Source organism: Ambystoma mexicanum, chromosome 2q (genome assembly GCF_040938575.1).
Source record: "Ambystoma mexicanum isolate Mex_15411 chromosome 2q, UKY_AmexF1_1, whole genome shotgun sequence".
Lineage (NCBI taxonomy): Eukaryota > Metazoa > Chordata > Amphibia > Caudata > Ambystomatidae > Ambystoma > Ambystoma mexicanum.
The window spans coordinates 185,907,240-185,968,187 of NC_090924.1; the positions used below are offsets into that span (position 1 = coordinate 185,907,240).

The 60,948-nt window shown below is 44.2% G+C and overlaps 12 non-coding genes across 12 annotated transcripts; all 12 read right to left on the reverse strand.

Annotated features, from left to right (window-relative positions):
- Positions 1 to 542: 542 nt before the first annotated feature.
- Positions 543 to 647, reverse strand: LOC138570658 (U6 spliceosomal RNA). Its single transcript, XR_011303694.1, has one exon. It is a non-coding gene; the product is annotated as a U6 spliceosomal RNA (small nuclear RNA).
- A 5,502-nt stretch (positions 648 to 6,149) lies between these two features.
- Positions 6,150 to 6,254, reverse strand: LOC138570659 (U6 spliceosomal RNA). The gene has a single exon (XR_011303695.1). It is a non-coding gene; the product is annotated as a U6 spliceosomal RNA (small nuclear RNA).
- A 5,496-nt stretch (positions 6,255 to 11,750) lies between these two features.
- LOC138570660 (U6 spliceosomal RNA) lies at positions 11,751 to 11,855 on the reverse strand. Its single transcript, XR_011303696.1, has one exon. It is a non-coding gene; the product is annotated as a U6 spliceosomal RNA (small nuclear RNA).
- A 5,492-nt stretch (positions 11,856 to 17,347) lies between these two features.
- On the reverse strand, positions 17,348 to 17,452 carry LOC138570661 (U6 spliceosomal RNA). Its single transcript, XR_011303697.1, has one exon. It is a non-coding gene; the product is annotated as a U6 spliceosomal RNA (small nuclear RNA).
- Positions 17,453 to 22,948: 5,496 nt separating this feature from the next.
- LOC138570663 (U6 spliceosomal RNA) lies at positions 22,949 to 23,053 on the reverse strand. The gene has a single exon (XR_011303699.1). It is a non-coding gene; the product is annotated as a U6 spliceosomal RNA (small nuclear RNA).
- Positions 23,054 to 28,531: 5,478 nt separating this feature from the next.
- On the reverse strand, positions 28,532 to 28,636 carry LOC138570664 (U6 spliceosomal RNA). The gene has a single exon (XR_011303700.1). It is a non-coding gene; the product is annotated as a U6 spliceosomal RNA (small nuclear RNA).
- Positions 28,637 to 34,131: 5,495 nt separating this feature from the next.
- Positions 34,132 to 34,236, reverse strand: LOC138570665 (U6 spliceosomal RNA). The gene has a single exon (XR_011303701.1). It is a non-coding gene; the product is annotated as a U6 spliceosomal RNA (small nuclear RNA).
- Positions 34,237 to 36,681: 2,445 nt separating this feature from the next.
- On the reverse strand, positions 36,682 to 36,786 carry LOC138570666 (U6 spliceosomal RNA). The gene has a single exon (XR_011303702.1). It is a non-coding gene; the product is annotated as a U6 spliceosomal RNA (small nuclear RNA).
- A 5,488-nt stretch (positions 36,787 to 42,274) lies between these two features.
- Positions 42,275 to 42,379, reverse strand: LOC138570667 (U6 spliceosomal RNA). The gene has a single exon (XR_011303703.1). It is a non-coding gene; the product is annotated as a U6 spliceosomal RNA (small nuclear RNA).
- Positions 42,380 to 47,893: 5,514 nt separating this feature from the next.
- On the reverse strand, positions 47,894 to 47,998 carry LOC138570668 (U6 spliceosomal RNA). Its single transcript, XR_011303704.1, has one exon. It is a non-coding gene; the product is annotated as a U6 spliceosomal RNA (small nuclear RNA).
- Positions 47,999 to 53,478: 5,480 nt separating this feature from the next.
- Positions 53,479 to 53,583, reverse strand: LOC138570669 (U6 spliceosomal RNA). The gene has a single exon (XR_011303705.1). It is a non-coding gene; the product is annotated as a U6 spliceosomal RNA (small nuclear RNA).
- A 5,481-nt stretch (positions 53,584 to 59,064) lies between these two features.
- On the reverse strand, positions 59,065 to 59,169 carry LOC138570670 (U6 spliceosomal RNA). Its single transcript, XR_011303706.1, has one exon. It is a non-coding gene; the product is annotated as a U6 spliceosomal RNA (small nuclear RNA).
- Between the last annotated feature and the right edge of the window lie 1,779 nt (positions 59,170 to 60,948).

The following is a 60,948-nucleotide window of genomic DNA, read 5'->3' on the forward strand; positions in this document are numbered from 1 at the left end:
CCTCCCCCTCTCCCTCTCACAACCATTTATTTTAAGTTTTCATGCACTGTAGCACATTCTGGCAACGGTATTTCACAATGGGACTCTTTGAAAGTTACAGAAATCAAAAAAGAAACCAACCAACTAAAAGCAGCCAAAGCCAGAGTACACTGCTCAGCCCCAATTAAAGATTAAGGCCTAGAAGCAAGTAAAGCTGTAGTTCAGAACAATGTTTGCAAATAGCACCTTAAAGCAGTTTACGCTGGAGTGCACAACAAGGTGGAAACTGATAATACGGAGTTTGGTAAAATGGGATAAAAAAACAAAAGAAGCGTGCCACTTCTAAAAGTACAAGTCAAGAAATTGAAGGAGAGGGGGCTGTTCATTCAGTCAATAGGACTCACAAGTAAAAGGCTCCTGAGGCATGAGTGTTGAATTTGGCGCAAAATGTATTGTGTTGTCGTGTAATATGTATGAACATACAATTTCAATCTTCATTAAAAAAACATGTATTAAAAAATAAAGACTTGCAAATTAAGAAAGTTTCTGTCCTGTCATGTGCCAAAAATAGTGAATGCTTTACGAATGTGCGTGTCATCCTTTAGAGCAGGGGACAATTTAATGTTCACATTATCATTCCAATATTAGTACATGTGTTGCTGAAGCAAGTGCAAAGGGAGAGTCAATCAAACCATTGATTAGGACATCTAGTCAAAGGTTTGCCATACCAAATGTCCTTATGTCAGAGGGTAGAAAGTCCAAACACCATTTAAATATCGGGTGGTATGAAATGAAGAGGGAAACAACAATGAATAAGCATTCTTTGCTGCTGTATTGATCTGGTCCTAAAGGGTTTGGTTTAATGCCAATTATATTTGAAGATATACAGATTCATGCTCCAGGGTGCTTGCAAAATGACCCCCCTCCCCATCACAATGGCTGGGTGATGCAAGCCTGAGAGCATCACAATAGACCCATAGACATGAGAAAAACTCTGTACCACTGAGTGTATGTGGGCCCATGGCTGTATCAAGGACAAGGCAACAACAGGAAGTGGCTTAAGGCATCAGTGCCAGAAGCTGTCCGATTGAGCCCTGTAAGCAATAGATGTTGGACCATCCTTGAAGAGATTCTGAGGCTGATTTCAATGTTAACTTTACTGCTGATTTAAGGATTGCTGAACCTTCGACCCACGTCTAGTTTGCTCGGATAAGGCCTGGAAATCTTTTACAGCTTGTATTGGGGGGAGATGATGTGAGTTTATCAAGAGCAACGGGATATGAGGCATGTGTGCCACAAAAAGCAGGTCTAGGATTTTTTATAAGAAAGCCGCTTTAAGAAGAGAACTTTGGACAACCCTACTGAGAGCAAAAGTATTACACAAAAGGTAAGGGGGTCAGTGGGTCAACGGATAGCACATTTGGCTGTGAGTCCGTCTTTTGTAAGTCCAAATACTACCTGGTTCGACATTTTCCAGGCTTGTTGTTTCATTTCTTAACAGATCCATTCCTATGTACCTCTGTGCTTTCAACAGAGTTTTCATTGTAAGGGAGGGACATACAATATGCCTTAAACATTCCTGGGCAGGGAAGACTCTATGTAAAAGAAAGAGTAGCAGACAGTTTAATAAATCATCAGCAGGACCCTCTAGATCTTCCCCAAAAAACATAACATTATTTCTCTGCATGTATGTGTGTTGAACAGCGCAAGTAGTTTGACATTTATCCACTGACATTAACCACTTTCCCACAGCGCAGAACAAAATCACTTGTACTGGCCCCTTCTGCAAAAGCATTACCACTGTAGAAAGCAGTGAAAAGGTGAGGCAGTGTGCAGTCACCCCCGACCCTTTACTCCCCTGATCGGCCACAATCGGCCAAGGACCTCTCTATGAGAGCTGAGGGTGGAATTTTTCTGGACCTCGGTAACTTAGGGAGGCATGGCTAAAGGGATCCTCAATCAACGGCCCAACCTTTGCTTTGTGGCCTGTCCGTATATGTCTGTTCTCCAAATTACCTGCCGCTGCCCAGGTGTCAGCTGGTAAGATGGAATGACCTGCCAGGTAGGATCCTGGCAGATGATTTGCATAGGCAAACCCCCTCTCCCTCTTTATTAGCCCTGCTTACTCCACAGTAGCAAGTATCTGGGGAAAATATAGTGGTCGAGGTGGGGTAGCAGTCACTAGCAACTTTGAGAAAGTAAATCTGGGGTGCTTTGCGACTTGTGGGGAACTACAGAGCTCAGTGCCCAGAACTTTGTGGCACAGGGAGGAGGTCTGTGGGATTTCAGTAACTTGGAGACATGCAACCTGGTTGGGAGTGCTTCAGGTCTCCTTCCTTGCATGTTCCAAGCAACTCAACAAAGCATCAACAGGCTGAGATACCAGCCACAGAGCCATTTCCACTTGATTAAAAGCCTAAAATCTTTTCCATGTAAAAACATAGCCCCCCAACCCCCGAATACCATATTTTCTTTGTTTCCTCTCTCTCTGTCTCTCTCTCTCTCTCCCTTCCTCCTTCCCTCCCTCCTTCCTCCCTCCCGCCCGCTCTCTTTCTCCCCCCGCCCCCTCCCTCCCCCTCTCCCTCTCCCTCTCACAACCATTTATTTTAAGTTTTCATGCACTGTAGCATATTCTGACAATGGTATTTCACAATGGGACTCTTTGAAGGTTACAGAAATCAAAAAAGAAATCAACCAACTAAAAGCAGCCAAATCCAGAGTACACTGCTCAGCCCCAATTAAAGATAAAGGCCTAGAAGCAAATAAAGCTGTAGTTCAGAGCGATGTTTGCAAATAGCACCTTAAAGCAGTTTACGCTGGCGTGCACAACAATGGGGAAAGTGATAATACTGAATTTGGTCGAATGGGAACCGTGCCACTTCTAAAAGTACAAGTCAAGAAATTGAAGGGGACGGGGCTGTTCATTCAGTCACTAGGACTCACAAGTAAAAGGCTCCTGAGGCATTAGTGTTGAATTTGGCGCAAAATGTATTGTGTTGTTGTTTAATATGTATGAATAATATTTCTGTTCTCCAAATTGCCTGCCGCTGCCCAGGCGTCAGCCCCTATGAACATACAATTTCAATCTTCTTCAAAAAAGATGAATTAAAAAATAAAGACTTGCAAATTAACAAAGTTTCTGTCCCGTCATGTGCTAAAAATAGTGAATGCTTTACAAATGTACGTGTCATCCTTCAGAGCAGGGGCCAATTCAATGTTCCCATTATCATTCCAATATTAGTACATGTGTTGCTGAGCTACATAGGAATGGATCTGTTAAGAAATTAAACAAAAAGCCTGGAAAAATGTTGAAACAGGTAGGATTTGGACTAACAATAAACTGACTCACAGTCAGATGTGCTATCCCTTGACCCACTGACCCCCTTATCTTTTGTGTAATCCTTTTGCTCTCAGCAGGGCTGTCCATCCAAAGTTCCCTACTTAAAGGGGCTTTCTTATTAAAAAAAAATCCCAGAGCTGTTTTTTATGGCCCACATGCCTCATATCCCGTTGCTCTCGATAAACTCACATCATCTCCCACCAATGCAAGCTGTAAAAGATGTCAAGGGCATAGCCAAGGAAACTAGACGTGGGTCGAAGGTTGAGCAATCGTTAAATCAGCAGCAAAAATAACATTGAAATCAGCCTCAGAATCTCTTAAAGGATGGGTCAACATTGGTTGCTTTCAGGGCGCAATCGGGCAGCCTCTGGTGCTGGCGCCTTAAGGCAAGCGCAAAGGGAGAGCCAACCAAACCATTGATTAGGACCTCTGAACTTTCTGCCTGTGACATAAGGACATTTGATATGGCAAATCATTGACCAAACACCATTTATATGTTGGATGGTATGAAATTAAGAGGCAAACAGCAATACATCAGCATTCTTTTTCTGCCGTATTGATCCGGTCCTAAAGGGTTTGGTTTAATGGCAATTATATTTAAAGATAAACAGATTCATGCTGCAGGGTGCTTGCAAATTGACACACCCTCCCCATCACGAAGGCTGGGTGATGCAAGCGTGAGAGCATCACGGCAGACCCATAGACACGAGAAACACTCTATTCCTCTGAGTGCATGTGGGCCCATGGCTGGATCAAGGACAAGGCAAGAACAGGAGCTGGCTTAAGCTGTCAGCACCCAGGCTGCCCCATTGCGTGCTGCAAGCAACAGATGTTGGACCATCCTTTAAGAGATTCTGAGGCTGATTTCAATGTTAACTCTGCTGCTGATTTAAGGATTGCTTAACCTTCGACCCAAGTCTAGTTTGCTTGGCTAAGCCCTGAAAATCTATTACAGCTTGTATTGGTGGGAGATGATGTGAATTTATAAAGAGCAACGGGATATGAGGCTTGTGTGCCACAAAATGCAGGTCTATGATCTTTTATATGAAAGCCACTTTGGAAAATCCTATTGAGAGCAAAAGGATTACACAAAAGGAAAGGGGGTCAGTGGGTGAAGAGATACAATTAACTGACTCACAGTCAGATGTGCTAAGTCCAAATCCTACCCGTTTCGACATTTTGTCCAGGTTTTTCGTTTCATTTCTTAACAGATCCATTCCTATGTACCTCTGTGCTTTTAACAGAGTTTTCATTGTAAGGGAGGGATATACAGTATGCCTTAAACATTCCTGGGCAGGGAAGACTCTCTGTAAAAGCAAGAGTAGCGTACAGCTTCATAAATAATCAGCAGGACCCTCTAGACCTTCCCCAAAAAACATGAAATGATTTCTCTGCATGTATGTGCGTTGAGCAGCGCAAGTCGTTTGCTTAATGCCAGTGGTTAAATGTCACTTTCCCACAGCGCAGAATAAAATCACTTGTACAGGTCCCTTCTGCAAAAGCATTACCGCTGTAGAAAGCAGTGAAAAGGTGAGGCAGTGTGCAGTCACCCCGACCCTTCACGGCCCTGATCGGCCACGATCGGCCAAGGACCTCTCTATGAGAGCTGAGGGTGGAATTTTTCTGGACCTCGGTAACTTAGGGAGACATGGCTAAAGGGTTCCTCAATCAACGGCCCAGCCTTTGCTTTGTGGCCTGTCCGAATATTTCTGTTCTCCAAATTATGTGCCGCTGCTCGGGTGTCATTTGGTGGGATGGAATGACCTCCCAGGAATGATCCTGGCAGATGATTTGCATAGGCACACCCCTTCTCCCTCTCTCTTAGCCCTGCTTTCTGCACAGTAGCAAGTATCTGGGGAAAATATAGTGGTCGAGGTGGGGTAGCAGTAACTAGCAACTCTGAGAAAGTAAATCTGGGGAGCTTGGCGACTTGTGGGGAACAACTGCAGAGCTCAGGTACTTTGTGGCACACGGAGGGGGTCTGTGGGATTTCAGTAAATTAGAGACATGCAACCTGGTCGGGAGTGCTTCAGGTCACCTTTGTTGCATGTTCCAAGCAACTCAACAAAGCATCAACAGGCTGAGATACCAGCCACAGAGCCTCTTTCCACTTGATTAAAAGCCTAAAATATTTTCCATGTAAAAACATAGCCCCCCCGAATACCATATTTTCTTTGTTTTTTCTCTCTCTCTCTCTCTCTCTCTCTCTCTCTCTCTCTCTCTCTCTCTCTCCCTCCCTCCTTAACCTTCCCCCCTCCCGCCCGCTCTCTTTCTCCCCCCGCCCCCTCCCTCCCCCTCTCCCTCTCACAACCATTTATTTTAAGTTTTCATGCACTGTAGCACATTCTGGCAACGGTATTTCACAATGGGACTCTTTGAAAGTTACAGAAATCAAAAAAGAAACCAACCAACTAAAAGCAGCCAAAGCCAGAGTACACTGCTCAGCCCCAATTAAAGATTAAGGCCTAGAAGCAAGTAAAGCTGTAGTTCAGAACAATGTTTGCAAATAGCACCTTAAAGCAGTTTACGCTGGAGTGCACAACAAGGTGGAAACTGATAATACGGAGTTTGGTAAAATGGGATAAAAAAACAAAAGAAGCGTGCCACTTCTAAAAGTACAAGTCAAGAAATTGAAGGAGAGGGGGCTGTTCATTCAGTCAATAGGACTCACAAGTAAAAGGCTCCTGAGGCATGAGTGTTGAATTTGGCGCAAAATGTATTGTGTTGTCGTGTAATATGTATGAACATACAATTTCAATCTTCATTAAAAAAACATGTATTAAAAAATAAAGACTTGCAAATTAAGAAAGTTTCTGTCCTGTCATGTGCCAAAAATAGTGAATGCTTTACGAATGTGCGTGTCATCCTTTAGAGCAGGGGACAATTTAATGTTCACATTATCATTCCAATATTAGTACATGTGTTGCTGAAGCAAGTGCAAAGGGAGAGTCAATCAAACCATTGATTAGGACATCTAGTCAAAGGTTTGCCATACCAAATGTCCTTATGTCAGAGGGTAGAAAGTCCAAACACCATTTAAATATCGGGTGGTATGAAATGAAGAGGGAAACAACAATGAATAAGCATTCTTTGCTGCTGTATTGATCTGGTCCTAAAGGGTTTGGTTTAATGCCAATTATATTTGAAGATATACAGATTCATGCTCCAGGGTGCTTGCAAAATGACACCCCTCCCCATCACAATGGCTGGGTGATGCAAGCCTGAGAGCATCACAATAGACCCATAGACATGAGAAAAACTCTGTACCACTGAGTGTATGTGGGCCCATGGCTGTATCAAGGACAAGGCAACAACAGGAAGTGGCTTAAGGCATCAGTGCCAGAAGCTGTCCGATTGAGCCCTGTAAGCAATAGATGTTGGACCATCCTTGAAGAGATTCTGAGGCTGATTTCAATGTTAACTTTACTGCTGATTTAAGGATTGCTGAACCTTCGACCCACGTCTAGTTTGCTCGGATAAGGCCTGGAAATCTTTTACAGCTTGTATTGGGGGGAGATGATGTGAGTTTATCAAGAGCAACGGGATATGAGGCATGTGTGCCACAAAAAGCAGGTCTAGGATTTTTTATAAGAAAGCCGCTTTAAGAAGAGAACTTTGGACAACCCTACTGAGAGCAAAAGTATTACACAAAAGGTAAGGGGGTCAGTGGGTCAACGGATAGCACATTTGGCTGTGAGTCCGTCTTTTGTAAGTCCAAATACTACCTGGTTCGACATTTTCCAGGCTTTTTGTTTCATTTCTTAACAGATCCATTCCTATGTACCTCTGTGCTTTCAACAGAGTTTTCATTGTAAGGGAGGGACATACAATATGCCTTAAACATTCCTGGGCAGGGAAGACTCTATGTAAAAGAAAGAGTAGCAGACAGTTTAATAAATCATCAGCAGGACCCTCTAGATCTTCCCCAAAAAACATAACATTATTTCTCTGCATGTATGTGTGTTGAACAGCGCAAGTAGTTTGACATTTATCCACTGACATTAACCACTTTCCCACAGCGCAGAACAAAATCACTTGTACTGGCCCCTTCTGCAAAAGCATTACCACTGTAGAAAGCAGTGAAAAGGTGAGGCAGTGTGCAGTCACCCCCGACCCTTTACTCCCCTGATCGGCCACAATCGGCCAAGGACCTCTCTATGAGAGCTGAGGGTGGAATTTTTCTGGACCTCGGTAACTTAGGGAGGCATGGCTAAAGGGATCCTCAATCAACGGCCCAACCTTTGCTTTGTGGCCTGTCCGTATATGTCTGTTCTCCAAATTACCTGCCGCTGCCCAGGTGTCAGCTGGTAAGATGGAATGACCTGCCAGGTAGGATCCTGGCAGATGATTTGCATAGGCAAACCCCCTCTCCCTCTTTATTAGCCCTGCTTACTCCACAGTAGCAAGTATCTGGGGAAAATATAGTGGTCGAGGTGGGGTAGCAGTCACTAGCAACTTTGAGAAAGTAAATCTGGGGTGCTTTGCGACTTGTGGGGAACTACAGAGCTCAGTGCCCAGAACTTTGTGGCACAGGGAGGAGGTCTGTGGGATTTCAGTAACTTGGAGACATGCAACCTGGTTGGGAGTGCTTCAGGTCTCCTTCCTTGCATGTTCCAAGCAACTCAACAAAGCATCAACAGGCTGAGATACCAGCCACAGAGCCATTTCCACTTGATTAAAAGCCTAAAATCTTTTCCATGTAAAAACATAGCCCCCCAACCCCCGAATACCATATTTTCTTTGTTTCCTCTCTCTCTGTCTCTCTCTCTCTCTCCCTTCCTCCTTCCCTCCCTCCTTCCTCCCTCCCGCCCGCTCTCTTTCTCCCCCCGCCCCCTCCCTCCCCCTCTCCCTCTCCCTCTCACAACCATTTATTTTAAGTTTTCATGCACTGTAGCATATTCTGACAATGGTATTTCACAATGGGACTCTTTGAAGGTTACAGAAATCAAAAAAGAAATCAACCAACTAAAAGCAGCCAAATCCAGAGTACACTGCTCAGCCCCAATTAAAGATAAAGGCCTAGAAGCAAATAAAGCTGTAGTTCAGAGCGATGTTTGCAAATAGCACCTTAAAGCAGTTTACGCTGGCGTGCACAACAATGGGGAAAGTGATAATACTGAATTTGGTCGAATGGGAACCGTGCCACTTCTAAAAGTACAAGTCAAGAAATTGAAGGGGACGGGGCTGTTCATTCAGTCACTAGGACTCACAAGTAAAAGGCTCCTGAGGCATTAGTGTTGAATTTGGCGCAAAATGTATTGTGTTGTTGTTTAATATGTATGAATAATATTTCTGTTCTCCAAATTGCCTGCCGCTGCCCAGGCGTCAGCCCCTATGAACATACAATTTCAATCTTCTTCAAAAAAGATGAATTAAAAAATAAAGACTTGCAAATTAACAAAGTTTCTGTCCCGTCATGTGCTAAAAATAGTGAATGCTTTACAAATGTACGTGTCATCCTTCAGAGCAGGGGCCAATTCAATGTTCCCATTATCATTCCAATATTAGTACATGTGTTGCTGAGCTACATAGGAATGGATCTGTTAAGAAATTAAACAAAAAGCCTGGAAAAATGTTGAAACAGGTAGGATTTGGACTAACAATAAACTGACTCACAGTCAGATGTGCTATCCCTTGACCCACTGACCCCCTTATCTTTTGTGTAATCCTTTTGCTCTCAGCAGGGCTGTCCATCCAAAGTTCCCTACTTAAAGGGGCTTTCTTATTAAAAAAAAATCCCAGAGCTGTTTTTTATGGCCCACATGCCTCATATCCCGTTGCTCTCGATAAACTCACATCATCTCCCACCAATGCAAGCTGTAAAAGATGTCAAGGGCATAGCCAAGGAAACTAGACGTGGGTCGAAGGTTGAGCAATCGTTAAATCAGCAGCAAAAATAACATTGAAATCAGCCTCAGAATCTCTTAAAGGATGGGTCAACATTGGTTGCTTTCAGGGCGCAATCGGGCAGCCTCTGGTGCTGGCGCCTTAAGGCAAGCGCAAAGGGAGAGCCAACCAAACCATTGATTAGGACCTCTGAACTTTCTGCCTGTGACATAAGGACATTTGATATGGCAAATCATTGACCAAACACCATTTATATGTTGGATGGTATGAAATTAAGAGGCAAACAGCAATACATCAGCATTCTTTTTCTGCCGTATTGATCCGGTCCTAAAGGGTTTGGTTTAATGGCAATTATATTTAAAGATAAACAGATTCATGCTGCAGGGTGCTTGCAAATTGACACACCCTCCCCATCACGAAGGCTGGGTGATGCAAGCGTGAGAGCATCACGGCAGACCCATAGACACGAGAAACACTCTATTCCTCTGAGTGCATGTGGGCCCATGGCTGGATCAAGGACAAGGCAAGAACAGGAGCTGGCTTAAGCTGTCAGCACCCAGGCTGCCCCATTGCGTGCTGCAAGCAACAGATGTTGGACCATCCTTTAAGAGATTCTGAGGCTGATTTCAATGTTAACTCTGCTGCTGATTTAAGGATTGCTTAACCTTCGACCCAAGTCTAGTTTGCTTGGCTAAGCCCTGAAAATCTATTACAGCTTGTATTGGTGGGAGATGATGTGAATTTATAAAGAGCAACGGGATATGAGGCTTGTGTGCCACAAAATGCAGGTCTATGATCTTTTATATGAAAGCCACTTTGGAAAATCCTATTGAGAGCAAAAGGATTACACAAAAGGAAAGGGGGTCAGTGGGTGAAGAGATACAATTAACTGACTCACAGTCAGATGTGCTAAGTCCAAATCCTACCCGTTTCGACATTTTGTCCAGGTTTTTCGTTTCATTTCTTAACAGATCCATTCCTATGTACCTCTGTGCTTTTAACAGAGTTTTCATTGTAAGGGAGGGATATACAGTATGCCTTAAACATTCCTGGGCAGGGAAGACTCTCTGTAAAAGCAAGAGTAGCGTACAGCTTCATAAATAATCAGCAGGACCCTCTAGACCTTCCCCAAAAAACATGAAATGATTTCTCTGCATGTATGTGCGTTGAGCAGCGCAAGTCGTTTGCTTAATGCCAGTGGTTAAATGTCACTTTCCCACAGCGCAGAATAAAATCACTTGTACAGGTCCCTTCTGCAAAAGCATTACCGCTGTAGAAAGCAGTGAAAAGGTGAGGCAGTGTGCAGTCACCCCGACCCTTCACGGCCCTGATCGGCCACGATCGGCCAAGGACCTCTCTATGAGAGCTGAGGGTGGAATTTTTCTGGACCTCGGTAATTTAGGGAGACATGGCTAAAGGGTTCCTCAATCAACGGCCCAGCCTTTGCTTTGTGGCCTGTCCGAATATTTCTGTTCTCCAAATTATGTGCCGCTGCTCGGGTGTCATTTGGTGGGATGGAATGACCTCCCAGGAATGATCCTGGCAGATGATTTGCATAGGCACACCCCTTCTCCCTCTCTCTTAGCCCTGCTTTCTGCACAGTAGCAAGTATCTGGGGAAAATATAGTGGTCGAGGTGGGGTAGCAGTAACTAGCAACTCTGAGAAAGTAAATCTGGGGAGCTTGGCGACTTGTGGGGAACAACTGCAGAGCTCAGGTACTTTGTGGCACACGGAGGGGGTCTGTGGGATTTCAGTAAATTAGAGACATGCAACCTGGTCGGGAGTGCTTCAGGTCACCTTTGTTGCATGTTCCAAGCAACTCAACAAAGCATCAACAGGCTGAGATACCAGCCACAGAGCCTCTTTCCACTTGATTAAAAGCCTAAAATCTTTTCCATGTAAAAACATAGCCAACCCGAATACCATATTTTCTTTGTTTTTTCTCTCTCTCTCTCTCTCTCTCTCTCTCTCTCTCTCTCTCTCTCCCTCCCTCCTTAACCTTCCCCCCTCCCGCCCGCTCTCTTTCTCCCCCCGCCCCCTCCCTCCCCCTCTCCCTCTCACAACCATTTATTTTAAGTTTTCATGCACTGTAGCACATTCTGGCAACGGTATTTCACAATGGGACTCTTTGAAAGTTACAGAAATCAAAAAAGAAACCAACCAACTAAAAGCAGCCAAAGCCAGAGTACACTGCTCAGCCCCAATTAAAGATTAAGGCCTAGAAGCAAGTAAAGCTGTAGTTCAGAACAATGTTTGCAAATAGCACCTTAAAGCAGTTTACGCTGGAGTGCACAACAAGGTGGAAACTGATAATACGGAGTTTGGTAAAATGGGATAAAAAAACAAAAGAAGCGTGCCACTTCTAAAAGTACAAGTCAAGAAATTGAAGGAGAGGGGGCTGTTCATTCAGTCAATAGGACTCACAAGTAAAAGGCTCCTGAGGCATGAGTGTTGAATTTGGCGCAAAATGTATTGTGTTGTCGTGTAATATGTATGAACATACAATTTCAATCTTCATTAAAAAAACATGTATTAAAAAATAAAGACTTGCAAATTAAGAAAGTTTCTGTCCTGTCATGTGCCAAAAATAGTGAATGCTTTACGAATGTGCGTGTCATCCTTTAGAGCAGGGGACAATTTAATGTTCACATTATCATTCCAATATTAGTACATGTGTTGCTGAAGCAAGTGCAAAGGGAGAGTCAATCAAACCATTGATTAGGACATCTAGTCAAAGGTTTGCCATACCAAATGTCCTTATGTCAGAGGGTAGAAAGTCCAAACACCATTTAAATATCGGGTGGTATGAAATGAAGAGGGAAACAACAATGAATAAGCATTCTTTGCTGCTGTATTGATCTGGTCCTAAAGGGTTTGGTTTAATGCCAATTATATTTGAAGATATACAGATTCATGCTCCAGGGTGCTTGCAAAATGACCCCCCTCCCCATCACAATGGCTGGGTGATGCAAGCCTGAGAGCATCACAATAGACCCATAGACATGAGAAAAACTCTGTACCACTGAGTGTATGTGGGCCCATGGCTGTATCAAGGACAAGGCAACAACAGGAAGTGGCTTAAGGCATCAGTGCCAGAAGCTGTCCGATTGAGCCCTGTAAGCAATAGATGTTGGACCATCCTTGAAGAGATTCTGAGGCTGATTTCAATGTTAACTTTACTGCTGATTTAAGGATTGCTGAACCTTCGACCCACGTCTAGTTTGCTCGGATAAGGCCTGGAAATCTTTTACAGCTTGTATTGGGGGGAGATGATGTGAGTTTATCAAGAGCAACGGGATATGAGGCATGTGTGCCACAAAAAGCAGGTCTAGGATTTTTTATAAGAAAGCCGCTTTAAGAAGAGAACTTTGGACAACCCTACTGAGAGCAAAAGTATTACACAAAAGGTAAGGGGGTCAGTGGGTCAACGGATAGCACATTTGGCTGTGAGTCCGTCTTTTGTAAGTCCAAATACTACCTGGTTCGACATTTTCCAGGCTTGTTGTTTCATTTCTTAACAGATCCATTCCTATGTACCTCTGTGCTTTCAACAGAGTTTTCATTGTAAGGGAGGGACATACAATATGCCTTAAACATTCCTGGGCAGGGAAGACTCTATGTAAAAGAAAGAGTAGCAGACAGTTTAATAAATCATCAGCAGGACCCTCTAGATCTTCCCCAAAAAACATAACATTATTTCTCTGCATGTATGTGTGTTGAACAGCGCAAGTAGTTTGACATTTATCCACTGACATTAACCACTTTCCCACAGCGCAGAACAAAATCACTTGTACTGGCCCCTTCTGCAAAAGCATTACCACTGTAGAAAGCAGTGAAAAGGTGAGGCAGTGTGCAGTCACCCCCGACCCTTTACTCCCCTGATCGGCCACAATCGGCCAAGGACCTCTCTATGAGAGCTGAGGGTGGAATTTTTCTGGACCTCGGTAACTTAGGGAGGCATGGCTAAAGGGATCCTCAATCAACGGCCCAACCTTTGCTTTGTGGCCTGTCCGTATATGTCTGTTCTCCAAATTACCTGCCGCTGCCCAGGTGTCAGCTGGTAAGATGGAATGACCTGCCAGGTAGGATCCTGGCAGATGATTTGCATAGGCAAACCCCCTCTCCCTCTTTATTAGCCCTGCTTACTCCACAGTAGCAAGTATCTGGGGAAAATATAGTGGTCGAGGTGGGGTAGCAGTCACTAGCAACTTTGAGAAAGTAAATCTGGGGTGCTTTGCGACTTGTGGGGAACTACAGAGCTCAGTGCCCAGAACTTTGTGGCACAGGGAGGAGGTCTGTGGGATTTCAGTAACTTGGAGACATGCAACCTGGTTGGGAGTGCTTCAGGTCTCCTTCCTTGCATGTTCCAAGCAACTCAACAAAGCATCAACAGGCTGAGATACCAGCCACAGAGCCATTTCCACTTGATTAAAAGCCTAAAATCTTTTCCATGTAAAAACATAGCCCCCCAACCCCCGAATACCATATTTTCTTTGTTTCCTCTCTCTCTGTCTCTCTCTCTCTCTCCCTTCCTCCTTCCCTCCCTCCTTCCTCCCTCCCGCCCGCTCTCTTTCTCCCCCCGCCCCCTCCCTCCCCCTCTCCCTCTCCCTCTCACAACCATTTATTTTAAGTTTTCATGCACTGTAGCATATTCTGACAATGGTATTTCACAATGGGACTCTTTGAAGGTTACAGAAATCAAAAAAGAAATCAACCAACTAAAAGCAGCCAAATCCAGAGTACACTGCTCAGCCCCAATTAAAGATAAAGGCCTAGAAGCAAATAAAGCTGTAGTTCAGAGCGATGTTTGCAAATAGCACCTTAAAGCAGTTTACGCTGGCGTGCACAACAATGGGGAAAGTGATAATACTGAATTTGGTCGAATGGGAACCGTGCCACTTCTAAAAGTACAAGTCAAGAAATTGAAGGGGACGGGGCTGTTCATTCAGTCACTAGGACTCACAAGTAAAAGGCTCCTGAGGCATTAGTGTTGAATTTGGCGCAAAATGTATTGTGTTGTTGTTTAATATGTATGAATAATATTTCTGTTCTCCAAATTGCCTGCCGCTGCCCAGGCGTCAGCCCCTATGAACATACAATTTCAATCTTCTTCAAAAAAGATGAATTAAAAAATAAAGACTTGCAAATTAACAAAGTTTCTGTCCCGTCATGTGCTAAAAATAGTGAATGCTTTACAAATGTACGTGTCATCCTTCAGAGCAGGGGCCAATTCAATGTTCCCATTATCATTCCAATATTAGTACATGTGTTGCTGAGCTACATAGGAATGGATCTGTTAAGAAATTAAACAAAAAGCCTGGAAAAATGTTGAAACAGGTAGGATTTGGACTAACAATAAACTGACTCACAGTCAGATGTGCTATCCCTTGACCCACTGACCCCCTTATCTTTTGTGTAATCCTTTTGCTCTCAGCAGGGCTGTCCATCCAAAGTTCCCTACTTAAAGGGGCTTTCTTATTAAAAAAAAATCCCAGAGCTGTTTTTTATGGCCCACATGCCTCATATCCCGTTGCTCTCGATAAACTCACATCATCTCCCACCAATGCAAGCTGTAAAAGATGTCAAGGGCATAGCCAAGGAAACTAGACGTGGGTCGAAGGTTGAGCAATCGTTAAATCAGCAGCAAAAATAACATTGAAATCAGCCTCAGAATCTCTTAAAGGATGGGTCAACATTGGTTGCTTTCAGGGCGCAATCGGGCAGCCTCTGGTGCTGGCGCCTTAAGGCAAGCGCAAAGGGAGAGCCAACCAAACCATTGATTAGGACCTCTGAACTTTCTGCCTGTGACATAAGGACATTTGATATGGCAAATCATTGACCAAACACCATTTATATGTTGGATGGTATGAAATTAAGAGGCAAACAGCAATACATCAGCATTCTTTTTCTGCCGTATTGATCCGGTCCTAAAGGGTTTGGTTTAATGGCAATTATATTTAAAGATAAACAGATTCATGCTGCAGGGTGCTTGCAAATTGACACACCCTCCCCATCACGAAGGCTGGGTGATGCAAGCGTGAGAGCATCACGGCAGACCCATAGACACGAGAAACACTCTATTCCTCTGAGTGCATGTGGGCCCATGGCTGGATCAAGGACAAGGCAAGAACAGGAGCTGGCTTAAGCTGTCAGCACCCAGGCTGCCCCATTGCGTGCTGCAAGCAACAGATGTTGGACCATCCTTTAAGAGATTCTGAGGCTGATTTCAATGTTAACTCTGCTGCTGATTTAAGGATTGCTTAACCTTCGACCCAAGTCTAGTTTGCTTGGCTAAGCCCTGAAAATCTATTACAGCTTGTATTGGTGGGAGATGATGTGAATTTATAAAGAGCAACGGGATATGAGGCTTGTGTGCCACAAAATGCAGGTCTATGATCTTTTATATGAAAGCCACTTTGGAAAATCCTATTGAGAGCAAAAGGATTACACAAAAGGAAAGGGGGTCAGTGGGTGAAGAGATACAATTAACTGACTCACAGTCAGATGTGCTAAGTCCAAATCCTACCCGTTTCGACATTTTGTCCAGGTTTTTCGTTTCATTTCTTAACAGATCCATTCCTATGTACCTCTGTGCTTTTAACAGAGTTTTCATTGTAAGGGAGGGATATACAGTATGCCTTAAACATTCCTGGGCAGGGAAGACTCTCTGTAAAAGCAAGAGTAGCGTACAGCTTCATAAATAATCAGCAGGACCCTCTAGACCTTCCCCAAAAAACATGAAATGATTTCTCTGCATGTATGTGCGTTGAGCAGCGCAAGTCGTTTGCTTAATGCCAGTGGTTAAATGTCACTTTCCCACAGCGCAGAATAAAATCACTTGTACAGGTCCCTTCTGCAAAAGCATTACCGCTGTAGAAAGCAGTGAAAAGGTGAGGCAGTGTGCAGTCACCCCGACCCTTCACGGCCCTGATCGGCCACGATCGGCCAAGGACCTCTCTATGAGAGCTGAGGGTGGAATTTTTCTGGACCTCGGTAACTTAGGGAGACATGGCTAAAGGGTTCCTCAATCAACGGCCCAGCCTTTGCTTTGTGGCCTGTCCGAATATTTCTGTTCTCCAAATTATGTGCCGCTGCTCGGGTGTCATTTGGTGGGATGGAATGACCTCCCAGGAATGATCCTGGCAGATGATTTGCATAGGCACACCCCTTCTCCCTCTCTCTTAGCCCTGCTTTCTGCACAGTAGCAAGTATCTGGGGAAAATATAGTGGTCGAGGTGGGGTAGCAGTAACTAGCAACTCTGAGAAAGTAAATCTGGGGAGCTTGGCGACTTGTGGGGAACAACTGCAGAGCTCAGGTACTTTGTGGCACACGGAGGGGGTCTGTGGGATTTCAGTAAATTAGAGACATGCAACCTGGTCGGGAGTGCTTCAGGTCACCTTTGTTGCATGTTCCAAGCAACTCAACAAAGCATCAACAGGCTGAGATACCAGCCACAGAGCCTCTTTCCACTTGATTAAAAGCCTAAAATATTTTCCATGTAAAAACATAGCCCCCCCGAATACCATATTTTCTTTGTTTTTTCTCTCTCTCTCTCTCTCTCTCTCTCTCTCTCTCTCTCTCCCTCCCTCCTTAACCTTCCCCCCTCCCGCCCGCTCTCTTTCTCCCCCCGCCCCCTCCCTCCCCCTCTCCCTCTCACAACCATTTATTTTAAGTTTTCATGCACTGTAGCACATTCTGGCAACGGTATTTCACAATGGGACTCTTTGAAAGTTACAGAAATCAAAAAAGAAACCAACCAACTAAAAGCAGCCAAAGCCAGAGTACACTGCTCAGCCCCAATTAAAGATTAAGGCCTAGAAGCAAGTAAAGCTGTAGTTCAGAACAATGTTTGCAAATAGCACCTTAAAGCAGTTTACGCTGGAGTGCACAACAAGGTGGAAACTGATAATACGGAGTTTGGTAAAATGGGATAAAAAAACAAAAGAAGCGTGCCACTTCTAAAAGTACAAGTCAAGAAATTGAAGGAGAGGGGGCTGTTCATTCAGTCAATAGGACTCACAAGTAAAAGGCTCCTGAGGCATGAGTGTTGAATTTGGCGCAAAATGTATTGTGTTGTCGTGTAATATGTATGAACATACAATTTCAATCTTCATTAAAAAAACATGTATTAAAAAATAAAGACTTGCAAATTAAGAAAGTTTCTGTCCTGTCATGTGCCAAAAATAGTGAATGCTTTACGAATGTGCGTGTCATCCTTTAGAGCAGGGGACAATTTAATGTTCACATTATCATTCCAATATTAGTACATGTGTTGCTGAAGCAAGTGCAAAGGGAGAGTCAATCAAACCATTGATTAGGACATCTAGTCAAAGGTTTGCCATACCAAATGTCCTTATGTCAGAGGGTAGAAAGTCCAAACACCATTTAAATATCGGGTGGTATGAAATGAAGAGGGAAACAACAATGAATAAGCATTCTTTGCTGCTGTATTGATCTGGTCCTAAAGGGTTTGGTTTAATGCCAATTATATTTGAAGATATACAGATTCATGCTCCAGGGTGCTTGCAAAATGACACCCCTCCCCATCACAATGGCTGGGTGATGCAAGCCTGAGAGCATCACAATAGACCCATAGACATGAGAAAAACTCTGTACCACTGAGTGTATGTGGGCCCATGGCTGTATCAAGGACAAGGCAACAACAGGAAGTGGCTTAAGGCATCAGTGCCAGAAGCTGTCCGATTGAGCCCTGTAAGCAATAGATGTTGGACCATCCTTGAAGAGATTCTGAGGCTGATTTCAATGTTAACTTTACTGCTGATTTAAGGATTGCTGAACCTTCGACCCACGTCTAGTTTGCTCGGATAAGGCCTGGAAATCTTTTACAGCTTGTATTGGGGGGAGATGATGTGAGTTTATCAAGAGCAACGGGATATGAGGCATGTGTGCCACAAAAAGCAGGTCTAGGATTTTTTATAAGAAAGCCGCTTTAAGAAGAGAACTTTGGACAACCCTACTGAGAGCAAAAGTATTACACAAAAGGTAAGGGGGTCAGTGGGTCAACGGATAGCACATTTGGCTGTGAGTCCGTCTTTTGTAAGTCCAAATACTACCTGGTTCGACATTTTCCAGGCTTTTTGTTTCATTTCTTAACAGATCCATTCCTATGTACCTCTGTGCTTTCAACAGAGTTTTCATTGTAAGGGAGGGACATACAATATGCCTTAAACATTCCTGGGCAGGGAAGACTCTATGTAAAAGAAAGAGTAGCAGACAGTTTAATAAATCATCAGCAGGACCCTCTAGATCTTCCCCAAAAAACATAACATTATTTCTCTGCATGTATGTGTGTTGAACAGCGCAAGTAGTTTGACATTTATCCACTGACATTAACCACTTTCCCACAGCGCAGAACAAAATCACTTGTACTGGCCCCTTCTGCAAAAGCATTACCACTGTAGAAAGCAGTGAAAAGGTGAGGCAGTGTGCAGTCACCCCCGACCCTTTACTCCCCTGATCGGCCACAATCGGCCAAGGACCTCTCTATGAGAGCTGAGGGTGGAATTTTTCTGGACCTCGGTAACTTAGGGAGGCATGGCTAAAGGGATCCTCAATCAACGGCCCAACCTTTGCTTTGTGGCCTGTCCGTATATGTCTGTTCTCCAAATTACCTGCCGCTGCCCAGGTGTCAGCTGGTAAGATGGAATGACCTGCCAGGTAGGATCCTGGCAGATGATTTGCATAGGCAAACCCCCTCTCCCTCTTTATTAGCCCTGCTTACTCCACAGTAGCAAGTATCTGGGGAAAATATAGTGGTCGAGGTGGGGTAGCAGTCACTAGCAACTTTGAGAAAGTAAATCTGGGGTGCTTTGCGACTTGTGGGGAACTACAGAGCTCAGTGCCCAGAACTTTGTGGCACAGGGAGGAGGTCTGTGGGATTTCAGTAACTTGGAGACATGCAACCTGGTTGGGAGTGCTTCAGGTCTCCTTCCTTGCATGTTCCAAGCAACTCAACAAAGCATCAACAGGCTGAGATACCAGCCACAGAGCCATTTCCACTTGATTAAAAGCCTAAAATCTTTTCCATGTAAAAACATAGCCCCCCAACCCCCGAATACCATATTTTCTTTGTTTCCTCTCTCTCTGTCTCTCTCTCTCTCTCCCTTCCTCCTTCCCTCCCTCCTTCCTCCCTCCCGCCCGCTCTCTTTCTCCCCCCGCCCCCTCCCTCCCCCTCTCCCTCTCCCTCTCACAACCATTTATTTTAAGTTTTCATGCACTGTAGCATATTCTGACAATGGTATTTCACAATGGGACTCTTTGAAGGTTACAGAAATCAAAAAAGAAATCAACCAACTAAAAGCAGCCAAATCCAGAGTACACTGCTCAGCCCCAATTAAAGATAAAGGCCTAGAAGCAAATAAAGCTGTAGTTCAGAGCGATGTTTGCAAATAGCACCTTAAAGCAGTTTACGCTGGCGTGCACAACAATGGGGAAAGTGATAATACTGAATTTGGTCGAATGGGAACCGTGCCACTTCTAAAAGTACAAGTCAAGACATTGAAGGGGACGGGGCTGTTCATTCAGTCACTAGGACTCACAAGTAAAAGGCTCCTGAGGCATTAGTGTTGAATTTGGCGCAAAATGTATTGTGTTGTTGTTTAATATGTATGAATAATATTTCTGTTCTCCAAATTGCCTGCCGCTGCCCAGGCGTCAGCCCCTATGAACATACAATTTCAATCTTCTTCAAAAAAGATGAATTAAAAAATAAAGACTTGCAAATTAACAAAGTTTCTGTCCCGTCATGTGCTAAAAATAGTGAATGCTTTACAAATGTACGTGTCATCCTTCAGAGCAGGGGCCAATTCAATGTTCCCATTATCATTCCAATATTAGTACATGTGTTGCTGAGCTACATAGGAATGGATCTGTTAAGAAATTAAACAAAAAGCCTGGAAAAATGTTGAAACGGGTAGGATTTGGACTAACAATAAACTGACTCACAGTCAGATGTGCTATCCCTTGACCCACTGACCCCCTTATCTTTTGTGTAATCCTTTTGCTCTCAGCAGGGCTGTCCATCCAAAGTTCCCTACTTAAAGGGGCTTTCTTATTAAAAAAAAATCCCAGAGCTGTTTTTTATGGCCCACATGCCTCATATCCCGTTGCTCTCGATAAACTCACATCATCTCCCACCAATGCAAGCTGTAAAAGATGTCAAGGGCATAGCCAAGGAAACTAGACGTGGGTCGAAGGTTGAGCAATCATTAAATCAGCAGCAAAAATAACATTGAAATCAGCCTCAGAATCTCTTAAAGGATGGGTCAACATTGGTTGCTTTCAGGGCGCAATCGGGCAGCCTCTGGTGCTGGCGCCTTAAGGCAAGCGCAAAGGGAGAGCCAACCAAACCATTGATTAGGACCTCTGAACTTTCTGCCTGTGACATAAGGACATTTGATATGGCAAATCATTGACCAAACACCATTTATATGTTGGATGGTATGAAATTAAGAGGCAAACAGCAATACATCAGCATTCTTTTTCTGCCGTATTGATCCGGTCCTAAAGGGTTTGGTTTAATGGCAATTATATTTAAAGATAAACAGATTCATGCTGCAGGGTGCTTGCAAATTGACACACCCTCCCCATCACGAAGGCTGGGTGATGCAAGCGTGAGAGCATCACGGCAGACCCATAGACACGAGAAACACTCTATTCCTCTGAGTGCATGTGGGCCCATGGCTGGATCAAGGACAAGGCAAGAACAGGAGCTGGCTTAAGCTGTCAGCACCCAGGCTGCCCCATTGCGTGCTGCAAGCAACAGATGTTGGACCATCCTTTAAGAGATTCTGAGGCTGATTTCAATGTTAACTCTGCTGCTGATTTAAGGATTGCTTAACCTTCGACCCAAGTCTAGTTTGCTTGGCTAAGCCCTGAAAATCTATTACAGCTTGTATTGGTGGGAGATGATGTGAATTTATAAAGAGCAACGGGATATGAGGCTTGTGTGCCACAAAATGCAGGTCTATGATCTTTTATATGAAAGCCACTTTGGAAAATCCTATTGAGAGCAAAAGGATTACACAAAAGGAAAGGGGGTCAGTGGGTGAAGAGATACAATTAACTGACTCACAGTCAGATGTGCTAAGTCCAAATCCTACCCGTTTCGACATTTTGTCCAGGTTTTTCGTTTCATTTCTTAACAGATCCATTCCTATGTACCTCTGTGCTTTTAACAGAGTTTTCATTGTAAGGGAGGGATATACAGTATGCCTTAAACATTCCTGGGCAGGGAAGACTCTCTGTAAAAGCAAGAGTAGCGTACAGCTTCATAAATAATCAGCAGGACCCTCTAGACCTTCCCCAAAAAACATGAAATGATTTCTCTGCATGTATGTGCGTTGAGCAGCGCAAGTCGTTTGCTTAATGCCAGTGGTTAAATGTCACTTTCCCACAGCGCAGAATAAAATCACTTGTACAGGTCCCTTCTGCAAAAGCATTACCGCTGTAGAAAGCAGTGAAAAGGTGAGGCAGTGTGCAGTCACCCCGACCCTTCACGGCCCTGATCGGCCACGATCGGCCAAGGACCTCTCTATGAGAGCTGAGGGTGGAATTTTTCTGGACCTCGGTAACTTAGGGAGACATGGCTAAAGGGTTCCTCAATCAACGGCCCAGCCTTTGCTTTGTGGCCTGTCCGAATATTTCTGTTCTCCAAATTATGTGCCGCTGCTCGGGTGTCATTTGGTGGGATGGAATGACCTCCCAGGAATGATCCTGGCAGATGATTTGCATAGGCACACCCCTTCTCCCTCTCTCTTAGCCCTGCTTTCTGCACAGTAGCAAGTATCTGGGGAAAATATAGTGGTCGAGGTGGGGTAGCAGTAACTAGCAACTCTGAGAAAGTAAATCTGGGGAGCTTGGCGACTTGTGGGGAACAACTGCAGAGCTCAGGTACTTTGTGGCACACGGAGGGGGTCTGTGGGATTTCAGTAAATTAGAGACATGCAACCTGGTCGGGAGTGCTTCAGGTCACCTTTGTTGCATGTTCCAAGCAACTCAACAAAGCATCAACAGGCTGAGATACCAGCCACAGAGCCTCTTTCCACTTGATTAAAAGCCTAAAATATTTTCCATGTAAAAACATAGCCCCCCCGAATACCATATTTTCTTTGTTTTTTCTCTCTCTCTCTCTCTCTCTCTCTCTCTCTCTCTCTCTCTCTCCCTCCCTCCTTAACCTTCCCCCCTCCCGCCAGCTCTCTTTCTCCCCCCGCCCCCTCCCTCCCCCTCTCCCTCTCACAACCATTTATTTTAAGTTTTCATGCACTGTAGCACATTCTGGCAACGGTATTTCACAATGGGACTCTTTGAAAGTTACAGAAATCAAAAAAGAAACCAACCAACTAAAAGCAGCCAAAGCCAGAGTACACTGCTCAGCCCCAATTAAAGATTAAGGCCTAGAAGCAAGTAAAGCTGTAGTTCAGAACAATGTTTGCAAATAGCACCTTAAAGCAGTTTACGCTGGAGTGCACAACAAGGTGGAAACTGATAATACGGAGTTTGGTAAAATGGGATAAAAAAACAAAAGAAGCGTGCCACTTCTAAAAGTACAAGTCAAGAAATTGAAGGAGAGGGGGCTGTTCATTCAGTCAATAGGACTCACAAGTAAAAGGCTCCTGAGGCATGAGTGTTGAATTTGGCGCAAAATGTATTGTGTTGTCGTGTAATATGTATGAACATACAATTTCAATCTTCATTAAAAAAACATGTATTAAAAAATAAAGACTTGCAAATTAAGAAAGTTTCTGTCCTGTCATGTGCCAAAAATAGTGAATGCTTTACGAATGTGCGTGTCATCCTTTAGAGCAGGGGACAATTTAATGTTCACATTATCATTCCAATATTAGTACATGTGTTGCTGAAGCAAGTGCAAAGGGAGAGTCAATCAAACCATTGATTAGGACATCTAGTCAAAGGTTTGCCATACCAAATGTCCTTATGTCAGAGGGTAGAAAGTCCAAACACCATTTAAATATCGGGTGGTATGAAATGAAGAGGGAAACAACAATGAATAAGCATTCTTTGCTGCTGTATTGATCTGGTCCTAAAGGGTTTGGTTTAATGCCAATTATATTTGAAGATATACAGATTCATGCTCCAGGGTGCTTGCAAAATGACACCCCTCCCCATCACAATGGCTGGGTGATGCAAGCCTGAGAGCATCACAATAGACCCATAGACATGAGAAAAACTCTGTACCACTGAGTGTATGTGGGCCCATGGCTGTATCAAGGACAAGGCAACAACAGGAAGTGGCTTAAGGCATCAGTGCCAGAAGCTGTCCGATTGAGCCCTGTAAGCAATAGATGTTGGACCATCCTTGAAGAGATTCTGAGGCTGATTTCAATGTTAACTTTACTGCTGATTTAAGGATTGCTGAACCTTCGACCCACGTCTAGTTTGCTCGGATAAGGCCTGGAAATCTTTTACAGCTTGTATTGGGGGGAGATGATGTGAGTTTATCAAGAGCAACGGGATATGAGGCATGTGTGCCACAAAAAGCAGGTCTAGGATTTTTTATAAGAAAGCCGCTTTAAGAAGAGAACTTTGGACAACCCTACTGAGAGCAAAAGTATTACACAAAAGGTAAGGGGGTCAGTGGGTCAACGGATAGCACATTTGGCTGTGAGTCCGTCTTTTGTAAGTCCAAATACTACCTGGTTCGACATTTTCCAGGCTTTTTGTTTCATTTCTTAACAGATCCATTCCTATGTACCTCTGTGCTTTCAACAGAGTTTTCATTGTAAGGGAGGGACATACAATATGCCTTAAACATTCCTGGGCAGGGAAGACTCTATGTAAAAGAAAGAGTAGCAGACAGTTTAATAAATCATCAGCAGGACCCTCTAGATCTTCCCCAAAAAACATAACATTATTTCTCTGCATGTATGTGTGTTGAACAGCGCAAGTAGTTTGACATTTATCCACTGACATTAACCACTTTCCCACAGCGCAGAACAAAATCACTTGTACTGGCCCCTTCTGCAAAAGCATTACCACTGTAGAAAGCAGTGAAAAGGTGAGGCAGTGTGCAGTCACCCCCGACCCTTTACTCCCCTGATCGGCCACAATCGGCCAAGGACCTCTCTATGAGAGCTGAGGGTGGAATTTTTCTGGACCTCGGTAACTTAGGGAGGCATGGCTAAAGGGATCCTCAATCAACGGCCCAACCTTTGCTTTGTGGCCTGTCCGTATATGTCTGTTCTCCAAATTACCTGCCGCTGCCCAGGTGTCAGCTGGTAAGATGGAATGACCTGCCAGGTAGGATCCTGGCAGATGATTTGCATAGGCAAACCCCCTCTCCCTCTTTATTAGCCCTGCTTACTCCACAGTAGCAAGTATCTGGGGAAAATATAGTGGTCGAGGTGGGGTAGCAGTCACTAGCAACTTTGAGAAAGTAAATCTGGGGTGCTTTGCGACTTGTGGGGAACTACAGAGCTCAGTGCCCAGAACTTTGTGGCACAGGGAGGAGGTCTGTGGGATTTCAGTAACTTGGAGACATGCAACCTGGTTGGGAGTGCTTCAGGTCTCCTTCCTTGCATGTTCCAAGCAACTCAACAAAGCATCAACAGGCTGAGATACCAGCCACAGAGCCATTTCCACTTGATTAAAAGCCTAAAATCTTTTCCATGTAAAAACATAGCCCCCCAACCCCCGAATACCATATTTTCTTTGTTTCCTCTCTCTCTGTCTCTCTCTCTCTCTCCCTTCCTCCTTCCCTCCCTCCTTCCTCCCTCCCGCCCGCTCTCTTTCTCCCCCCGCCCCCTCCCTCCCCCTCTCCCTCTCACAACCATTTATTTTAAGTTTTCATGCACTGTAGCATATTCTGACAATGGTATTTCACAATGGGACTCTTTGAAGGTTACAGAAATCAAAAAAGAAATCAACCAACTAAAAGCAGCCAAATCCAGAGTACACTGCTCAGCCCCAATTAAAGATAAAGGCCTAGAAGCAAATAAAGCTGTAGTTCAGAGCGATGTTTGCAAATAGCACCTTAAAGCAGTTTACGCTGGCGTGCACAACAATGGGGAAAGTGATAATACTGAATTTGGTCGAATGGGAACCGTGCCACTTCTAAAAGTACAAGTCAAGAAATTGAAGGGGACGGGGCTGTTCATTCAGTCACTAGGACTCACAAGTAAAAGGCTCCTGAGGCATTAGTGTTGAATTTGGCGCAAAATGTATTGTGTTGTTGTTTAATATGTATGAATAATATTTCTGTTCTCCAAATTGCCTGCCGCTGCCCAGGCGTCAGCCCCTATGAACATACAATTTCAATCTTCTTCAAAAAAGATGAATTAAAAAATAAAGACTTGCAAATTAACAAAGTTTCTGTCCCGTCATGTGCTAAAAATAGTGAATGCTTTACAAATGTACGTGTCATCCTTCAGAGCAGGGGCCAATTCAATGTTCCCATTATCATTCCAATATTAGTACATGTGTTGCTGAGCTACATAGGAATGGATCTGTTAAGAAATTAAACAAAAAGCCTGGAAAAATGTTGAAACGGGTAGGATTTGGACTAACAATAAACTGACTCACAGTCAGATGTGCTATCCCTTGACCCACTGACCCCCTTATCTTTTGTGTAATCCTTTTGCTCTCAGCAGGGCTGTCCATCCAAAGTTCCCTACTTAAAGGGGCTTTCTTATTAAAAAAAAATCCCAGAGCTGTTTTTTATGGCCCACATGCCTCATATCCCGTTGCTCTCGATAAACTCACATCATCTCCCACCAATGCAAGCTGTAAAAGATGTCAAGGGCATAGCCAAGGAAACTAGACGTGGGTCGAAGGTTGAGCAATCATTAAATCAGCAGCAAAAATAACATTGAAATCAGCCTCAGAATCTCTTAAAGGATGGGTCAACATTGGTTGCTTTCAGGGCGCAATCGGGCAGCCTCTGGTGCTGGCGCCTTAAGGCAAGCGCAAAGGGAGAGCCAACCAAACCATTGATTAGGACCTCTGAACTTTCTGCCTGTGACATAAGGACATTTGATATGGCAAATCATTGACCAAACACCATTTATATGTTGGATGGTATGAAATTAAGAGGCAAACAGCAATACATCAGCATTCTTTTTCTGCCGTATTGATCCGGTCCTAAAGGGTTTGGTTTAATGGCAATTATATTTAAAGATAAACAGATTCATGCTGCAGGGTGCTTGCAAATTGACACACCCTCCCCATCACGAAGGCTGGGTGATGCAAGCGTGAGAGCATCACGGCAGACCCATAGACACGAGAAACACTCTATTCCTCTGAGTGCATGTGGGCCCATGGCTGGATCAAGGACAAGGCAAGAACAGGAGCTGGCTTAAGCTGTCAGCACCCAGGCTGCCCCATTGCGTGCTGCAAGCAACAGATGTTGGACCATCCTTTAAGAGATTCTGAGGCTGATTTCAATGTTAACTCTGCTGCTGATTTAAGGATTGCTTAACCTTCGACCCAAGTCTAGTTTGCTTGGCTAAGCCCTGAAAATCTATTACAGCTTGTATTGGTGGGAGATGATGTGAATTTATAAAGAGCAACGGGATATGAGGCTTGTGTGCCACAAAATGCAGGTCTATGATCTTTTATATGAAAGCCACTTTGGAAAATCCTATTGAGAGCAAAAGGATTACACAAAAGGAAAGGGGGTCAGTGGGTGAAGAGATACAATTAACTGACTCACAGTCAGATGTGCTAAGTCCAAATCCTACCCGTTTCGACATTTTGTCCAGGTTTTTCGTTTCATTTCTTAACAGATCCATTCCTATGTACCTCTGTGCTTTTAACAGAGTTTTCATTGTAAGGGAGGGATATACAGTATGCCTTAAACATTCCTGGGCAGGGAAGACTCTCTGTAAAAGCAAGAGTAGCGTACAGCTTCATAAATAATCAGCAGGACCCTCTAGACCTTCCCCAAAAAACATGAAATGATTTCTCTGCATGTATGTGCGTTGAGCAGCGCAAGTCGTTTGCTTAATGCCAGTGGTTAAATGTCACTTTCCCACAGCGCAGAATAAAATCACTTGTACGGGTCCCTTCTGCAAAAGCATTACCGCTGTAGAAAGCAGTGAAAAGGTGAGGCAGTGTGCAGTCACCCCGACCCTTCACGGCCCTGATCGGCCACGATCGGCCAAGGACCTCTCTATGAGAGCTGAGGGTGGAATTTTTCTGGACCTCGGTAACTTAGGGAGACATGGCTAAAGGGTTCCTCAATCAACGGCCCAGCCTTTGCTTTGTGGCCTGTCCGAATATTTCTGTTCTCCAAATTATGTGCCGCTGCTCGGGTGTCATTTGGTGGGATGGAATGACCTCCCAGGAATGATCCTGGCAGATGATTTGCATAGGCACACCCCTTCTCCCTCTCTCTTAGCCCTGCTTTCTGCACAGTAGCAAGTATCTGGGGAAAATATAGTGGTCGAGGTGGGGTAGCAGTAACTAGCAACTCTGAGAAAGTAAATCTGGGGAGCTTGGCGACTTGTGGGGAACAACTGCAGAGCTCAGGTACTTTGTGGCACACGGAGGGGGTCTGTGGGATTTCAGTAAATTAGAGACATGCAACCTGGTCGGGAGTGCTTCAGGTCACCTTTGTTGCATGTTCCAAGCAACTCAACAAAGCATCAACAGGCTGAGATACCAGCCACAGAGCCTCTTTCCACTTGATTAAAAGCCTAAAATATTTTCCATGTAAAAACATAGCCCCCCCGAATACCATATTTTCTTTGTTTTTTCTCTCTCTCTCTCTCTCTCTCTCTCTCTCTCCCTCCCTCCTTAACCTTCCCCCCTCCCGCCCGCTCTCTTTCTCCCCCCGCCCCCTCCCTCCCCCTCTCCCTCTCACAACCATTTATTTTAAGTTTTCATGCACTGTAGCACATTCTGGCAACGGTATTTCACAATGGGACTCTTTGAAAGTTACAGAAATCAAAAAAGAAACCAACCAACTAAAAGCAGCCAAAGCCAGAGTACACTGCTCAGCCCCAATTAAAGATTAAGGCCTAGAAGCAAGTAAAGCTGTAGTTCAGAACAATGTTTGCAAATAGCACCTTAAAGCAGTTTACGCTGGAGTGCACAACAAGGTGGAAACTGATAATACGGAGTTTGGTAAAATGGGATAAAAAAACAAAAGAAGCGTGCCACTTCTAAAAGTACAAGTCAAGAAATTGAAGGAGAGGGGGCTGTTCATTCAGTCAATAGGACTCACAAGTAAAAGGCTCCTGAGGCATGAGTGTTGAATTTGGCGCAAAATGTATTGTGTTGTCGTGTAATATGTATGAACATACAATTTCAATCTTCATTAAAAAAACATGTATTAAAAAATAAAGACTTGCAAATTAAGAAAGTTTCTGTCCTGTCATGTGCCAAAAATAGTGAATGCTTTACGAATGTGCGTGTCATCCTTTAGAGCAGGGGACAATTTAATGTTCACATTATCATTCCAATATTAGTACATGTGTTGCTGAAGCAAGTGCAAAGGGAGAGTCAATCAAACCATTGATTAGGACATCTAGTCAAAGGTTTGCCATACCAAATGTCCTTATGTCAGAGGGTAGAAAGTCCAAACACCATTTAAATATCGGGTGGTATGAAATGAAGAGGGAAACAACAATGAATAAGCATTCTTTGCTGCTGTATTGATCTGGTCCTAAAGGGTTTGGTTTAATGCCAATTATATTTGAAGATATACAGATTCATGCTCCAGGGTGCTTGCAAAATGACACCCCTCCCCATCACAATGGCTGGGTGATGCAAGCCTGAGAGCATCACAATAGACCCATAGACATGAGAAAAACTCTGTACCACTGAGTGTATGTGGGCCCATGGCTGTATCAAGGACAAGGCAACAACAGGAAGTGGCTTAAGGCATCAGTGCCAGAAGCTGTCCGATTGAGCCCTGTAAGCAATAGATGTTGGACCATCCTTGACGAGATTCTGAGGCTGATTTCAATGTTAACTTTACTGCTGATTTAAGGATTGCTGAACCTTCGACCCACGTCTAGTTTGCTCGGATAAGGCCTGGAAATCTTTTACAGCTTGTATTGGGGGGAGATGATGTGAGTTTATCAAGAGCAACGGGATATGAGGCATGTGTGCCACAAAAAGCAGGTCTAGGATTTTTTATAAGAAAGCCGCTTTAAGAAGAGAACTTTGGACAACCCTACTGAGAGCAAAAGTATTACACAAAAGGTAAGGGGGTCAGTGGGTCAACGGATAGCACATTTGACTGTGAGTCCGTCTTTTGTAAGTCCAAATACTACCTGGTTCGACATTTTCCAGGCTTTTTGTTTCATTTCTTAACAGATCCATTCCTATGTACCTCTGTGCTTTCAACAGAGTTTTCATTGTAAGGGAGGGACATACAATATGCCTTAAACATTCCTGGGCAGGGAAGACTCTATGTAAAAGAAAGAGTAGCAGACAGTTTAATAAATCATCAGCAGGACCCTCTAGATCTTCCCCAAAAAACATAACATTATTTCTCTGCATGTATGTGTGTTGAACAGCGCAAGTAGTTTGACATTTATCCACTGACATTAACCACTTTCCCACAGCGCAGAACAAAATCACTTGTACTGGCCCCTTCTGCAAAAGCATTACCACTGTAGAAAGCAGTGAAAAGGTGAGGCAGTGTGCAGTCACCCCCGACCCTTTACTCCCCTGATCGGCCACGATCGGCCAAGGACCTCTCTATGAGAGCTGAGGGTGGAATTTTTCTGGACCTCGGTAACTTAGGGAGGCATGGCTAAAGGGATCCTCAATCAACGGCCCAACCTTTGCTTTGTGGCCTGTCCGTATATGTCTGTTCTCCAAATTACCTGCCGCTGCCCAGGTGTCAGCTGGTAAGATGGAATGACCTGCCAGGTAGGATCCTGGCAGATGATTTGCATAGGCAAACCCCCTCTCCCTCTTTATTAGCCCTGCTTACTCCACAGTAGCAAGTATCTGGGGAAAATATAGTGGTCGAGGTGGGGTAGCAGTCACTAGCAACTTTGAGAAAGTAAATCTGGGGTGCTTTGCGACTTGTGGGGAACTACAGAGCTCAGTGCCCAGAACTTTGTGGCACAGGGAGGAGGTCTGTGGGATTTCAGTAACTTGGAGACATGCAACCTGGTTGGGAGTGCTTCAGGTCTCCTTCCTTGCATGTTCCAAGCAACTCAACAAAGCATCAACAGGCTGAGATACCAGCCACAGAGCCATTTCCACTTGATTAAAAGCCTAAAATCTTTTCCATGTAAAAACATAGCCCCCCAACCCCCGAATACCATATTTTCTTTGTTTCCTCTCTCTCTGTCTCTCTCTCTCTCTCCCTTCCTCCTTCCCTCCCTCCTTCCTCCCTCCCGCCCGCTCTCTTTCTCCCCCCGCCCCCTCCCTCCCCCTCTCCCTCTCCCTCTCACAACCATTTATTTTAAGTTTTCATGCACTGTAGCATATTCTGACAATGGTATTTCACAATGGGACTCTTTGAAGGTTACAGAAATCAAAAAAGAAATCAACCAACTAAAAGCAGCCAAATCCAGAGTACACTGCTCAGCCCCAATTAAAGATAAAGGCCTAGAAGCAAATAAAGCTGTAGTTCAGAGTGATGTTTGCAAATAGCACCTTAAAGCAGTTTACGCTGGCGTGCACAACAATGGGGAAAGTGATAATACTGAATTTGGTCGAATGGGAACCGTGCCACTTCTAAAAGTACAAGTCAAGAAATTGAAGGGGACGGGGCTGTTCATTCAGTCACTAGGACTCACAAGTAAAAGGCTCCTGAGGCATTAGTGTTGAATTTGGCGCAAAATGTATTGTGTTGTTGTTTAATATGTATGAATAATATTTCTGTTCTCCAAATTGCCTGCCGCTGCCCAGGCGTCAGCCCCTATGAACATACAATTTCAATCTTCATCAAAAAAGATGAATTAAAAAATAAAGACTTGCAAATTAACAAAGTTTCTGTCCCGTCATGTGCTAAAAATAGTGAATGCTTTACAAATGTACGTGTCATCCTTCAGAGCAGGGGCCAATTCAATGTTCCCATTATCATTCCAATATTAGTACATGTGTTGCTGAGCTACATAGGAATGGATCTGTTAAGAAATTAAACAAAAAGCCTGGAAAAATGTTGAAACGGGTAGGATTTGGACTAACAATAAACTGACTCACAGTCAGATGTGCTATCCCTTGACCCACTGACCCACTTATCTTTTGTGTAATCCTTTTGCTCTCAGCAGGGCTGTCCATCCAAAGTTCCCTACTTAAAGGGGCTTTCTGATTAAAAAAAAATCCCAGAGCTGTTTTTTATGGCCCACATGCCTCATATCCCGTTGCTCTCGATAAACTCACATCATCTCCCACCAATGCAAGCTGTAAAAGATGTCAAGGGCATAGCCAAGGAAACTAGACGTGGGTCGAAGGTTGAGCAATCGTTAAATCAGCAGCAAAAATAACATTGAAATCAGCCTCAGAATCTCTTAAAGGATGGCTCAACATTGGTTGCTTTCAGGGCGCAATCGGGCAGCCTCTGGTGCTGGCGCCTTAAGGCAAGCGCAAAGGGAGAGCCAACCAAACCATTGATTAGGACCTCTGAACTTTCTGCCTGTGACATAAGGACATTTGATATGGCAAATCATTGACCAAACACCATTTATATGTTGGATGGTATGAAATTAAGAGGCAAACAGCAATACATCAGCATTCTTTTTCTGCCGTATTGATCCGGTCCTAAAGGGTTTGGTTTAATGGCAATTATATTTAAAGATAAACAGATTCATGCTGCAGGGTGCTTGCAAATTGACACACCCTCCCCATCACGAAGGCTGGGTGATGCAAGCGTGAGAGCATCACGGCAGACCCATAGACACGAGAAACACTCTATTCCTCTGAGTGCATGTGGGCCCATGGCTGGATCAAGGACAAGGCAAGAACAGGAGCTGGCTTAAGCTGTCAGCACCCAGGCTGCCCCATTGCGTGCTGCAAGCAACAGATGTTGGACCATCCTTTAAGAGATTCTGAGGCTGATTTCAATGTTAACTCTGCTGCTGATTTAAGGATTGCTTAACCTTCGACCCAAGTCTAGTTTGCTTGGCTAAGCCCTGAAAATCTTTTACAGCTTGTATTGGTGGGAGATGATGTGAATTTATAAAGAGCAACGGGATATGAGGCTTGTGTGCCACAAAATGCAGGTCTATGATCTTTTATATGAAAGCCACTTTGGAAAATCCTATTGAGAGCAAAAGGATTACACAAAAGGAAAGGGGGTCAGTGGGTGAAGAGATACAATTAACTGACTCACAGTCAGATGTGCTAGGTCCAATTCCTACCCGTTTCGACATTTTGTCCAGGTTTTTCGTTTCATTTCTTAACAGATCCATTCCTATGTACCTCTGTGCTTTTAACAGAGTTTTCATTGTAAGGGAGGGATATACAGTATGCCTTAAACATTCCTGGGCAGGGAAGACTCTCTGTAAAAGCAAGAGTAGCGTACAGCTTCATAAATAATCAGCAGGACCCTCTAGACCTTCCCCAAAAAACATGAAATGATTTCTCTGCATGTATGTGCGTTGAGCAGCGCAAGTCGTTTGCTTAATGCCAGTGGTTAAATGTCACTTTCCCACAGCGCAGAATAAAATCACTTGTACAGGTCCCTTCTGCAAAAGCATTACCGCTGTAGAAAGCAGTGAAAAGGTGAGGCAGTGTGCAGTCACCCCGACCCTTATCGGCCACGATCGGCCAAGGACCACTCTATGAGAGCTGAGGGTGGAATTTTTCTGGACCTCGGTAACTTAGGGAGACATGGCTAAAGGGTTCCTCAATCAACGGCCCAGCCTTTGCTTTGTGGCCTGTCTGAATATTTCTGTTCTCCAAATTATGTGCCGCTGCTCGGGTGTCATTTGGTGGGATGGAATGACCTCCCAGGAATGATCCTGGCAGATGATTTGCATAGGCACACCCCTTCTCCCTCTCTCTTAGCCCTGCTTTCTGCACAGTAGCAAGTATCTGGGGAAAATATAGTGGTCGAGGTGGGGTAGCAGTAACTAGCAACTCTGAGAAAGTAAATCTGGGGAGCTTGGCGACTTGTGGGGAACAACTGCAGAGCTCAGGTACTTTGTGGCACACGGAGGAGGTCTGTGGGATTTCAGTAAATTAGAGACATGCAACCTGGTCGGGAGTGCTTCAGGTCACCTTTGTTGCATGTTCCAAGCAACTCAACAAAGCATCAACAGGCTGAGATACCAGCCACAGAGCCTCTTTCCACTTGATTAAAAGCCTAAAATCTTTTCCATGTAAAAACATAGCCCCCCCGAATACCATATTTTCTTTGTTTTTTCTCTCTCTCTCTCTCTCTCTCTCTCTCTCTCTCTCTCTCTCTCTCTCTCTCTCCCTCCCTCCTTAACCTTCCCCCTCCCGCCCGCTCTCTTTCTCCCCCCGCCCCCTCCCTCCCCCTCTCCCTCTCACAACCATTTATTTTAAGTTTTCATGCACTGTAGCACATTCTGACAACGGTATTTCACAATGGGACTCTTTGAAAGTTACAGAAATCAAAAAAGAAACCAACCAACTAAAAGCAGCCAAAGCCAGAGTACACTGCTCAGCCCCAATTAAAGATTAAGGCCTAGAAGCAAGTAAAGCTGTAGTTCAGAACAATGTTTGCAAATAGCACCTTAAAGCAGTTTACGCTGGAGTGCACAACAAGGTGGAAACTGATAAAACGGAGTTTGGTAAAATGGGATAAAAAAACAAAAGAAGCGTGCCACTTCTAAAAGTACAAGTCAAGAAATTGAAGGAGAGGGGGCTGTTCATTCAGTCAATAGGACTCACAAGTAAAAGGCTCCTGAGGCATGAGTGTTGAATTTGGCGCAAAATGTATTGTGTTGTCGTGTAATATGTATGAACATACAATTTCAATCTTCATTAAAAAAACATGTATTAAAAAATAAAGACTTGCAAATTAAGAAAGTTTCTGTCCTGTCATGTGCCAAAAATAGTGAATGCTTTACGAATGTGCGTGTCATCCTTTAGAGCAGGGGACAATTTAATGTTCACATTATCATTCCAATATTAGTACATGTGTTGCTGAAGCAAGTGCAAAGGGAGAGTCAATCAAACCATTGATTAGGACATCTAGTCAAAGGTTTGCCATACCAAATGTCCTTATGTCAGAGGGTAGAAAGTCCAAACACCATTTAAATATCGGGTGGTATGAAATGAAGAGGGAAACAACAATGAATAAGCATTCTTTGCTGCTGTATTGATCTGGTCCTAAAGGGTTTGGTTTAATGCCAATTATATTTGAAGATATACAGATTCATGCTCCAGGGTGCTTGCAAAATGACACCCCTCCCCATCACAATGGCTGGGTGATGCAAGCCTGAGAGCATCACAATAGACCCATAGACATGAGAAAAACTCTGTACCACTGAGTGTATGTGGGCCCATGGCTGTATCAAGGACAAGGCAACAACAGGAAGTGGCTTAAGGCATCAGTGCCAGAAGCTGTCCGATTGAGCCCTGTAAGCAATAGATGTTGGACCATCCTTGAAGAGATTCTGAGGCTGATTTCAATGTTAACTTTACTGCTGATTTAAGGATTGCTGAACCTTCGACCCACGTCTAGTTTGCTCGGATAAGGCCTGGAAATCTTTTACAGCTTGTATTGGGGGGAGATGATGTGAGTTTATCAAGAGCAACGGGATATGAGGCATGTGTGCCACAAAAAGCAGGTCTAGGATTTTTTATAAGAAAGCCGCTTTAAGAAGAGAACTTTGGACAACCCTACTGAGAGCAAAAGTATTACACAAAAGGTAAGGGGGTCAGTGGGTCAACGGATAGCACATTTGACTGTGAGTCCGTCTTTTGTAAGTCCAAATACTACCTGGTTCGACATTTTCCAGGCTTTTTGTTTCATTTCTTAACAGATCCATTCCTATGTACCTCTGTGCTTTCAACAGAGTTTTCATTGTAAGGGAGGGACATACAATATGCCTTAAACATTCCTGGGCAGGGAAGACTCTATGTAAAAGAAAGAGTAGCAGACAGTTTAATAAATCATCAGCAGGACCCTCTAGATCTTCCCCAAAAAACATAACATTATTTCTCTGCATGTATGTGCGTTGAGCAGCGCAAGTCGTTTGCTTAATGCCAGTGGTTAAATGTCACTTTCCCACAGCGCAGAATAAAATCACTTGTACAGGTCCCTTCTGCAAAAGCATTACCGCTGTAGAAAGCAGTGAAAAGGTGAGGCAGTGTGCAGTCACCCCGACCCTGATCGGCCACGATCGGCCAAGGACCTCTCTATGAGAGCTGAGGGTGGAATTTTTCTGGACCTCGGTAACTTAGGGATACATGGCTAAAGGGTTCCTCAATCAACGGCCCAGCCTTTGCTTTGTGGCCTGTCCGAATATTTCTGTTCTCCAAATTATGTGCCGCTGCTCGGGTGTCATTTGGTGGGATGGAATGACCTCCCAGGAATGATCCTGGCAGATGATTTGCATAGGCACACCCCTTCTCCCTCTCTCTTAGCCCTGCTTTCTGCACAGTAGCAAGTATCTGGGGAAAATATAGTGGTCGAGGTGGGGTAGCAGTAACTAGCAACTCTGAGAAAGTAAATCTGGGGAGCTTGGCGACTTGTGGGGAACAACTGCAGAGCTCAGGTACTTTGTGGCCCACGGAGGAGGTCTGTGGGATTTCAGTAAATTAGAGACATGCAACCTGGTCGGGAGTGCTTCAGGTCACCTTTGTTGCATGTTCCAAGCAACTCAACAAAGCATCAACAGGCTGAGATACCAGCCACAGAGCCTCTTTCCACTTGATTAAAAGCCTAAAATCTTTTCCATGTAAAAACATAGCCCCCCCGAATACCATATTTTCTTTGTTTTCTCTCTCTCTCTCTCTCTCTCTCTCTCTCTCTCTCTCTCTCTCTCTCTCTCTCTCCCTCCCTCCTTAACCTTCCCCCTCCCGCCCGCTCTCTTTCTCCCCCCGCCCCCTCCCTCCCCCTCTCCCTCTCACAACCATTTATTTTAAGTTTTCATGCACTGTAGCACATTCTGACAACGGTATTTCACAATGGGACTCTTTGAAAGTTACAGAAATCAAAAAAGAAACCAACCAACTAAAAGCAGCCAAAGCCAGAGTACACTGCTCAGCCCCAATTAAAGATTAAGGCCTAGAAGCAAGTAAAGCTGTAGTTCAGAACAATGTTTGCAAATAGCACCTTAAAGCAGTTTACGCTGGAGTGCACAACAAGGTGGAAACTGATAAAACGGAGTTTGGTAAAATGGGATAAAAAAACAAAAGAAGCGTGCCACTTCTAAAAGTACAAGTCAAGAAATTGAAGGAGAGGGGGCTGTTCATTCAGTCAATAGGACTCACAAGTAAAAGGCTCCTGAGGCATGAGTGTTGAATTTGGCGCAAAATGTATTGTGTTGTCGTGTAATATGTATGAACATACAATTTCAATCTTCATTAAAAAAACATGTATTAAAAAATAAAGACTTGCAAATTAAGAAAGTTTCTGTCCTGTCATGTGCCAAAAATAGTGAATGCTTTACGAATGTGCGTGTCATCCTTTAGAGCAGGGGACAATTTAATGTTCACATTATCATTCCAATATTAGTACATGTGTTGCTGAAGCAAGTGCAAAGGGAGAGTCAATCAAACCATTGATTAGGACATCTAGTCAAAGGTTTGCCATACCAAATGTCCTTATGTCAGAGGGTAGAAAGTCCAAACACCATTTAAATATCGGGTGGTATGAAATGAAGAGGGAAACAACAATGAATAAGCATTCTTTGCTGCTGTATTGATCTGGTCCTAAAGGGTTTGGTTTAATGCCAATTATATTTGAAGATATACAGATTCATGCTCCAGGGTGCTTGCAAAATGACACCCCTCCCCATCACAATGGCTGGGTGATGCAAGCCTGAGAGCATCACAATAGACCCATAGACATGAGAAAAACTCTGTACCACTGAGTGTATGTGGGCCCATGGCTGTATCAAGGACAAGGCAACAACAGGAAGTGGCTTAAGGCATCAGTGCCAGAAGCTGTCCGATTGAGCCCTGTAAGCAATAGATGTTGGACCATCCTTGAAGAGATTCTGAGGCTGATTTCAATGTTAACTTTACTGCTGATTTAAGGATTGCTGAACCTTCGACCCACGTCTAGTTTGCTCGGATAAGGCCTGGAAATCTTTTACAGCTTGTATTGGGGGGAGATGATGTGAGTTTATCAAGAGCAACGGGATATGAGGCATGTGTGCCACAAAAAGCAGGTCTAGGATTTTTTATAAGAAAGCCGCTTTAAGAAGAGAACTTTGGACAACCCTACTGAGAGCAAAAGTATTACACAAAAGGTAAGGGGGTCAGTGGCTCAACGGATAGCACATTTGACTGTGAGTCCGTCTTTTGTAAGTCCAAATGCTACCTGGTTCGACATTTTCCAGGCTTTTTGTTTCATTTCTTAACAGATCCATTCCTATGTACCTCTGTGCTTTCAACAGAGTTTTCATTGTAAGGGAGGGACATACAATATGCCTTAAACATTCCTGGGCAGGGAAGACTCTATGTAAAAGAAAGAGTAGCAGACAGTTTAATAAATCATCAGCAGGACCCTCTAGATCTTCCCCAAAAAACATAACATTATTTCTCTGCATGTATGTGTGTTGAACAGCGCAAGTAGTTTGACATTTATCCACTGACATTAACCACTTTCCCACAGCGCAGAACAAAATCACTTGTACTGGCCCCTTCTGCAAAAGCATTACCACTGTAGAAAGCAGTGAAAAGGTGAGGCAGTGTGCAGTCACCCCCGACCCTTTACTCCCCTGATCGGCCACGATCGGCCAAGGACCTCTCTATGAGAGCTGAGGGTGGAATTTTTCTGGACCTCGGTAACTTAGGGAGGCATGGCTAAAGGGATCCTCAATCAACGGCCCAACCTTTGCTTTGTGGCCTGTCCGTATATGTCTGTTCTCCAAATTACCTGCCGCTGCCCAGGTGTCAGCTGGTAAGATGGAATGACCTGCCAGGTAGGATCCTGGCAGATGATTTGCATAGGCAAACCCCCTCTCCCTCTTTATTAGCCCTGCTTACTCCACAGTAGCAAGTATCTGGGGAAAATATAGTGGTCGAGGTGGGGTAGCAGTCACTAGCAACTTTGAGAAAGTAAATCTGGGGTGCTTTGCGACTTGTGGGGAACTACAGAGCTCAGTGCCCAGAACTTTGTGGCACAGGGAGGAGGTCTGTGGGATTTCAGTAACTTGGAGACATGCAACCTGGTTGGGAGTGCTTCAGGTCTCCTTCCTTGCATGTTCCAAGCAACTCAACAAAGCATCAACAGGCTGAGATACCAGCCACAGAGCCATTTCCACTTGATTAAAAGCCTAAAATCTTTTCCATGTAAAAACATAGCCCCCCAACCCCCGAATACCATATTTTCTTTGTTTCCTCTCTCTCTGTCTCTCTCTCTCTCTCCCTTCCTCCTTCCCTCCCTCCCTCCTTCCTCCCTCCCGCCCGCTCTCTTTCTCCCCCCGCCCCCTCCCTCCCCCTCTCCCTCTCCCAACCATTTATTTTAAGTTTTCATGCACTGTAGCATATTCTGACAATGGTATTTCACAATGGGACTCTTTGAAGGTTACAGAAATCAAAAAAGAAATCAACCAACTAAAAGCAGCCAGATCCAGAGTACACTGCTCAGCCCCAATTAAAGATTAAGGCCTAGAAGCAAGTAAAGCTGTAGTTCAGAGCGATGTTTGCAAATAGCACCTTAAAGCAGTTTACGCTGGCGTGCACAACAATGGGGAAAGTGATAATACTGAATTTGGTCGAATGGGAACCGTGCCACTTCTAAAAGTACAAGTCAAGAAATTGAAGGGGACGGGGCTGTTCATTCAGTCACTAGGACTCACAAGTAAAAGGCTCCTGAGGCATTAGTGTTGAATTTGGCGCAAAATGTATTGTGTTGTTGTTTAATATGTATGAATAATATTTCTGTTCTCCAAATTGCCTGCCGCTGCCCAGGCGTCAGCCCCTATGAACATACAATTTCAATCTTCATCAAAAAAGATGAATTAAAAAATAAAGACTTGCAAATTAACAAAGTTTCTGTCCCGTCATGTGCTAAAAATAGTGAATGCTTTACAAATGTACATGTCATCCTTCAGAGCAGGGGCCAATTCAATGTTCCCATTATCATTCCAATATTAGTACATGTGTTGCTGAGCTACATAGGAATGGATCTGTTAAGAAATTAAACAAAAAGCCTGGAAAAATGTTGAAACAGGTAGGATTTGGACTAACAATAAACTGACTCACAGTCAGATGTGCTATCCCTTGACCCACTGACCCCCTTATCTTTTGTGTAATCCTTTTGCTCTCAGCAGGGCTGTCCATCCAAAGTTCCCTACTTAAAGGGGCTTTCTTATTAAAAAAAAATCCCAGAGCTGTTTTTTATGGCCCACATGCCTCATATCCCGTTGCTCTCGATAAACTCACATCATCTCCCACCAATGCAAGCTGTAAAAGATGTCAAGGGCATAGCCAAGGAAACTAGACGTGGGTCGAAGGTTGAGCAATCGTTAAATCAGCAGCAAAAATAACATTGAAATCAGCCTCAGAATCTCTTAAAGGATGGGTCAACATTGGTTGCTTTCAGGGCGCAATCGGGCAGCCTCTGGTGCTGGCGCCTTAAGGCAAGCGCAAAGGGAGAGCCAACCAAACCATTGATTAGGACCTCTGAACTTTCTGCCTGTGACATAAGGACATTTGATATGGCAAATCATTGACCAAACACCATTTATATGTTGGATGGTATGAAATTAAGAGGCAAACAGCAATACATCAGCATTCTTTTTCTGCCGTATTGATCCGGTCCTAAAGGGTTTGGTTTAATGGCAATTATATTTAAAGATAAACAGATTCATGCTGCAGGGTGCTTGCAAATTGACACACCCTCCCCATCACGAAGGCTGGGTGATGCAAGCGTGAGAGCATCACGGCAGACCCATAGACACGAGAAACACTCTATTCCTCTGAGTGCATGTGGGCCCATGGCTGGATCAAGGACAAGGCAAGAACAGGAGCTGGCTTAAGCTGTCAGCACCCAGGCTGCCCCATTGCGTGCTGCAAGCAACAGATGTTGGACCATCCTTTAAGAGATTCTGAGGCTGATTTCAATGTTAACTCTGCTGCTGATTTAAGGATTGCTTAACCTTCGACCCAAGTCTAGTTTGCTTGGCTAAGCCCTGAAAATCTTTTACAGCTTGTAATGGTGGGAGATGATGTGAATTTATAAAGAGCAACGGGATATGAGGCTTGTGTGCCACAAAATGCAGGTCTATGATCTTTTATATGAAAGCCACTTTGGAAAATCCTATTGAGAGCAAAAGGATTACACAAAAGGAAAGGGGGTCAGTGGGTGAAGAGATACAATTAACTGACTCACAGTCAGATGTGCTAAGTCCAAATCCTACCCGTTTCGACATTTTGTCCAGGTTTTTCGTTTCATTTCTTAACAGATCCATTCCTATGTACCTCTGTGCTTTTAACAGAGTTTTCATTGTAAGGGAGGGATATACAGTATGCCTTAAACATTCCTGGGCAGGGAAGACTCTCTGTAAAAGCAAGAGTAGCGTACAGCTTCATAAATAATCAGCAGGACCCTCTAGACCTTCCCCAAAAAACATGAAATGATTTCTCTGCATGTATGTGCGTTGAGCAGCGCAAGTCGTTTGGTTAATGCCAGTGGTTAAATGTCACTTTCCCACAGCGCAGAATAAAATCACTTGTACAGGTCCCTTCTGCAAAAGCATTACCGCTGTAGAAAGCAGTGAAAAGGTGAGGCAGTGTGCAGTCACCCCGACCCTTCACGGCCCTGATCGGCCACGATCGGCCAAGGACCTCTCTATGAGAGCTGAGGGTGGAATTATTCTGGACCTCGGTAACTTAGGGAGACATGGCTAAAGGGTTCCTCAATCAACGGCCCAGCCTTTGCTTTGTGGCCTGTCCGAATATTTCTGTTCTCCAAATTATGTGCCGCTGCTCGGGTGTCATTTGGTGGGATGGAATGACCTCCCAGGAATGATCCTGGCAGATGATTTGCATAGGCACACCCCTTCTCCCTCTCTCTTAGCCCTGCTTTCTGCACAGTAGCAAGTATCTGGGGAAAATATAGTGGTCGAGGTGGGGTAGCAGTAACTAGCAACTCTGAGAAAGTAAATCTGGGGAGCTTGGCGACTTGTGGGGAACAACTGCAGAGCTCAGGTACTTTGTGGCACACGGAGGAGGTCTGTGGGATTTCAGTAAATTAGAGACATGCAACCTGGTCGGGAGTGCTTCAGGTCACCTTTGTTGCATGTTCCAAGCAACTCAACAAAGCATCAACAGGCTGAGATACCAGCCACAGAGCCTCTTTCCACTTGATTAAAAGCCTAAAATCTTTTCCATGTAAAAACATAGCCCCCCCGAATACCATATTTTCTTTGTTTTCTCTCTCTCTCTCTCTCTCTCTCTCTCTCTCTCTCTCTCTCTCTCTCCTTAACCTTCCCCCCTCCCGCCCGCTCTCTTTCTCCCCCCGCCCCCTCCCTCCCCCTCTCCCTCTCACAACCATTTATTTTAAGTTTTCATGCACTGTAGCACATTCTGACAACGGTATTTCACAATGGGACTCTTTGAAAGTTACAGAAATCAAAAAAGAAACCAACCAACTAAAAGCAGCCAAAGCCAGAGTACACTGCTCAGCCCCAATTAAAGATTAAGGCCTAGAAGCAAGTAAAGCTGTAGTTCAGAACAATGTTTGCAAATAGCACCTTAAAGCAGTTTACGCTGGAGTGCACAACAAGGTGGAAACTGATAATACGGAGTTTGGTAAAATGGGATAAAAAAACAAAAGAAGCGTGCCACTTCTAAAAGTACAAGTCAAGAAATTGAAGGAGAGGGGGCTGTTCATTCAGTCAATAGGACTCACAAGTAAAAGGCTCCTGAGGCATGAGTGTTGAATTTGGCGCAAAATGTATTGTGTTGTCGTGTAATATGTATGAACATACAATTTCAATCTTCATTAAAAAAACATGTATTAAAAAATAAAGACTTGCAAATTAAGAAAGTTTCTGTCCTGTCATGTGCCAAAAATAGTGAATGCTTTACGAATGTGCGTGTCATCCTTTAGAGCAGGGGACAATTTAATGTTCACATTATCATTCCAATATTAGTACATGTGTTGCTGAAGCAAGTGCAAAGGGAGAGTCAATCAAACCATTGATTAGGACATCTAGTCAAAGGTTTGCCATACCAAATGTCCTTATGTCAGAGGGTAGAAAGTCCAAACACCATTTAAATATCGGGTGGTATGAAATGAAGAGGGAAACAACAATGAATAAGCATTCTTTGCTGCTGTATTGATCTGGTCCTAAAGGGTTTGGTTTAATGCCAATTATATTTGAAGATATACAGATTCATGCTCCAGGGTGCTTGCAAAATGACACCCCTCCCCATCACAATGGCTGGGTGATGCAAGCCTGAGAGCATCACAATAGACCCATAGACATGAGAAAAACTCTGTACCACTGAGTGTATGTGGGCCCATGGCTGTATCAAGGAAAAGGCAACAACAGGAAGTGGCTTAAGGCATCAGTGCCAGAAGCTGTCCGATTGAGCCCTGTAAGCAATAGATGTTGGACCATCCTTGAAGAGATTCTGAGGCTGATTTCAATGTTAACTTTACTGCTGATTTAAGGATTGCTGAACCTTCGACCCACGTCTAGTTTGCTCGGATAAGGCCTGGAAATCTTTTACAGCTTGTATTGGGGGGAGATGATGTGAGTTTATCAAGAGCAACAGGATATGAGGCATGTGTGCCACAAAAAGCAGGTCTAGGATTTTTTATAAGAAAGCAGCTTTAAGAAGAGAACTTTGGACAACCCTACTGAGAGCAAAAGTATTACACAAAAGGTAAGGGGGTCAGTGGGTCAACGGATAGCACATTTGACTGTGAGTCCGTCTTTTGTAAGTCCAAATACTACCTGGTTCGACATTTTCCAGGCTTTTTGTTTCATTTCTTAACAGATCCATTCCTATGTACCTCTGTGCTTTCAACAGAGTTTTCATTGTAAGGGAGGGTCATACAATATTCCTTAAACATTCCTGGGCAGGGAAGACTCTATGTAAAAGAAAGAGTAGCAGACAGTTTAATAAATCATCAGCAGGACCCTCTAGATCTTCCCCAAAAAACATAACATTATTTCTCTGCATGTATGTGTGTTGAACAGCGCAAGTAGTTTGACATTTATCCACTGACATTAACCACTTTCCCACAGCGCAGAACAAAATCACTTGTACTGGCCCCTTCTGCAAAAGCATTACCACTGTAGAAAGCAGTGAAAAGGTGAGGCAGTGTGCAGTCACCCCCGACCCTTTACTCCGCTGATCGGCCACGATCGGCCAAGGACCTCTCTATGAGAGCTGAGGGTGGAATTTTTCTGGACCTCGGTAACTTAGGGAGGCATGGCTAAAGGGATCCTCAATCAACGGCCCAACCTTTGCTTTGTGGCCTGTCCGTATATGTCTATTCTCCAAATTACCTGCCGCTGCCCAGGTGTCAGCTGGTAAGATGGAATGACCTGCCAGGTAGGATCCTGGCAGATGATTTGCATAGGCAAACCCCCTCTCCCTCTTTATTAGCCCTGCTTACTCCACAGTAGCAAGTATCTGGGGAAAATATAGTGGTCGAGGTGGGGTAGCAGTCACTAGCAACTTTGAGAAAGTAAATCTGGGGTGCTTTGCGACTTGTGGGGAACTACAGAGCTCAGTGCCCAGAACTTTGTGGCACAGGGAGGAGGTCTGTGGGATTTCAGTAACTTGGAGACATGCAACCTGGTTGGGAGTGCTTCAGGTCTCCTTCCTTGCATGTTCCAAGCAACTCAACAAAGCATCAACAGGCAGAGCCATTTCCACTTGGAAAAGATTTTAGGCTTTTAATCATGTAAAAACATAGCCCCCCAACCCCCGAATACCATATTTTCTTTGTTTCCTCTCTCTCTGTCTCTCTCTCTCTCTCCCTTCCTCCTTCCCTCCCTCCTTCCTCCCTCCCGCCCGCTCTCTTTCTCCCCCCGCCCCCTCCCTCCCCCTCTCCCTCTCCCTCTCCCTCTCACAACCATTTATTTTAAGTTTTCATGCACTGTAGCATATTCTGACAATGGTATTTCACAATGGGACTCTTTGAAGGTTACAGAAATCAAAAAAGAAATCAACCAACTAAAAGCAGCCAAATCCAGAGTACACTGCTCAGCCCCAATTAAAGATAAAGGCCTAGAAGCAAATAAAGCTGTAGTTCAGAGCGATGTTTGCAAATAGCACCTTAAAGCAGTTTACGCTGGCGTGCACAACAATGGGGAAAGTGATAATACTGAATTTGGTCGAATGGGAACCGTGCCACTTCTAAAAGTACAAGTCAAGAAATTGAAGGGGACGGGGCTGTTCATTCAGTCACTAGGACTCACAAGTAAAAGGCTCCTGAGGCATTAGTGTTGAATTTGGCGCAAAATGTATTGTGTTGTTGTTTAATATGTATGAATAATATTTCTGTTCTCCAAATTGCCTGCCGCTGCCCTGGCGTCAGCCCCTATGAACATACAATTTCAATCTTCATCAAAAAAGATGAATTAAAAAATAAAGACTTGCAAATTAACAAAGTTTCTGTCCCGTCATGTGCTAAAAATAGTGAATGCTTTACAAATGTACGTGTCATCCTTCAGAGCAGGGGCCAATTCAATGTTCCCATTATCATTCCAATATTAGTACATGTGTTGCTGAGCTACATAGGAATGGATCTGTTAAGAAATTAAACAAAAAGCCTGGAAAAATGTTGAAACAGGTAGGATTTGGACTAACAATAAACTGACTCACAGTCAGATGTGCTATCCCTTGACCCACTGACCCCCTTATCTTTTGTGTAATCCTTTTGCTCTCAGCAGGGCTGTCCATCCAAAGTTCCCTACTTAAAGGGGCTTTCTTATTAAAAAAAAATCCCAGAGCTGTTTTTTATGGCCCACATGCCTCATATCCCGTTGCTCTCGATAAACTCACATCATCTCCCACCAATGCAAGCTGTAAAAGATGTCAAGGGCATAGCCAAGGAAACTAGACGTGGGTCGAAGGTTGAGCAATCGTTAAATCAGCAGCAAAAATAACATTGAAATCAGCCTCAGAATCTCTTAAAGGATGGGTCAACATTGGTTGCTTTCAGGGCGCAATCGGGCAGCCTCTGGTGCTGGCGCCTTAAGGCAAGCGCAAAGGGAGAGCCAACCAAACCATTGATTAGGACCTCTGAACTTTCTGCCTGTGACATAAGGACATTTGATATGGCAAATCATTGACCAAACACCATTTATATGTTGGATGGTATGAAATTAAGAGGCAAACAGCAATACATCAGCATTCTTTTTCTGCCGTATTGATCCGGTCCTAAAGGGTTTGGTTTAATGGCAATTATATTTAAAGATAAACAGATTCATGCTGCAGGGTGCTTGCAAATTGACACACCCTCCCCATCACGAAGGCTGGGTGATGCAAGCGTGAGAGCATCACGGCAGACCCATAGACACGAGAAACACTCTATTCCCCTGAGTGCATGTGGGCCCATGGCTGGATCAAGGACAAGGCAAGAACAGGAGCTGGCTTAAGCTGTCAGCACCCAGGCTGCCCCATTGCGTGCTGCAAGCAACAGATGTTGGACCATCCTTTAAGAGATTCTGAGGCTGATTTCAATGTTAACTCTGCTGCTGATTTAAGGATTGCTTAACCTTCGACCCAAGTCTAGTTTGCTTGGCTAAGCCCTGAAAATCTTTTACAGCTTGTATTGGTGGGAGATGATGTGAATTTATAAAGAGAAACGGGATATGAGGCTTGTGTGCCACAAAATGCAGGTCTATGATCTTTTATATGAAAGCCACTTTGGAAAATCCTATTGAGAGCAAAAGGATTACACAAAAGGAAAGGGGGTCAGTGGGTGAAGAGATACAATTAACTGACTCACAGTCAGATGTGCTAAGTCCAAATCCTACCCGTTTCGACATTTTGTCCAAGTTTTTCGTTTCATTTCTTAACAGATCCATTCCTATGTACCTCTGTGCTTTTAACAGAGTTTTCATTGTAAGGGAGGGATATACAGTATGCCTTAAACATTCCTGGGCAGGGAAGACTCTCTGTAAAAGCAATAGTAGCGTACAGCTTCATAAATAATCAGCAGAACCCTCTAGACCTTCCCCAAAAAACATGAAATGATTTCTCTGCATGTATGTGCGTTGAGCAGCGCAAGTCGTTTGCTTAATGCCAGTGGTTAAATGTCACTTTCCCACAGCGCAGAATAAAATCACTTGTACAGGTCCCTTCTGCAAAAGCATTACCGCTGTAGAAAGCAGTGAAAAGGTGAGGCAGTGTGCAGTCACCCCGACCCTTCACGGCCCTGATCGGCCACGATCGGCCACGATCGGCCAAGGACCTCTCTATGAGAGCTGAGGGTGGAATTTTTCTGGACCTCGGTAACTTAGGGAGACATGGCTAAAGGGTTCCTCAATCAACGGCCCAGCCTTTGCTTTGTGGCCTGTCCGAATATTTCTGTTCTCCAAATTATGTGCCGCTGCTCGGGTGTCATTTGGTGGGATGGAATGACCTCCCAGGAATGATCCTGGCAGATGATTTGCATAGGCACACCCCTTCTCCCTCTCTCTTAGCCCTGCTTTCTGCACAGTAGCAAGTATCTGGGGAAAATATAGTGGTCGAGGTGGGGTAGCAGTAACTAGCAACTCTGAGAAAGTAAATCTGGGAAGCTTGGCGACTTGTGGGGAACAACTGCAGAGCTCAGGTACTTTGTGGCACACGGAGGAGGTCTGTGGGATTTCAGTAAATTAGAGACATGCAACCTGGTCGGGAGTGCTTCAGGTCACCTTTGTTGCATGTTCCAAGCAACTCAACAAAGCATCAACAGGCTGAGATACCAGCCACAGAGCCTCTTTCCACTTGATTAAAAGCCTAAAATCTTTTCCATGTAAAAACATAGCCCCCCCGAATACCATATTTTCTTTGTTTTCTCTCTCTCTCTCTCTCTCTCTCTCTCTCTCTCTCTCTCTCTCTCTCTCTCTCTCTCTCTCTCCCTCCCTCCTTAACCTTCCCCCTCCCGCCCGCTCTCTTTCTCCCCCCGCCCCCTCCCTCCCCCTCTCCCTCTCACAACCATTTATTTTAAGTTTTCATGCACTGTAGCACATTCTGACAACGGTATTTCACAATGGGACTCTTTGAAAGTTACAGAAATCAAAAAAGAAACCAACCAACTAAAAGCAGCCAAAGCCAGAGTACACTGCTCAGCCCCAATTAAAGATTAAGGCCTAGAAGCAAGTAAAGCTGTAGTTCAGAACAATGTTTGCAAATAGCACCTTAAAGCAGTTTACGCTGGAGTGCACAACAAGGTGGAAACTGATAAAACGGAGTTTGGTAAAATGGGATAAAAAAACAAAAGAAGCGTGCCACTTCTAAAAGTACAAGTCAAGAAATTGAAGGAGAGGGGGCTGTTCATTCAGTCAATAGGACTCACAAGTAAAAGGCTCCTGAGGCATGAGTGTTGAATTTGGCGCAAAATGTATTGTGTTGTCGTGTAATATGTATGAACATACAATTTCAATCTTCATTAAAAAAACATGTATTAAAAAATAAAGACTTGCAAATTAAGAAAGTTTCTGTCCTGTCATGTGCCAAAAATAGTGAATGCTTTACGAATGTGCGTGTCATCCTTTAGAGCAGGGGACAATTTAATGTTCACATTATCATTCCAATATTAGTACATGTGTTGCTGAAGCAAGTGCAAAGGGAGAGTCAATCAAACCATTGATTAGGACATCTAGTCAAAGGTTTGCCATACCAAATGTCCTTATGTCAGAGGGTAGAAAGTCCAAACACCATTTAAATATCGGGTGGTATGAAATGAAGAGGGAAACAACAATGAATAAGCATTCTTTGCTGCTGTATTGATCTGGTCCTAAAGGGTTTGGTTTAATGCCAATTATATTTGAAGATATACAGATTCATGCTCCAGGGTGCTTGCAAAATGACACCCCTCCCCATCACAATGGCTGGGTGATGCAAGCCTGAGAGCATCACAATAGACCCATAGACATGAGAAAAACTCTGTACCACTGAGTGTATGTGGGCCCATGGCTGTATCAAGGACAAGGCAACAACAGGAAGTGGCTTAAGGCATCAGTGCCAGAAGCTGTCCGATTGAGCCCTGTAAGCAATAGATGTTGGACCATCCTTGAAGAGATTCTGAGGCTGATTTCAATGTTAACTTTACTGCTGATTTAAGGATTGCTGAACCTTCGACCCACGTCTAGTTTGCTCGGATAAGGCCTGGAAATCTTTTACAGCTTGTATTGGGGGGAGATTATGTGAGTTTATCAAGAGCAACGGGATATGAGGCATGTGTGCCACAAAAAGCAGGTCTAGGATTTTTTATAAGAAAGCCGCTTTAAGAAGAGAACTTTGGACAACCCTACTGAGAGCAAAAGTATTACACAAAAGGTAAGGGGGTCAGTGGGTCAACGGATAGCACATTTGACTGTGAGTCCGTCTTTTGTAAGTCCAAATACTACCTGGTTCGACATTTTCCAGGCTTTTTGTTTCATTTCTTAACAGATCCATTCCTATGTACCTCTGTGCTTTCAACAGAGTTTTCATTGTAAGGGAGGGACATACAATATGCCTTAAACATTCCTGGGCAGGGAAGACTCTATGTAAAAGAAAGAGTAGCAGACAGTTTAATAAATCATCAGCAGGACCCTCTAGATCTTCCCCAAAAAACATAACATTATTTCTCTGCATGTATGTGTGTTGAACAGCGCAAGTAGTTTGACATTTATCCACTGACATTAACCACTTTCCCACAGCGCAGAACAAAATCACTTGTACTGGCCCCTTCTGCAAAAGCATTACCACTGTAGAAAGCAGTGAAAAGGTGAGGCAGTGTGCAGTCACCCCCGACCCTTTACTCCCCTGATCGGCCACGATCGGCCAAGGACCTCTCTATGAGAGCTGAGGGTGGAATTTTTCTGGACCTCGGTAACTTAGGGAGGCATGGCTAAAGGGATCCTCAATCAACGGCCCAACCTTTGCTTTGTGGCCTGTCCGTATATGTCTGTTCTCCAAATTACCTGCCGCTGCCCAGGTGTCAGCTGGTAAGATGGAATGACCTGCCAGGTAGGATCCTGGCAGATGATTTGCATAGGCAAACCCCCTCTCCCTCTTTATTAGCCCTGCTTACTCCACAGTAGCAAGTATCTGGGGAAAATATAGTGGTCGAGGTGGGGTAGCAGTCACTAGCAACTTTGAGAAAGTAAATCTGGGGTGCTTTGCGACTTGTGGGGAACTACAGAGCTCAGTGCCCAGAACTTTGTGGCACAGGGAGGAGGTCTGTGGGATTTCAGTAACTTGGAGACATGCAACCTGGTTGGGAGTGCTTCAGGTCTCCTTCCTTGCATGTTCCAAGCAACTCAACAAAGCATCAACAGGCTGAGATACCAGCCACAGAGCCATTTCCACTTGATTAAAAGCCTAAAATCTTTTCCATGTAAAAACATAGCCCCCCAACCCCCGAATACCATATTTTCTTTGTTTCCTCTCTCTCTGTCTCTCTCTCTCTCTCCCTTCCTCCTTCCCTCCCTCCTTCCTCCCTCCCGCCCGCTCTCTTTCTCCCCCCGCCCCCTCCCTCCCCCTCTCCCTCTCCCTCTCACAACCATTTATTTTAAGTTTTCATGCACTGTAGCATATTCTGACAATGGTATTTCACAATGGGACTCTTTGAAGGTTACAGAAATCAAAAAAGAAATCAACCAACTAAAAGCAGCCAAATCCAGAGTACACTGCTCAGCCCCAATTAAAGATAAAGGCCTAGAAGCAAATAAAGCTGTAGTTCAGAGCGATGTTTGCAAATAGCACCTTAAAGCAGTTTACGCTGGCGTGCACAACAATGGGGAAAGTGATAATACTGAATTTGGTCGAATGGGAACCGTGCCACTTCTAAAAGTACAAGTCAAGAAATTGAAGGGGACGGGGCTGTTCATTCAGTCACTAGGACTCACAAGTAAAAGGCTCCTGAGGCATTAGTGTTGAATTTGGCGCAAAATGTATTGTGTTGTTGTTTAATATGTATGAATAATATTTCTGTTCTCCAAATTGCCTGCCGCTGCCCAGGCGTCAGCCCCTATGAACATACAATTTCAATCTTCATCAAAAAAGATGAATTAAAAAATAAAGACTTGCAAATTAACAAAGTTTCTGTCCCGTCATGTGCTAAAAATAGTGAATGCTTTACAAATGTACGTGTCATCCTTCAGAGCAGGGGCCAATTCAATGTTCCCATTATCATTCCAATATTAGTACATGTGTTGCTGAGCTACATAGGAATGGATCTGTTAAGAAATTAAACAAAAAGCCTGGAAAAATGTTGAAACGGGTAGGATTTGGACTAACAATAAACTGACTCACAGTCAGATGTGCTATCCCTTGACCCACTGACCCACTTATCTTTTGTGTAATCCTTTTGCTCTCAGCAGGGCTGTCCATCCAAAGTTCCCTACTTAAAGGGGCTTTCTGATTAAAAAAAAATCCCAGAGCTGTTTTTTATGGCCCACATGCCTCATATCCCGTTGCTCTCGATAAACTCACATCATCTCCCACCAATGCAAGCTGTAAAAGATGTCAAGGGCATAGCCAAGGAAACTAGACGTGGGTCGAAGGTTGAGCAATCGTTAAATCAGCAGCAAAAATAACATTGAAATCAGCCTCAGAATCTCTTAAAGGATGGCTCAACATTGGTTGCTTTCAGGGCGCAATCGGGCAGCCTCTGGTGCTGGCGCCTTAAGGCAAGCGCAAAGGGAGAGCCAACCAAACCATTGATTAGGACCTCTGAACTTTCTGCCTGTGACATAAGGACATTTGATATGGCAAATCATTGACCAAACACCATTTATATGTTGGATGGTATGAAATTAAGAGGCAAACAGCAATACATCAGCATTCTTTTTCTGCCGTATTGATCCGGTCCTAAAGGGTTTGGTTTAATGGCAATTATATTTAAAGATAAACAGATTCATGCTGCAGGGTGCTTGCAAATTGACACACCCTCCCCATCACGAAGGCTGGGTGATGCAAGCGTGAGAGCATCACGGCAGACCCATAGACACGAGAAACACTCTATTCCTCTGAGTGCATGTGGGCCCATGGCTGGATCAAGGACAAGGCAAGAACAGGAGCTGGCTTAAGCTGTCAGCACCCAGGCTGCCCCATTGCGTGCTGCAAGCAACAGATGTTGGACCATCCCTTAAGAGATTCTGAGGCTGATTTCAATGTTAACTCTGCTGCTGATTTAAGGATTGCTTAACCTTCGACCCAAGTCTAGTTTGCTTGGCTAAGCCCTGAAAATCTTTTACAGCTTGTATTGGTGGGAGATGATGTGAATTTATAAAGAGCAACGGGATATGAGGCTTGTGTGCCACAAAATGCAGGTCTATGATCTTTTATATGAAAGCCACTTTGGAAAATCCTATTGAGAGCAAAAGGATTACACAAAAGGAAAGGGGGTCAGTGGGTGAAGAGATACAATTAACTGACTCACAGTCAGATGTGCTAAGTCCAAATCCTACCCGTTTCGACATTTTGTCCAGGTTTTTCGTTTCATTTCTTAACAGATCCATTCCTATGTACCTCTGTGCTTTTAACAGAGTTTTCATTGTAAGGGAGGGATATACAGTATGCCTTAAACATTCCTGGGCAGGGAAGACTCTCTGTAAAAGCAAGAGTAGCGTACAGCTTCATAAATAATCAGCAGGACCCTCTAGACCTTCCCCAAAAAACATGAAATGATTTCTCTGCATGTATGTGCGTTGAGCAGCGCAAGTCGTTTGCTTAATGCCAGTGGTTAAATGTCACTTTCCCACAGCGCAGAATAAAATCACTTGTACAGGTCCCTTCTGCAAAAGCATTACCGCTGTAGAAAGCAGTGAAAAGGTGAGGCAGTGTGCAGTCACCCCGACCCTTCACGGCCCTGATCGGCCACGATCGGCCAAGGACCTCTCTATGAGAGCTGAGGGTGGAATTTTTCTGGACCTCGGTAACTTAGGGAGACATGGCTAAAGGGTTCCTCAATCAACGGCCCAGCCTTTGCTTTGTGGCCTGTCCGAATATTTCTGTTCTCCAAATTATGTGCCGCTGCTCGGGTGTCATTTGGTGGGATGGAATGACCTCCCAGGAATGATCCTGGCAGATGATTTGCATAGGCACACCCCTTCTCCCTCTCTCTTAGCCCTGCTTTCTGCACAGTAGCAAGTATCTGGGGAAAATATAGTGGTCGAGGTGGGGTAGCAGTAACTAGCAACTCTGAGAAAGTAAATCTGGGGAGCTTGGCGACTTGTGGGAACAACTGCAGAGCTCAGGTACTTTGTGGCACACGGAGGAGGTCTGTGGGATTTCAGTAAATTAGAGACATGCAACCTGGTCGGGAGTGCTTCAGGTCACCTTTGTTGCATGTTCCAAGCAACTCAACAAAGCATCAACAGGCTGAGATACCAGCCACAGAGCCTCTTTCCACTTGATTAAAAGCCTAAAATCTTTTCCATGTAAAAACATAGCCCCCCCGAATACCATATTTTCTTTGTTTTTTCTCTCTCTCTCTCTCTCTCTCTCTCTCTCCCTCCCTCCTTAACCTTCCCCCTCCCGCCCGCTCTCTTTCTCCCCCCGCCCCCTCCCTCCCCCTCTCCCTCTCACAACCATTTATTTTAAGTTTTCATGCACTGTAGCACATTCTGACAACGGTATTTCACAATGGGACTCTTTGAAAGTTACAGAAATCAAAAAAGAAACCAACCAACTAAAAGCAGCCAAAGCCAGAGTACACTGCTCAGCCCCAATTAAAGATTAAGGCCTAGAAGCAAGTAAAGCTGTAGTTCAGAACAATGTTTGCAAATAGCACCTTAAAGCAGTTTACGCTGGAGTGCACAACAAGGTGGAAACTGATAAAACGGAGTTTGGTAAAATGGGATAAAAAAACAAAAGAAGCTTGCCACTTCTAAAAGTACAAGTCAAGAAATTGAAGGAGAGGGGGCTGTTCATTCAGTCAATAGGACTCACAAGTAAAAGGCTCCTGAGGCATGAGTGTTGAATTTGGCGCAAAATGTAGTGTGTTGTCGTGTAATATGTATGAACATACAATTTCAATCTTCATTAAAAAAACATGTATTAAAAAATAAAGACTTGCAAATTAAGAAAGTTTCTGTCCTGTCATGTGCCAAAAATAGTGAATGCTTTACGAATGTGCGTGTCATCCTTTAGAGCAGGGGACAATTTAATGTTCACATTATCATTCCAATATTAGTACATGTGTTGCTGAAGCAAGTGCAAAGGGAGAGTCAATCAAACCATTGATTAGGACATCTAGTCAAAGGTTTGCCATACCAAATGTCCTTATGTCAGAGGGTAGAAAGTCCAAACACCATTTAAATATCGGGTGGTATGAAATGAAGAGGGAAACAACAATGAATAAGCATTCTTTGCTGCTGTATTGATCTGGTCCTAAAGGGTTTGGTTTAATGCCAATTATATTTGAAGATATACAGATTCATGCTCCAGGGTGCTTGCAAAATGACACCCCTCCCCATCACAATGGCTGGGTGATGCAAGCCTGAGAGCATCACAATAGACCCATAGACATGAGAAAAACTCTGTACCACTGAGTGTATGTGGGCCCATGGCTGTATCAAGGACAAGGCAACAACAGGAAGTGGCTTAAGGCATCAGTGCCAGAAGCTGTCCGATTGAGCCCTGTAAGCAATAGATGTTGGACCATCCTTGACGAGATTCTGAGGCTGATTTCAATGTTAACTTTACTGCTGATTTAAGGATTGCTGAACCTTCGACCCACGTCTAGTTTGCTCGGATAAGGCCTGGAAATCTTTTACAGCTTGTATTGGGGGGAGATGATGTGAGTTTATCAAGAGCAACGGGATATGAGGCATGTGTGCCACAAAAAGCAGGTCTAGGATTTTTTATAAGAAAGCCGCTTTAAGAAGAGAACTTTGGACAACCCTACTGAGAGCAAAAGTATTACACAAAAGGTAAGGGGGTCAGTGGGTCAACGGATAGCACATTTGACTGTGAGTCCGTCTTTTGTAAGTCCAAATACTACCTGGTTCGACATTTTCCAGGCTTTTTGTTTCATTTCTTAACAGATCCATTCCTATGTACCTCTGTGCTTTCAACAGAGTTTTCATTGTAAGGGAGGGACATACAATATGCCTTAAACATTCCTGGGCAGGGAAGACTCTATGTAAAAGAAAGAGTAGCAGACAGTTTAATAAATCATCAGCAGGACCCTCTAGATCTTCCCCAAAAAACATAACATTATTTCTCTGCATGTATGTGTGTTGAACAGCGCAAGTAGTTTGACATTTATCCACTGACATTAACCACTTTCCCACAGCGCAGAACAAAATCACTTGTACTGGCCCCTTCTGCAAAAGCATTACCTCTGTAGAAAGCAGTGAAAAGGTGAGGCAGTGTGCAGTCACCCCCGACCCTTTACTCCCCTGATCGGCCACGATCGGCCAAGGACCTCTCTATGAGAGCTGAGGGTGGAATTTTTCTGGACCTCGGTAACTTAGGGAGGCATGGCTAAAGGGATCCTCAATCAACGGCCCAACCTTTGCTTTGTGGCCTGTCCGTATATGTCTGTTCTCCAAATTACCTGCCGCTGCCCAGGTGTCAGCTGGTAAGATGGAATGACCTGCCAGGTAGGATCCTGGCAGATGATTTGCATAGGCAAACCCCCTCTCCCTCTTTATTAGCCCTGCTTACTCCACAGTAGCAAGTATCTGGGGAAAATATAGTGGTCGAGGTGGGGTAGCAGTCACTAGCAACTTTGAGAAAGTAAATCTGGGGTGCTTTGCGACTTGTGGGGAACTACAGAGCTCAGTGCCCAGAACTTTGTGGCACAGGGAGGAGGTCTGTGGGATTTCAGTAACTTGGAGACATGCAACCTGGTTGGGAGTGCTTCAGGTCTCCTTCCTTGCATGTTCCAAGCAACTCAACAAAGCATCAACAGGCTGAGATACCAGCCACAGAGCCATTTCCACTTGATTAAAAGCCTAAAATCTTTTCCATGTAAAAACATAGTCCCCCAACCCCCGAATACCATATTTTCTTTGTTTCCTCTCTCTCTGTCTCTCTCTCTCTCTCCCTTCCTCCTTCCCTCCCTCCTTCCTCCCTCCCGCCCGCTCTCTTTCTCCCCCCGCCCCCTCCCTCCCCCTCTCCCTCTCCCTCTCACAACCATTTATTTTAAGTTTTCATGCACTGTAGCATATTCTGACAATGGTATTTCACAATGGGACTCTTTGAAGGTTACAGAAATTAAAAAAGAAATCAACCAACTAAAAGCAGCCAAATCCAGAGTACACTGCTCAGCCCCAATTAAAGATAAAGGCCTAGAAGCAAATAAAGCTGTAGTTCAGAGTGATGTTTGCAAATAGCACCTTAAAGCAGTTTACGCTGGCGTGCACAACAATGGGGAAAGTGATAATACTGAATTTGGTCGAATGGGAACCGTGCCACTTCTAAAAGTACAAGTCAAGAAATTGAAGGGGACGGGGCTGTTCATTCAGTCACTAGGACTCACAAGTAAAAGGCTCCTGAGGCATTAGTGTTGAATTTGGCGCAAAATGTATTGTGTTGTTGTTTAATATGTATGAATAATATTTCTGTTCTCCAAATTGCCTGCCGCTGCCCAGGCGTCAGCCCCTATGAACATACAATTTCAATCTTCATCAAAAAAGATGAATTAAAAAATAAAGACTTGCAAATTAACAAAGTTTCTGTCCCGTCATGTGCTAAAAATAGTGAATGCTTTACAAATGTACGTGTCATCCTTCAGAGCAGGGGCCAATTCAATGTTCCCATTATCATTCCAATATTAGTACATGTGTTGCTGAGCTACATAGGAATGGATCTGTTAAGAAATTAAACAAAAAGCCTGGAAAAATGTTGAAACGGGTAGGATTTGGACTAACAATAAACTGACTCACAGTCAGATGTGCTATCCCTTGACCCACTGACCCACTTATCTTTTGTGTAATCCTTTTGCTCTCAGCAGGGCTGTCCATCCAAAGTTCCCTACTTAAAGGGGCTTTCTGATTAAAAAAAAATCCCAGAGCTGTTTTTTATGGCCCACATGCCTCATATCCCGTTGCTCTCGATAAACTCACATCATCTCCCACCAATGCAAGCTGTAAAAGATGTCAAGGGCATAGCCAAGGAAACTAGACGTGGGTCGAAGGTTGAGCAATCGTTAAATCAGCAGCAAAAATAACATTGAAATCAGCCTCAGAATCTCTTAAAGGATGGCTCAACATTGGTTGCTTTCAGGGCGCAATCGGGCAGCCTCTGGTGCTGGCGCCTTAAGGCAAGCGCAAAGGGAGAGCCAACCAAACCATTGATTAGGACCTCTGAACTTTCTGCCTGTGACATAAGGACATTTGATATGGCAAATCATTGACCAAACACCATTTATATGTTGGATGGTATGAAATTAAGAGGCAAACAGCAATACATCAGCATTCTTTTTCTGCCGTATTGATCCGGTCCTAAAGGGTTTGGTTTAATGGCAATTATATTTAAAGATAAACAGATTCATGCTGCAGGGTGCTTGCAAATTGACACACCCTCCCCATCACGAAGGCTGGGTGATGCAAGCGTGAGAGCATCACGGCAGACCCATAGACACGAGAAACACTCTATTCCTCTGAGTGCATGTGGGCCCATGGCTGGATCAAGGACAAGGCAAGAACAGGAGCTGGCTTAAGCTGTCAGCACCCAGGCTGCCCCATTGCGTGCTGCAAGCAACAGATGTTGGACCATCCCTTAAGAGATTCTGAGGCTGATTTCAATGTTAACTCTGCTGCTGATTTAAGGATTGCTTAACCTTCGACCCAAGTCTAGTTTGCTTGGCTAAGCCCTGAAAATCTTTTACAGCTTGTATTGGTGGGAGATGATGTGAATTTATAAAGAGCAACGGGATATGAGGCTTGTGTGCCACAAAATGCAGGTCTATGATCTTTTATATGAAAGCCACTTTGGAAAATCCTATTGAGAGCAAAAGGATTACACAAAAGGAAAGGGGGTCAGTGGGTGAAGAGATACAATTAACTGACTCACAGTCAGATGTGCTAAGTCCAAATCCTACCCGTTTCGACATTTTGTCCAGGTTTTTCGTTTCATTTCTTAACAGATCCATTCCTATGTACCTCTGTGCTTTTAACAGAGTTTTCATTGTAAGGGAGGGATATACAGTATGCCTTAAACATTCCTGGGCAGGGAAGACTCTCTGTAAAAGCAAGAGTAGCGTACAGCTTCATAAATAATCAGCAGGACCCTCTAGACCTTCCCCAAAAAACATGAAATGATTTCTCTGCATGTATGTGCGTTGAGCAGCGCAAGTCGTTTGCTTAATGCCAGTGGTTAAATGTCACTTTCCCACAGCGCAGAATAAAATCACTTGTACAGGTCCCTTCTGCAAAAGCATTACCGCTGTAGAAAGCAGTGAAAAGGTGAGGCAGTGTGCAGTCACCCCGACCCTTCACGGCCCTGATCGGCCACGATCGGCCAAGGACCTCTCTATGAGAGCTGAGGGTGGAATTTTTCTGGACCTCGGTAACTTAGGGAGACATGGCTAAAGGGTTCCTCAATCAACGGCCCAGCCTTTGCTTTGTGGCCTGTCCGAATATTTCTGTTCTCCAAATTATGTGCCGCTGCTCGGGTGTCATTTGGTGGGATGGAATGACCTCCCAGGAATGATCCTGGCAGATGATTTGCATAGGCACACCCCTTCTCCCTCTCTCTTAGCCCTGCTTTCTGCACAGTAGCAAGTATCTGGGGAAAATATAGTGGTCGAGGTGGGGTAGCAGTAACTAGCAACTCTGAGAAAGTAAATCTGGGGAGCTTGGCGACTTGTGGGGAACAACTGCAGAGCTCAGGTACTTTGTGGCACACGGAGGAGGTCTGTGGGATTTCAGTAAATTAGAGACATGCAACCTGGTCGGGAGTGCTTCAGGTCACCTTTGTTGCATGTTCCAAGCAACTCAACAAAGCATCAACAGGCTGAGATACCAGCCACAGAGCCTCTTTCCACTTGATTAAAAGCCTAAAATCTTTTCCATGTAAAAACATAGCCCCCCCGAATACCATATTTTCTTTGTTTTTTCTCTCTCTCTCTCTCTCTCTCTCTCTCTCCCTCCCTCCTTAACCTTCCCCCTCCCGCCCGCTCTCTTTCTCCCCCCGCCCCCTCCCTCCCCCTCTCCCTCTCACAACCATTTATTTTAAGTTTTCATGCACTGTAGCACATTCTGACAACGGTATTTCACAATGGGACTCTTTGAAAGTTACAGAAATCAAAAAAGAAACCAACCAACTAAAAGCAGCCAAAGCCAGAGTACACTGCTCAGCCCCAATTAAAGATTAAGGCCTAGAAGCAAGTAAAGCTGTAGTTCAGAACAATGTTTGCAAATAGCACCTTAAAGCAGTTTACGCTGGAGTGCACAACAAGGTGGAAACTGATAAAACGGAGTTTGGTAAAATGGGATAAAAAAACAAAAGAAGCTTGCCACTTCTAAAAGTACAAGTCAAGAAATTGAAGGAGAGGGGGCTGTTCATTCAGTCAATAGGACTCACAAGTAAAAGGCTCCTGAGGCATGAGTGTTGAATTTGGCGCAAAATGTAGTGTGTTGTCGTGTAATATGTATGAACATACAATTTCAATCTTCATTAAAAAAACATGTATTAAAAAATAAAGACTTGCAAATTAAGAAAGTTTCTGTCCTGTCATGTGCCAAAAATAGTGAATGCTTTACGAATGTGCGTGTCATCCTTTAGAGCAGGGGACAATTTAATGTTCACATTATCATTCCAATATTAGTACATGTGTTGCTGAAGCAAGTGCAAAGGGAGAGTCAATCAAACCATTGATTAGGACATCTAGTCAAAGGTTTGCCATACCAAATGTCCTTATGTCAGAGGGTAGAAAGTCCAAACACCATTTAAATATCGGGTGGTATGAAATGAAGAGGGAAACAACAATGAATAAGCATTCTTTGCTGCTGTATTGATCTGGTCCTAAAGGGTTTGGTTTAATGCCAATTATATTTGAAGATATACAGATTCATGCTCCAGGGTGCTTGCAAAATGACACCCCTCCCCATCACAATGGCTGGGTGATGCAAGCCTGAGAGCATCACAATAGACCCATAGACATGAGAAAAACTCTGTACCACTGAGTGTATGTGGGCCCATGGCTGTATCAAGGACAAGGCAACAACAGGAAGTGGCTTAAGGCATCAGTGCCAGAAGCTGTCCGATTGAGCCCTGTAAGCAATAGATGTTGGACCATCCTTGACGAGATTCTGAGGCTGATTTCAATGTTAACTTTACTGCTGATTTAAGGATTGCTGAACCTTCGACCCACGTCTAGTTTGCTCGGATAAGGCCTGGAAATCTTTTACAGCTTGTATTGGGGGGAGATGATGTGAGTTTATCAAGAGCAACGGGATATGAGGCATGTGTGCCACAAAAAGCAGGTCTAGGATTTTTTATAAGAAAGCCGCTTTAAGAAGAGAACTTTGGACAACCCTACTGAGAGCAAAAGTATTACACAAAAGGTAAGGGGGTCAGTGGGTCAACGGATAGCACATTTGACTGTGAGTCCGTCTTTTGTAAGTCCAAATACTACCTGGTTCGACATTTTCCAGGCTTTTTGTTTCATTTCTTAACAGATCCATTCCTATGTACCTCTGTGCTTTCAACAGAGTTTTCATTGTAAGGGAGGGACATACAATATGCCTTAAACATTCCTGGGCAGGGAAGACTCTATGTAAAAGAAAGAGTAGCAGACAGTTTAATAAATCATCAGCAGGACCCTCTAGATCTTCCCCAAAAAACATAACATTATTTCTCTGCATGTATGTGTGTTGAACAGCGCAAGTAGTTTGACATTTATCCACTGACATTAACCACTTTCCCACAGCGCAGAACAAAATCACTTGTACTGGCCCCTTCTGCAAAAGCATTACCTCTGTAGAAAGCAGTGAAAAGGTGAGGCAGTGTGCAGTCACCCCCGACCCTTTACTCCCCTGATCGGCCACGATCGGCCAAGGACCTCTCTATGAGAGCTGAGGGTGGAATTTTTCTGGACCTCGGTAACTTAGGGAGGCATGGCTAAAGGGATCCTCAATCAACGGCCCAACCTTTGCTTTGTGGCCTGTCCGTATATGTCTGTTCTCCAAATTACCTGCCGCTGCCCAGGTGTCAGCTGGTAAGATGGAATGACCTGCCAGGTAGGATCCTGGCAGATGATTTGCATAGGCAAACCCCCTCTCCCTCTTTATTAGCCCTGCTTACTCCACAGTAGCAAGTATCTGGGGAAAATATAGTGGTCGAGGTGGGGTAGCAGTCACTAGCAACTTTGAGAAAGTAAATCTGGGGTGCTTTGCGACTTGTGGGGAACTACAGAGCTCAGTGCCCAGAACTTTGTGGCACAGGGAGGAGGTCTGTGGGATTTCAGTAACTTGGAGACATGCAACCTGGTTGGGAGTGCTTCAGGTCTCCTTCCTTGCATGTTCCAAGCAACTCAACAAAGCATCAACAGGCTGAGATACCAGCCACAGAGCCATTTCCACTTGATTAAAAGCCTAAAATCTTTTCCATGTAAAAACATAGTCC